This window comes from Fusarium vanettenii, assembly GCF_000151355.1.
Source record: "Fusarium vanettenii 77-13-4 chromosome 13 genomic scaffold NECHAsca_77_chr13_6_0, whole genome shotgun sequence".
Classification (NCBI taxonomy): Eukaryota; Fungi; Ascomycota; class Sordariomycetes; order Hypocreales; family Nectriaceae; genus Fusarium; species Fusarium vanettenii.
The window spans coordinates 7,543-75,864 of record NW_003315812.1 but is presented as its reverse complement, the minus strand read 5'-3'; the positions used below and the strand labels follow the sequence as shown (position 1 = coordinate 75,864).

The 68,322-nt window shown below is 45.0% G+C and overlaps 19 protein-coding genes across 19 annotated transcripts in view; 9 read left to right on the top strand and 10 right to left on the bottom strand.

The window, feature by feature from the left end:
* Positions 1–9,422: 9,422 nt before the first annotated feature.
* Positions 9,423–10,229, top strand: NECHADRAFT_55040 (uncharacterized protein; the record flags this gene model as incomplete). The annotated part of the gene is made up of 3 exons (XM_003040172.1): positions 9,423–9,614; positions 9,675–9,889; positions 9,950–10,229. The coding sequence occupies 3 exons, from the start codon at positions 9,423–9,425 to the stop codon at positions 10,227–10,229; spliced, it is 687 nt and encodes a 228-aa protein (XP_003040218.1).
* Positions 10,230–13,120: 2,891 nt separating this feature from the next.
* On the bottom strand, positions 13,121–14,290 carry NECHADRAFT_4238 (uncharacterized protein; the record flags this gene model as incomplete). Its single annotated transcript, XM_003040163.1, has 1 exon — positions 13,121–14,290. A coding segment is annotated over one exon (1,170 nt), but the record flags the coding sequence as incomplete, so codon positions are not given.
* An 888-nt stretch (positions 14,291–15,178) lies between these two features.
* Positions 15,179–16,014, bottom strand: NECHADRAFT_88342 (uncharacterized protein; the record flags this gene model as incomplete). Its single annotated transcript, XM_003040162.1, has 2 exons — positions 15,179–15,228; positions 15,288–16,014. The coding sequence occupies 2 exons, from the start codon at positions 16,012–16,014 to the stop codon at positions 15,179–15,181; spliced, it is 777 nt and encodes a 258-aa protein (XP_003040208.1).
* Positions 16,015–21,115: 5,101 nt separating this feature from the next.
* NECHADRAFT_55015 (uncharacterized protein) lies at positions 21,116–21,798 on the top strand (the record flags this gene model as incomplete). Its single annotated transcript, XM_003040171.1, has 4 exons — positions 21,116–21,214; positions 21,275–21,479; positions 21,535–21,606; positions 21,668–21,798. Coding segments are annotated over 4 exons (507 nt in total), but the record flags the coding sequence as incomplete, so codon positions are not given.
* A 2,762-nt stretch (positions 21,799–24,560) lies between these two features.
* NECHADRAFT_88341 (uncharacterized protein) lies at positions 24,561–24,945 on the bottom strand (the record flags this gene model as incomplete). Its single annotated transcript, XM_003040161.1, has 2 exons — positions 24,561–24,689; positions 24,769–24,945. The coding sequence occupies 2 exons, from the start codon at positions 24,943–24,945 to the stop codon at positions 24,561–24,563; spliced, it is 306 nt and encodes a 101-aa protein (XP_003040207.1).
* A 12,180-nt stretch (positions 24,946–37,125) lies between these two features.
* NECHADRAFT_64912 (uncharacterized protein) lies at positions 37,126–37,938 on the top strand. The gene is made up of 2 exons (XM_003040170.1): positions 37,126–37,241; positions 37,290–37,938. The coding sequence occupies exons 1-2, from the start codon at positions 37,159–37,161 to the stop codon at positions 37,708–37,710; spliced, it is 504 nt and encodes a 167-aa protein (XP_003040216.1). The 5' UTR covers positions 37,126–37,158; the 3' UTR covers positions 37,711–37,938.
* A 109-nt stretch (positions 37,939–38,047) lies between these two features.
* Positions 38,048–39,400, bottom strand: NECHADRAFT_55022 (uncharacterized protein; the record flags this gene model as incomplete). The annotated part of the gene is made up of 2 exons (XM_003040160.1): positions 38,048–38,947; positions 38,999–39,400. 2 exons carry the CDS (start codon positions 39,398–39,400, stop codon positions 38,048–38,050), a joined length of 1,302 nt encoding a protein of 433 aa, XP_003040206.1.
* A 399-nt stretch (positions 39,401–39,799) lies between these two features.
* NECHADRAFT_55035 (uncharacterized protein) lies at positions 39,800–42,299 on the bottom strand (the record flags this gene model as incomplete). Its single annotated transcript, XM_003040159.1, has 4 exons — positions 39,800–40,691; positions 40,747–41,137; positions 41,187–41,708; positions 41,759–42,299. 4 exons carry the CDS (start codon positions 42,297–42,299, stop codon positions 39,800–39,802), a joined length of 2,346 nt encoding a protein of 781 aa, XP_003040205.1.
* Positions 42,300–42,853: 554 nt separating this feature from the next.
* Positions 42,854–43,888, top strand: NECHADRAFT_98088 (uncharacterized protein; the record flags this gene model as incomplete). Its single annotated transcript, XM_003040169.1, has 4 exons — positions 42,854–42,919; positions 42,973–43,131; positions 43,204–43,376; positions 43,429–43,888. 4 exons carry the CDS (start codon positions 42,854–42,856, stop codon positions 43,886–43,888), a joined length of 858 nt encoding a protein of 285 aa, XP_003040215.1.
* A 774-nt stretch (positions 43,889–44,662) lies between these two features.
* On the top strand, positions 44,663–46,424 carry NECHADRAFT_88337 (uncharacterized protein; the record flags this gene model as incomplete). The annotated part of the gene is made up of 6 exons (XM_003040168.1): positions 44,663–44,940; positions 44,993–45,220; positions 45,276–45,349; positions 45,396–45,518; positions 45,642–45,820; positions 45,876–46,424. 6 exons carry the CDS (start codon positions 44,663–44,665, stop codon positions 46,422–46,424), a joined length of 1,431 nt encoding a protein of 476 aa, XP_003040214.1.
* A 2,439-nt stretch (positions 46,425–48,863) lies between these two features.
* On the bottom strand, positions 48,864–49,806 carry NECHADRAFT_55036 (uncharacterized protein; the record flags this gene model as incomplete). The annotated part of the gene is made up of 2 exons (XM_003040158.1): positions 48,864–49,437; positions 49,553–49,806. The coding sequence occupies 2 exons, from the start codon at positions 49,804–49,806 to the stop codon at positions 48,864–48,866; spliced, it is 828 nt and encodes a 275-aa protein (XP_003040204.1).
* An 836-nt stretch (positions 49,807–50,642) lies between these two features.
* Positions 50,643–52,147, bottom strand: NECHADRAFT_73192 (uncharacterized protein). Its single transcript, XM_003040157.1, has 2 exons — positions 51,490–52,147; positions 50,643–51,439 (listed from the first exon to the last, which is right to left on the bottom strand). Exons 1-2 carry the CDS (start codon positions 51,869–51,871, stop codon positions 50,778–50,780), a joined length of 1,044 nt encoding a protein of 347 aa, XP_003040203.1. The 5' UTR covers positions 51,872–52,147; the 3' UTR covers positions 50,643–50,777.
* Positions 52,148–53,473: 1,326 nt separating this feature from the next.
* On the bottom strand, positions 53,474–53,623 carry NECHADRAFT_55017 (uncharacterized protein; the record flags this gene model as incomplete). The annotated part of the gene is made up of 1 exon (XM_003040156.1): positions 53,474–53,623. A coding segment is annotated over one exon (150 nt), but the record flags the coding sequence as incomplete, so codon positions are not given.
* A 7,267-nt stretch (positions 53,624–60,890) lies between these two features.
* On the top strand, positions 60,891–61,376 carry NECHADRAFT_106577 (uncharacterized protein; the record flags this gene model as incomplete). The annotated part of the gene is made up of 4 exons (XM_003040167.1): positions 60,891–60,973; positions 61,005–61,080; positions 61,153–61,214; positions 61,265–61,376. The coding sequence occupies 4 exons, from the start codon at positions 60,891–60,893 to the stop codon at positions 61,374–61,376; spliced, it is 333 nt and encodes a 110-aa protein (XP_003040213.1).
* A 514-nt stretch (positions 61,377–61,890) lies between these two features.
* On the top strand, positions 61,891–62,759 carry NECHADRAFT_55027 (uncharacterized protein; the record flags this gene model as incomplete). Its single annotated transcript, XM_003040166.1, has 2 exons — positions 61,891–62,575; positions 62,638–62,759. The coding sequence occupies 2 exons, from the start codon at positions 61,891–61,893 to the stop codon at positions 62,757–62,759; spliced, it is 807 nt and encodes a 268-aa protein (XP_003040212.1).
* A 1,022-nt stretch (positions 62,760–63,781) lies between these two features.
* NECHADRAFT_55037 (uncharacterized protein) lies at positions 63,782–64,233 on the bottom strand (the record flags this gene model as incomplete). The annotated part of the gene is made up of 2 exons (XM_003040155.1): positions 63,782–64,012; positions 64,078–64,233. Coding segments are annotated over 2 exons (387 nt in total), but the record flags the coding sequence as incomplete, so codon positions are not given.
* A 1,250-nt stretch (positions 64,234–65,483) lies between these two features.
* NECHADRAFT_19503 (uncharacterized protein) lies at positions 65,484–65,729 on the top strand (the record flags this gene model as incomplete). The annotated part of the gene is made up of 1 exon (XM_003040165.1): positions 65,484–65,729. A coding segment is annotated over one exon (246 nt), but the record flags the coding sequence as incomplete, so codon positions are not given.
* A 953-nt stretch (positions 65,730–66,682) lies between these two features.
* On the top strand, positions 66,683–66,913 carry NECHADRAFT_55031 (uncharacterized protein; the record flags this gene model as incomplete). Its single annotated transcript, XM_003040164.1, has 1 exon — positions 66,683–66,913. The coding sequence occupies one exon, from the start codon at positions 66,683–66,685 to the stop codon at positions 66,911–66,913; it is 231 nt and encodes a 76-aa protein (XP_003040210.1).
* A 107-nt stretch (positions 66,914–67,020) lies between these two features.
* NECHADRAFT_102239 (uncharacterized protein) overlaps positions 67,021–68,322 on the bottom strand; it is a 1,496-nt gene continuing 194 nt past the window's right edge. Inside the window, exons 2-4 of the mRNA XM_003040154.1 lie at positions 68,139–68,322; positions 67,896–68,067; positions 67,021–67,833 (exon numbers count right to left, since the gene is read on the bottom strand). The exon at positions 68,139–68,322 is cut by the window's right edge and continues 65 nt beyond it. Coding sequence (XP_003040200.1) covers positions 67,250–67,833; positions 67,896–68,067; positions 68,139–68,322 — 940 coding nt within the window. The 3' untranslated portion in view covers positions 67,021–67,249. The remainder of the gene's footprint in view (positions 67,834–67,895; positions 68,068–68,138) is intronic.

The window sequence follows — 68,322 nt, the reverse complement described above, 5'->3', positions numbered from 1 at the left end:
CTATCTCTAACCTCCTAGGAATAAACTGACTACTAAGAAGCCGCTATAGAAGGGTTTGACTATAAGAAATAGATCATAAGGTACGATAAGAATAATAAATCCTAGATACCTGCTATAGTCTATTGAAGGGATTATTAATAGAATAACCCTATATAATATAATCGCACCTTATGCCCCTAATATTAGGCCGAGGTATTATAAGAATACGATAAGATCTATAAATAATAGAAGGTAGACTAATATAGTAGACTATTATATAATAATTAGATTATAAAAATAGTAAGTAGCGGTCTAACCTAGGCATAAATTATAAATACTATAAACCCTTAGGAGTATTAATAAGAGGAACTTATATAAGTAGGAAAAGGAATATAAAAAACTAATAAAGAACTATAAGAAGAAGATCCCTACTTATAATTATATAACTAAGATGATAATTGATACTAGAATAATATATAGGAATAATATATCTAGATAGCACGAGAATATATAGATACCGCTAATAAATAAGAAATTTATATTCGCGCCTATTATAGAGAATTAATAGAAAACCCTAAATATCTAGAAATACCTTTTAACCTACGAGATAATATGCGAATATACCTAATATACTAAGAATATACTAATATCTTATAGATATCTTATTAGTAATACTAGTGCGAGACCTACTAAAAGGAAAAATGGGAGTAAGATTATTTCCTTATCGCACTATTATATTAACCTAATAAGAACTTATATTTATAATATGAGATAGAAGGATATTAAATTTTCTATTAATATAAATCTATTAGCATAGCCTATGTATAATATAATAGCGACCTCTATTATATTATTTAAGAATAAAAGCGGGTTACTTATAAAATTAAAGACTAATAGAAGTAAATTAGCTAGTAGGAGTAAGGAGACCTAGGAGCCTAAGAAGAAAGGAGCTACTAAGAATATCTATATAATTAGATCGATAACTATAACTATAAAGTATATAATAAGAGCGAATATAAATATGATTACTATAGCTATGCTCTCTATAGGTTAAAAAACTAGATACCCTATTTAATATAAGGTAATAGATAGATAAGCAAGGGAATAAACTACCCCGGAAGGCCTTATACTCTATAAACGGAGGATATAGGCGATAATACCTAGAGTTAAAAGTATAAGTTAAGGGAGAATAATTAAATACTTTAGTAGATAGCGGAGCTAAGCGGAATTACTTTAACCTAATAATAGTAAATAGGCTTAAGCTACTATAGAGGCATAAACGTAAGCCCTATATAGTATATAACCTCGAAAGAATACCTTTTGATTATAATAATAGATTTATTAACTATAAGATTAATTACCTTAAGGTTTTTACTAAAGGAAAGAACTAAGGAATCTTATTTAATATTATACTAAACTAAAGCTATGATCTTATGCTCGGGTACCTATAGTTATAATGATTTAACCTATATTTTGACTAGAGAACTAGCTAGATAATTTCTTGCGATACTAAGATATCCTTTATATTAGATAATAACTTAGATTAGAGATCTTAAACTTCTACTAATAATAGAGAAGTTAGGAAGAGGCAAATATAAGATACCTCTCTACCTATAGGGATAAAATATAAATACTATAATAGATAAAAACGATAAAGGCAATAAATAATCGCATAAATTATATAATAGTTCTATACGCTCGAGAAGGACCTCGAGAAACTAAAAAAGGATAGCCCGGAAAAAGAATAACTTAAGAATATATTATAGAAGTACTAAATCTATAAATAACTCTTCGCGGAAGAACTTAGAATAGGTCTACTAGAATATATATCCTATGACCTTAAGATTAAGTTTATTAATAGGAAGTAACCTAGCTTTAGTAAATTATACCTACTTAATAAAGTATAACTCCTAGTATTAAAAGAATATATTAAAGATATAATATAGAAAGGATATATTAAGGAAAGCAAGTTATCTATTAGATACCTCGTTATATTCGTTCTAAAGAAGAATAGCAAGCTCTAACTTTATATCGATTTCTAAATACTTAATACTATTATAATTAAGGATTATATATTACTACCTCTTATTAGCGAGTTAAAGGATTAACTTTTTGGGATAAAGTATTTTACTATATTTAACCTTAAAGGAGCCTATAACCTTATTCAGATTAAGGAAGGATATAAGTAGAAAACCGCTTTTTATACTAAGTATAGACTATTTAAGTACCTTATTATGCCCTTTAGACTTATTAATATACCTATTATATTCTAATAAATAATTAATAATATACTATGAGAATATCTAGATATATTCGTTATATATTACCTAGATAATATCTTTATTTTCTCTAAAATAGAAGAAGAATATATAGAATATATCTATAAGGTATTATAGATACTATAGAACGCTAACTTATTAGTAGAACCCGAGAAAAGTAAATTTTATGCCTCGGAAGTAGAATTCCTTAGATATATTATCTCTTATAATAAGATATAAATAGACCCTAAGAAGGTCTTAGTAGTTAAGGATTAGAAAGAATTAACTAATATTAAGGAAGTATAAGCCTTTCTCGGATTCGCTAATTACTACTATAAGTTTCTTAAAGTATTTAGAAAAATCGCTATATTATTAATAGAACTTATAAAGAAAGATAAAATCTTTATATTTAGGGATAAAGCTAAAAATACCTTTAATGAAATTAAAGAACTTATCCTAAGCGAACTAATACTTAAGATATTTAACCTATCTCGATAAATTAAACTAGAAACAGATACCTCGGACTTTGCCCTAGGCGCCTAGATCGGATAACGAGACGATAAAGGATAACTATACCTAATCGCATTTTACTCCTATAAGCTATATAGAGTAGAACTTAATTACCCTATCTATGATAAGGAATTCCTTATAATTGTTAATACTTTTAAGGAGTTTAGATACTACCTCCTAGGAAGCTAATATTAGATTAAGGTCTATATAGACTATAAAAATATTTCTTATTTTGCGATAACCTAAGAACTTAGCGGACAATAATTATAATACGCCGAATACCTCTTAGAATTTAATTATATTATTATCTATATTAAGGGATCGGAGAATAGCTAAGCGGATACTATTAGCCGGAGACCTAACTTAGATATAGGAAAGATCTAAACTAAGGAATAATTACTATATTTTATAACCGAAGGATACCTATAATAGCGAATTATTACATACATTAAGTAATAGCAATACCTAGACGCAATAGATATAACTTATATAGTGGAATAGGGTAATCTACTCCTTATAAAGATCCTAGAGTATAATAAATAACTTCTAGACGATAAAAGAATAGATAAATAATAAGTCCTAGATGAATTACGATATAATTTTATACGCGAAATATATAGTTACTAGTTATATAGATACTAAGGAATTAATAAAACCCTAGAATGAGTTAAGACGATATATACCTTTCCTAATATAAAGAAAATTATTATAATAATTATTAATTAATGCGACCTTTGCATAAAAACTAAGGCATGATGCTATAAACTATACGGTAAGCTATAACCCCTACCGGTACCTTAGCTGCTATGGGAAGCTATTATAATAGATTTTATTACAAAGCTACCCCTATCGGAAGAACTAGCTACCGGGAATTTCTATGATAGTATTCTTATTATTATAGATAGACTTATGAAATTTTCTTATTTTATACCCTATAGAGAATTAATAATAGCTAAAGAATTCGCTTATCTTTTCTATTTTTATATCGCTAAGATATATGGTATACTACTTAAAATTATTATTAATCGAGGATTGCTATTTATATCTAAGTTTTAGTAAAGCCTAATAGGATATTTGGGAATTAACTATAAACTCTTTATAGTATATTATAAGGAGATAGACGGATAGATAGAATGCATAAACTAGATACTAGAATAATACCTTTAATGCTATATTAACTATAAATAGACTAACTGGGTTAAAAAGCTATTAGCTACTTAGCTAGCCTATAATATAGCTATAAATAAAAGTATAAAAATTATACTAGCCTATGCTAACTTTGGGTTTATACTAGATGCTTACTAATAATCACGGGATATTATTATTAACCCCAAAGTAATCCTTATTAGCGATTAATTATATAACCTATATAAAGAAATGCGAATAGAACTCGAGTTTATTAGAAATAGAATAATAAACTATATTAATAAGAAATAGATCGAGGGACTAACTTTCTCGGAGGGAGATATAGTTTATCTTATAATAAAAAATATTAAAATAAAATAATAAAATAAAAAACTCGACTATAAATATATTAGACCCTATAAAGTTAAATAGAAAATCTTAAAATATAATTATAAATTAGACTTATTACCTAAGGTTAAGCTCTACCTAATCTTTTATATTTTACTACTCGAATTAATATAAGATATTATCTAAGTAAAAATAAATAATAAACCTAATATAGAAGTTAATAGACTAGAAGAATATATCGTGGAAGCTATCCTCGATATAAGTAAGATTAATAGCAAAATAATATATTTTATTAAATAGAAGAATTACCTAGATTTAGAAAATATATAGGAACCCTTAGAATACCTTACTAGCGTATAATGCCTTCTAAAGAACTTTTATTAATACCGCTAGAGCTAGGCAAGGGGTTAAAGTTAAAATCACTTAGGCTAAGAGAAGCCTAGTTAAACCCTTTAGGGTTTAGAGATTATAGCTCCTCTTAGATAGATTCTTTGCGATGACTTAGCTCCTCTACTAGATAATCTTTACCCTTAAGACCTTAGATCCCCCGCCGGAACTTAATAGCCCAATACTCCTTAACTAAGTTCTTAGTTTTCTATAACCGCGATAGGCAACCTACGGCTAATACTATCTTTGCTTATAACTCTACTAATTCCTCGTGAAGTTATAATAAGTTAGTACTAGCCTTTTCCTTATCTTCCTTTAGTTTTTTCTCTTGCGAGATTAAGTAATATACTATCCCATATATTAGTAAGAAGGGCTACCCTAAAGGAAGGAATCTAAGACTTATGAGAATTCGTGACCCGCGTTCCGTTATAAGAATAACCCCGCCGTATGCATTTACTATACCGTGAGGAACCCTCTATTATTAAATACTCCTTCCGGTGCTTAAAATAATACGAATATAGCATATCTATAAACTCACGAGATAATTCGATACTTACGGCTAAAAATTAATATTCTTTGGATTTTTGATTCGGATATTTAGAAATGCGGCTAGATATTTTATTAGCGCGATATCCCGAAATGATTATAGGTTTAAGTTACACCTATAGGCAGGGGAATAGGAAATAGCTATTTAAATGGCCTTATGGATAAGGCCTTAGAAGGGGAGATATCATGTCATAACCTAATATGCACCTAACCTCTGTAATATATGTGATTGCCTTATACCCGGGTATTAGCACTAATTAGAGAAGGATTATTACTGAAGTTAGATTATTATGATCTTAGGATTACTATGATCTAAGGATTATAATAATCCTAAGATAACCGTGATCCCTTTATAGCTAGCTTAGTATATAGTATATACCTATGTATACTTTCCTATGTAGTAGCTACCTTAGCTATTAATATAACTTAGTTATACTTAATACCTTTGAGTATATTACTAGACGTAATATTATACTAACCTTTAAGGCTACGCAATATAATCTAGTGCTAATATAAACTAGTACAACCGGTTTATCCCTTAGGAAATATCCTCTCGTTATACTATAAATAAAAGCACGAAGACTATACTAATATATATAAATTTCGGATTTATACTAGATGCTTACTAATAAGCACGAGATATTACTATTAACCCCAAAGTAATCCTTATTAGCGATTAACTATGTAATCTATATAAAGAAATATAAATAGAACTTAAATTCATTAAGAATAGAATAATAAATTATGCTAATAAAAAAAGGATTAAGGGATTAACCTTCTCGGAGGGAGATATAGTCTACCTCGTAATGAAAAATATTAAAATAAAATAATAAAATAAAAAACTTAATTATAAATATATTAGATTATATAAAATTAAATAAAAAATCTTAAAATATAACTACGAATTAGACTTATTACCTAAGGTTAAGCTCTATCTAATTTTTTATATTTTATTACTTAAATCGGCATAAGATATTATCTAAGTAAAAATAAACGATAAACCTAATATAGAAGTTAATAGACTAGAAGAATATATTATAGAAGCTATCCTTAATATAAATAAAATTAATAGTAAAATAATATATTTTATTAAATAAAAAGACTATCCTGACTTAGAAAATATATAGGAACCCCCGGAATACCTTATTAGCGCATAATACCTACTATGGGATTTTTACTAATAACTCTAGAAGGAAGGGAACTAATATTAAAATCGAGGATAGCCGACTAATTAATAATATTAATAGCCCTAAAGGACTAAGTATTAATAATAGCCTTAGCCTCCCGGCGATCTAACTCCTTTAACTCGTCTAAAGAATTTAAACCCCGATATACTATCTCTATACCCCGCTCGTAGATCTATTTCTTCTAATGACGAAGGCATATTAGGCGGGATAATCGCTTATTTATTTACTACTAAAGAGTAATTAATTCCTTTTCTGCTTTCTCCTCCTTAAATTCTAGATAATACTTCTCTATTATTAGGCGCGACGCTATGAACTATTAGTAAGAAAAGGCAATAAAACGCAGAAAATATATTTATTAGCGGAAACTAATATACCCGAGCTATTATAAGCGCGACTATGATAGATATACTTAGAATAATAAGAAATACCCTTAAGTATCTTATATTTTAGATACTTTTAAGAATAATAGGAATAAGGCATAACTTTAAAGCTTATTTCTTTAATAAGCTTAAAAAGATAATAATAGCGCATAGTAGAATGGGATTTTACTTTTGATATACTATTAGTATCACGGAAATAATTATAAGGGAAGGTTTAATAAACTAAGGGAAATTTAGGATAGCTAACTTTAAAGGCCTTAAGGATAAGACTAACAGAGGGGAGATATTATATCACGGCCTAATATATACCTATTATATGCATAGGCAGACCCCTATAATTCCTTACTAATTAAATAAATAATTACCTCTAATACTAAGTAATTATGGTAATTATCTTATTAATTACCCTAATTACCTATATAATTACCTTAATTAAGACCGATAGGTAGAGTAATTATAACTAATACCCTAAGTATATAGAATATATTTATTATACTTTCTTATATAGTAGCTACCTTAGCTATTAATATAACTTAGTTATACTTAATACCCTTGAGTATATTACTAGACGTGATATTATACTACCCTTTAAGGTTATGTAATATTCTCCTCTACTAATATAAACCAATACGACCGGTTTATCCCTTAGGAAAGACCCTTTCGTCATAGGCACCTCCAGAGGCAACTAGACCTAGCCGGGCTAGAAGACCTTTGGGAAGAGGCTGATACCCTTATAAGAGAGGCTATTATAGCCCTAGTGGCTAGAAGCCCTAGTGAGTGCCCTAAGGAGCCTAATTCAAGCCTTATAGCCCTTCTAGTTAGAGAGGGAGGCCTAGGAATACCCTTACATAAGGACCTAGCCCACGAGCTATTCCTAGCAGCTAGGGAGGCCTCGCAGCCTACCCTAGACCTCATCCGGAAGCCCCTGGCCCCGCAGCCTACCCTAGACCAAAGCCAGCCTAACCAAAGCCAGCCTAACCAAGGCCAGCCTAGGCTAGGGAAAACAGCCCAACAGGTGCTAAAGGAAGCTAATAAGGCTAGGCTAGCAGGCTTCTTAGAGGACCTCCCCGCTAGCTATAGGCACGCTAGGCTAGAAAACGCTAGCTATCTCGGCCGTAAGTGGCTAGGAGTCTTGCCTACCCAAAAAGCCCTATCTTTTATAGACTCTAAAATCACTAAAGCCCTCCGAAGCCGGCTTTTCTACCCAATTAAGCCTATTAGCCTACCCTATAGCTCTTGCGGAGCTATAGCTGCCTTAGGCCATCAGGATACCTGCAAGGGTGCTAATAGAAGGTGGATTGCAAGGCATGAGGCTATAACTAGGGCCTTTATAAGAGCCCTAAGTAGCCAGCCTACCCTAGAGGTCGAAAAAGAACCCCTAGTCCACCCAGAAGCTAGCCTAAGGGCTAATTTTGCAGTTAACCTAGGAAATAGCCGCTATTACTATGATATTCAAATCGTAGCTATTTCAAAGGATTCTACTAAAGAAGACCCTTATAGCACCCTTAGAGAGGCTGCCAAAGAAAAACGCAGAAAATATAGGTCCCTAGGGGCCTTTTTCCAGCCTCTTATCATCTCAGCAGGCGGCCTTATAGACCTAGAGACAGCTAAGACCTATTAGAAGCTCTAGGACCTTATTGGCCCCCTTGCGGCTAACTAGCTAGACTCCTCTATTAGCCTTGCCCTAATGAGGACTAGGGCGACCTCGGCGGCTTCTATAGCCCGAGATACCCCTAATAACCTAGCTAGGTCGATCTAGAATACTTCTAGGGCTTCTTAAGGCTTTTCTTTATCCTTTACCTTTTACCTCTTATCTCTTATCTCTTTGCCTTTTTCTTACTAGCTATACCTCTCTCTTTTAGTTATTTCTCTTTTTCCTAGCTATATCTCTCCCCTAGCTTTATCTCTTTCTTAGCTATACCTCTTTCCTAGTTATATCTCTTATGCTTTTTCTTTTATTATTTCTTAGAAAAATCTCCCCTCTTTTATCTATAAGCTATATCTTAGCTAGAAGAAACCCCTAGGGCAAAATAGCTTAGATAGTTAATAGTTACTCTGTTCTAACCCTAACCCTGGGGTATGGTGGTGTCACGTATTGCCGAGGCAGACGCGCCCGGAGCTATCAGTAACCTGGGCAATGTTGATTCCCGAAAAGCTCAGCCCAACTGCCAAGCTTCCGCCGCTCCCCGCGAAATTGTCTGACGACTCTCCCCCGGTGACATCCCTACCACGAGGCTGATAGCAGTTACTCTATGAACCTCGGCACGAGAATGAGTTGGCTAAATGTTTGTCCTTCGATAGGCGGTTTGCTATGACCCTGGCAGATTCCGACTGAACCTCGTGTTTGGAAATGAGGTCAAGGAAACAGGGCTTTGCTAGTATCTTGCAGAGATTCGAGAGACTGGCAAGGTAACATGCTATCATGTGGATCACTCGGCGACCCCGAAAGAGCGCTTTCCGTCTTGGAGACCTTTACTTTCCTATTCGGGGACCGAGAGAGGTCTTTTGTGAAAGATAATAACGCTTGGGCTTTACGATCAGATGCCGTGCCCTCTCAGGCAAGACCAGCATGCATATAACTATCCCCCAAGTCCAGCACCCGTCGTCGCAGAATACCATGATCCTCAATCCGCCACGCCTCATCACATTGTTCAATTGCTAGTTAATCTTTTTCAAGTTGCCCTCAATCGGAAATCACTAAGATGAAGTTCCTCCCCTTCGTTGCTCTGCTGGCGGGCCTTTCCAGGGCCCTTCCACTCGATGCCGCGGCCAATGATGGCAGTCTTACCACTCGAGCTCTCTTCTCGAGTGATGAGCTGCTCGACGGGGACGCGGGTTCTTGTCCCAGCGCAATCTTGGTGTATGCTCGTGGCTCCCTGGAGTTCGGAAACCTGGTAAGACTACCCATGAGACTACCCGTTATAAGTGTGTTGAAACCTACTGACATATCCTAGGGCTTCTTAGGGGGCCTTGTCGGTGATGGTATCAAAACTGTGCTTGGCGAAGACCAAGTCTGGACCCAAGGAGTTGGGGGAGACTACTCTGCCGCCATTGGCGACAATGGACTGCCCGATGGAACTAGCCCAGAGGCTATTCAGGAGATGATCGGTCTCTTCGAGCTTGCTGATAAAAAATGCCCTAATGCTACGCTTGTTTCTGGAGGCTGGAGGTTAGTACAGAAGTCCTTTGACACATTTGGACGGGAGCCATACTGATATGGTGATTATAGTCAAGGTGCGGCCCTGGTCGCCGCGTCCATCCGTGACCTGAACCCAACTATCCGTGGCAAGATTGCTGGCGTGATTCTCTTCGGCTACACCAAGAATAAACAGAACAACGGTCGCATTCCTAACTATCCCGCCGACCGCCTTCGAGTGTTCTGTAACGATGGCGATGCAGTTTGCGAGGGTGAACTTAGTATTACGATTCCTCATCTGTTTTACCTGAGTGAGGCGCGTCGCGAAGCTCCTGAGTTCCTCATTGAGCAAATTAACAAGTACCAAGCTTGATACACCAGGGGAAGAAGATTTGCGGGTTTGGATGGAAGCTACGTGCGTCCTCGACTGGGAGTCTGGGTTCGGAGCAGGCTCAATGGAAAATTGCCTTAGTGGGGTCAGAGAGGGACGTTACAAGGAGAATGTCAATATTGTGCTAGTATATTGGTAGATAACATCCACGAATATAGCCCGGTTTCATCTTATCCTCGTCTTACACACATGCTTGGTCCATTTTGTTCCTGGCTGAATAAGCTTAGTGGCCTAGCACATCTCCAAGCTCGGTTTCGGCCAGCTGATGCCGGTATGGTCCGTAATCAAACATCTACGTCAAGAGAAGCAGATCATTGTGCCCCGTCGATATGCCTTGAGAGGACTTTCCTGGCCATTGAAGAAGAAAACAGAGGCCCCAGTAGACAGCGAGAGAGACATTCTATACCTCGTAATATGGCTTGCTAGCTAAGCAGTCGGGCTCGCGTAAATTACCTTGTGAGTTTTGCGGTCACAGCCTGATGTATGGAGGTGGGAAGTAGTGAAAGAAGAACCACCCTATTCTATAGATTAGGCTAATAGTGGGGTGGATATGTGTCAAGACTCTCTGGGCTTCTTTTCCGAGATACCGAAGGTGAACCTTGATGGCGTCGATGACAGGCCAATCGCTCTCCGGCCACTTAATGCGCGTCACAAACGTCTCTCGTCCCATGTGGTATCGTCCTTCTTGTTTTCGAATGCCTACGTAAGTCATCCACTATTAGCTCTGGCTATCTTTGAAGAAATCACTATGCCCTGTGTGCTGGCTAGAGCTATTATTTGAGCTGAGGGGAGACAAAATTACTTGATTTACGAAACAACTTGATGAAGGATACTGAAATTAATAGGTTGGACCTCCCTTGCGAATACGAATCCTATTGTAGAGCTACGAAGTCATTGAGCTGAAATCAGCCACTGAGTTCGAATTCATCTTCGTCGGACAAACGGATGTGTTTGTGACACTGCGTACTAATGAGAACAGAAGAACATTCGCAACGCTTTGATGCCGTTTCCGACACGGAGCATTTTCCTTCCTTGGTAAACCCTTGCAGTCAGTTGTGACATTGTCACTCATTGCTCAATTGTCAGGTGAGGAGGCTAAGGGGTTCCACACCAACCGGCGTGATGCCAGGGGCTGTGAGAACTAGGACCGGGGGTGCCTGTGATGCAGCTCTCCACTCGATTCGGCTTAAATTGACAGGGCTTTATTAACGTTGTTCAAGTGGGTTGTGGGGTTCTCAAGCAGCTCCAAATTGGAGCCAGCGTTGTTAGAACAATTTAGCCCGTCAAGTCGCAAGGGTCAAAGCGGGGCCCTTGACCGCAACCTTCAATGTAGCTATTTTCTAGTACTTCGTAAAGTTCCCATGGCGTCAATGACAGCCTGGCAAGCGCGAAGGCATACAGAGTACAGTAGCCGTAGATGCGGGGCCTTGCCCAAGAGGCCAGAAAAGCAGCCCCAATCTAGTCATTCTGCCGCGAACGCTAAAGCGTAACCCAAAAACAGGATGATCGGCGGAGACCAATGCGGCTTCGACCCAATGCGACGCGACATGGAGGTCAATGGACACGGGCAGAAAAGTGCGGGGTGTGGTAGGTGAGATTCGCCAACGCCGCAAGGATGGTGCCAGCGTTGGGTGAGTTCGACTGTAACCGACCTGAGCAATAAGCGTAATGATGATCTTGTTCCTTGATCACGGACAGAGGGAAGAACTGGAAGAAGTTAGAGGCACATGTATGCGGAATGCTGGGAAGTAGGACTCGACAAGGTACAGACAGCCGGTAGTCTTCTTGTAGGAAGGCTGAGGTGACTCATGGTGGAGCGGGACAATTCGATCGAGCAGATAATCTCTCTGGCGTGAAAGACAATGTAATGATCTCCCCAGGCTTAGAGTCTGTGATATCTCTTCAGGGCGTGAACTTCAGGGCGCGTGCGCGCGATTTTTCGAGCAGTACGGGTGTATTCATGTGAAATCGAATCTCATCCAAAGGTACAGTTCCACCTCATCGACGCAGCATCTCAATTATACAGCCCTTACTGACACACCATCGGCAACAGTCCCTCCCTAATCGAAAGCAGGGGACTTAGGGCAATTGCAACTGCGTATTCGTTATCTATAAGCAAGACCAGGGGAGACAAGGTGGTCGATGAAGCCGAAACTGCCATCCCTCAGCTCTTGCAAAACCCCGGTTCCAGTTGACTGCAGCGTTCGGTGCCCACGGGATCCTCCTGTCTTGCCTTTTGGACGACACGAAACACCGCGCGAGAAAAGAAGCGTGTGATTAAAGGCAAAAACAAACTTCAAGTACCTCCGTACGTTCACAAAGGTCTGTGGATAACGATGTGCAGATCGGTTCCGTGTAGGCACTAGGGTAAGTATCTAAGCCCTTTCTAGACAATTGACCGAGATCAGTCGGCCTCCGCAATACCTCAGGCCCGCAAACCCCATGGATGGGCTGCGGGTTCTCGCCAACTCTTCGGTGGTTGAAGAACCCCTTCTAGCACGAAGACAACTTCCATAGAACCTACAAGAACAGCATTCAGACTCTGGATACTTCATAGTTCACTCTATGATGACTCCAGCCGAGTTGTACGAAGAGTCGACACAAGACGCAAAAGACAAAACAAACGCAAGGCTTGTGTATAAAGTAAAATGTGCTATATATAATAACCCTGCAAGAATGTATGAAGACTAAACGAAGAGTAGACATAATCAGGAATTATGTCGGAAACGAAGAGTAACCAAGCAGGTACAGATCTTGCCAAATTCTTTACCCACATCTTCAAGCCAACTCTTCCATCAAACTAGATACGGCAGCCCTTCGCTCGGACCAATTTAGTTCTAGTAGGCAATCTTTCGCCCTCAAAATCATCCCGCGATAGTCCAGCACTGACTCTTGTAAATAGGCTGGTTGACATCAAACAGAGTCTTTCTGTAAAAGGGGGAAATAAACGCATCAATATCCATATCAAAGGTGCTAGCAAACCAAGCACCGTTGTTGCACTCTCCCGCAGCGGGTGGGTTAAACTTGATTCCAGAAGCGCTATCAAACGCAACGTCCCCATTAACTGAAAATGCGTTGATGATCTTGGGTTGAATATCAAAGCCCGCCGAAATGTCGAGAATACCGTTGAAAGCCTTGATTCCCACGGCAAGGGTTAGCTCAATGAATGGGTTGAGCTGAAGGGCAGCGAGGGCATCGACGTCAGAAGCAACCTTGACACTCGGGGTCCAGCCACTGGTAGCCGTCTTGGTTGAGTCGAGCAGATCGAGATGGACTTTGCCGTTCTCGATGCCACCAGCTACGCCCAAGGTTGCGTTGAGAGTGCCTCCTGCGCCGAACTCGATGCCGAGAGCAAACCCGGCGATTGGGCCAACTTCAATGATTCCTGGGATAGAGAAGGCTGAGACGGAGACAGCTAGGGGATTGTAGTTTAGCAGATCGGTGGAGAATTCCCCTGCCACAGATGCCGAGAGGTTGAGATTAACGAGGGCCGAATAGTCGATATCGAGCTCAACCGCCTTGGCCTTCCTTGCCAGGATATCGAGATCCAAACGACCCTTAAGGCGAATTGTGCTCTCGAAGAGGGCCTGCTCGGCGACCAGGGTGAGGTAGTCAGTGTCAACCAAGGTGCCAGCGAGGTCAGCTGATATTGTTGCCGAAATGTCACGCTTGGAGGGAACCAAGCCAGTTTGAAAGTTGATAGTGGAACTCTTGGATTGTTCCTCGAGGGAAGATGCCTTGACTTCCAAATGAATCGTCAAAGCCTCTGCATCTAGGTCTTCGCTGCTGACGGTATAGAAACCGCGCTCGTCGGGTCCGTTGCATGCTCCGTCTGGCGAGTAGGTGACAATGACAAAGTCTGACTTTGGCCAAGTTGTTGAGGCAGCCTCAAAAATCGCGCTGTCAGTGAAGGTCAAGGCTATCTCGGAGCCGGAGCACTTGACGGAGCCGAGACCTGACAAGTCCTCGAGAACAACGGCGGGTCGCGTCAAGGTGACGTCGATGGATGCCGTCATGTCCTCGGCGCCGTAACCAAGGGAGATGGCATGGCTGAGAGCGGCCTTGTCATCTTTCAGGCTCTGGAGACGAGCAGGGGCAAGCGAAAAATGGGGCAACGGCTTTAAGATTGCTGGGGGTTTCGACGCAAGCTCCCGCCGGGCAGCTGAGCCGAAGAGGTTATTCCCGTCGGCGTCTGGCACGGCAGCTGCATAAACTAGCCGAGTCAAGGTGTGAACACCGAGGAGAGCGGTACTGATGAGCTTCATTGTGGGAGAGAATACAGAAAAGACGGCGTGGTATATTTGATGCCCTCTGTAGGCTGCTGGGTGTAACTACTAGCCGTCTACACATATTAGAGCGTCCATGGGCTACCTTTTATACTTCATCTTCCCAGTTTGGCTTCAGTTCCGACGCTTTGCAAGTCGCTGCGGGTCCATGTCAATACGAGCGAGATATTGCGAACAGAGGTTAATCACCCGATGTGGGCTTGCCAGAATGTTAGGTTCATCATTCATGTAAACATGGGGATAGAGGCGGATATGCAGAAAGGATCAATCAGGAAGGTAGCTATTCTGGAAGTGCGAAGCTACTTTAGAGTCACCACTTGAACGATTTCAAGATCAGCATGACTTAGACCTCTGTCGGGCCGAGTGGAAGAATGCATGTCGGTTCGAGCGCAGCCAAGCTTCGGAAGCACTCCAGTGCCATTGTCAGGGTGCATCGTCCCGTAGTTTGTCGAGAAGAGGTTTTACTCTTTACTACACAAACTTGCAGCTTTATAATAGAATTTTTAATTGCACGCACGGAAGAAGCATCGGAATCAGGCGCCAAAACAATTGATTATCTCCCCTTTGAAGAAACCACGTGTACGGTTTCTGTAGATGCCAAGACTTGGTCCTTGAAAGTCGCCAATACCAGAACAAATAACAAGCTCAGCTTCTAACCCCGAAGTTACTACCTTGGGGAGTAGGGCCGATGGAACCTTTGCCATTTAAGTCGCTGCTATTGAGAACTTTTGTCAAATCGTCCCATCTAGCATACCGAACGCTACGTTGAGGCTAGCCGGGGCTGAAAACGCTTCGGTCGGAAATGCCGACGGTGATGCCGCTTTGATCACAGAACCCTGGTAAGTGGTAAAAGTGTCAAAGCACGAGCTGCTACGTCCAAAGTCGAGAGGATCGGAGCATTTCCAAGTGTTGTGAGTGATTGCGTTTCGCCAGCTCGCCAAGATGACCGAGAAATCGTTGAAGAGAGCGTTGATTGTCAGTGGTCTGCTGTCGACCCAGGTCTCCGAGTCCTGTCTTGTCGGCTTAGAGTCAGCTTGAGGGCAAGAATTGGGGACAGCGTCTCTGAGAAAAGAATACCTGGATAAGAGGCCCATGACGAGACGGGATGTTGGCTCCTTCGCCAACGTCTGAGGAACTGAAGATCTCCCAAAAGATGCAGAACCAATTGTAGAGCAGGTCACTATCCAGTAAGTTGTCGGCGGGTTTGGAGTGACTGGTATCTGAAGTTCCAGATTCGTCCAGGGGTGGATTGTTGGATCGTCCGGCACCACCGGGACGGGGATGCTACTCTCCGCATCGAGGATAGCGCGGGCGCAATCCAGCATCTCAAGGGAAAGGAAATATCCGTACAGTTGCGTGTTGAAGATTGTGGGATTTCCTCCTCTGTTTGTAGCCGTTTCATTTTGACTCTTCAAGAGAACGACGAAAGTCGAGTCGGTCCGACAGGAGAAGGGCACCGGGAAGTAAGCTGCAGATGGCATAGTTAAAGTGAGGCTTCATTCTTCAAGCTGGACGCTTCCCGTCCAGGGTCTTATTCGAAGGCGAGGCGATCATCATTGGGTGCCATTGTCGCCCGGATCGCCCAGCTAAGATAATATCCATGTCTAATCCTGGAAGGACATCAGGGTATCTCCATCGTTCGGCTCCGACGCCTACGGTAAGGCACTCATATTAACCGGGTTTTGACAGGTGATTGTGGGGGGTGTCGATTGCTCAACAGACGTCTACCCCTATTTAGTAGGCTAGGTCAAAGTAGATGACATTCACGTACGAGTCTGACGTCAGCTGGCCCCATTATCAAGATGGAGCCGCGGCATCTCCAGAGCCTTTTCCAATCTCAGGATAGTTTGTCTTGTTTCTCGTGTTTGGGGTCCACCATTTCTTTCCCAGTTGAAACTGGGTATGAAGCTCCAGGAGATTAAGTATAATTGGAAAAGTGATTAAGGATAGAGAGGCTTGTCAAGTCTGTGACCAAAGAGTCTATTCACTCTTCACAACTCCCTCTTGATAACGATATACTATCCACAAGCTTCCTTTCCTTGAGCAATACTCTACTATTATTCTAATCCCTCAATATCTCACCATGGGCTCCGTTTTCCCCAGCGCTTTGCGTCCTCCGATCTTCATAAACTCGACGATCGAACGCGTTTCCCGTGAAAAATATGCGCAAGTTGAGACTGTCGACCTCGGAAACCCGCAAACGTTGAGTGGAAGCCAGTGGGTCTATCCATCATGGCAACATCACGTGAACTTCGACTCAGTTCATCCAACATACCCATCTTCAGGGGAACAAAGGTTTCCCGTAAGAAAGGTGAGTTCGACCAGCAATCACCTTTCAAACTGATACGCCCTACCCAGCTGCGTAATGGAAGCCACAGCGCAGTGTCGCAGTCTCGCCGTAAACGTCTCGCTCTCTGCTAACGCACATTGAAGGTCAACTATGCACCAAGTAGTCAAGCTGAGACTTTCTCCTCGTACCCTATTAGAAACAGTAACGTTTCCATGTTTCTCTTTTCCAACTAGTGCGCTAACAACAGATGGCTGCAGGCAATTTAGCTTTACAAACGCCGATCGATGAAGCCCGGGAACTCTTGGTTTCCTCTACCACGACGCCTCGCCCCAGAGTTCCCGCCCAGCGGCGCAGGGAAAGAAACCACGTGTGTCGGGTCTGTCAGAGACGATTTTCACGGCCGAGTTCGTTGCATACTCATATGCATAGCCACACGGGGACGAAACGTGCGTTATCTTATCATCCGTGGTTTATTGAAAAGCATGCTAAGTTATTGATAGCATTTCGGTGCCAGTTCTCTGGATGCGGGCGCGCTTTTTCAGTCTTGTCAAATCTGCGTCGACATTCAAAAATTCATCAGAAGAAGAATGACGAAGGACACGAACCAAAATGACTTTTATGGATTTTAATACTAGTTTGCAATAGTCTCCTAACACTCAGCCATCCGTGGGCTACGGAGCGGGTTATGTCTGTGAATTTTTGTACAACTTCGATAGGATGGAAGAAAGCAGAATCTTTCCATGCTTCATGGCCTCGACTTTTTAATTTAGTTACGATTGAATGCTGATTTAGATCGGTTTTCCACCAGATTTATTGCCCGGACCGTCGACTTACTCAATTTTGAGGTCGTAAGATAGCGTCTATCTTTTCTCTTATACCTAGTCATCCCAGGTATGGCATACTGTAACTGCTGGCATGATTTATCTCGTGGAGTTGGGGGGAATGGGCTCGAAACTAACGTGGTTGATAAGACCCGGATCTTGTTCTCTAGTCCATAGATTAGCCGATAAGAAATGGCCGAGATGTAGTTCTGGCGGATTAGGTTCCCGTTTGTTGATTCTCTGGCTTGGATTCTTGAAGGCTTTTTGATAGGGATTGGTGGTTGCTTAGGTTTGGTAAGGGATGAATAAGGAGTGGAAGCCCGTAATGGTAAGTGTAGAAGCTGGTGGGATGGGTACTGTCGAGTGGATAGGTAGGTTGTTGATGTTGATAGTATAAATAAGAGTGGTTGACCCTCGATCACCGATACTAAGAAGGCGCACTTGGCTCTTGATGAGCTGCAAGGGATGGATAAGTGAGCGAATCTGTAGCCGTGGTAATGTGGGCTAATGGTTAGGGTGTTTTAATAGGGCTATGTTGTATTAAGCTGGCTGAGAGCATAGATTTTCCCTCGTTTATGTATAGATAGACTAGAAATTTGTTGTATTTCCCTAAACCCGCGTACTTCGTTTATGGAGAATTTTGCTCTACCTCGTCGCTGGCTGTCTTGCCCTGGGATGTCTAATGATCTACTGTTGCGCACCTGATGTAGTTAGCCAAGGGAATTTACAGGGGATAGGCAATAAATAGGAGTAGGTGGCAATTGGGAATAGAAGAGTAGGTGTCGTAGGCTAGGTATGATATCAATGAGCCTTAGGAAACAACTGTACTTGGTAATCCAGCTGCATGCTTCAATAAAACCTATAGGCTATAGTACCCCGCACTTGAGATAGTAATAAATTAATATCCTACTGCTACTTACTATCGTTTACCTGACCTTTAAACCTTCCAGCATACTCAGTGCCATAGTAGGTTATATAATAGCATTCTTAACCTATGTCCACCCTGGCTTAAAATGCTTAATCCTACTACTAATATAATATAGGTTTAGTACGCATAAAAGAGCGTTGCCTTATTGCTGCTTTATCGAATCTTTTTATTTTCCCGCTTTAGGAGCCATCTTATAAACTAAGTACTAGCAATAATAGCCATAGAGAACCCCGCGCTGCTAGATATTGCGATAATATAGCGCGGTTCGTTAGAGGATGGCTAAAGGTACTATGGGTCGGTTAGCTAGATCTGAGATGGAAATAATAGAGTAGTTTGCTTACTGCGGTCTAGGTGAAGCTAATGCTGGCATATATGTTAATGATAGCGAGCACTGAGGCCTTCTTTTCCTTGGTTTCACCATAAGTGTTTCCGACCTATCCGAGTATGATCGAGTTTATACTATATGTGCTAATGGTAAAGATGCATATGGCGATATACCGGGCGGGTATGTTAAGGGTTGCATACGCTAAAATAAACCCTGTGATAGCTATAACCTTGGTAATAGTAATATGCCAAGTTCTCTTGTTGTGTTTGCCCGATGAGTAAGACTAATAGATCGAGATGGCGCCTGCGATGAGATAGGGGGGGCATGTAAGGATTAGTGTGATGGTGGTGTTAAAGCCGAGCGTTTTGATAATTGTGGGAAAGAAGTTTTTGAAGCTATTGGTAGCGAGATGTATATGCTGTAAGAACATAAAGATCTAGACCTTAGGATCCTTAAGTGCTTCCTTGAGTCCTGCCTACGTGCTGCTCTGTGGTCGTCTACCGACCGTATTAGATGCAATATGGTTATGCGTAAGTTGGCGTTCTTCTGGCGTTAGCTACCTTGTGTTTAGTGGTTTATTTGGTAGCGTGAAATATGAGATGATTGTAATTACGAAGGTGATGGTACCTTGAAGAATGAATAACTAACGCCACCTGGAAATACTAGCTATATTGTCGAGCCTATTGAATATACTAGTAGTAATGAGACCGGCGAAAGCTGTGGCGAGAATGTTGCCTGAGTATAAGATATTGATCTTGGTGGCTAGTTCTTTTCTCGTATAGAAGATGGTTAGAATCTAGAGTGCTCCTGGGTAGAAAGGCGCTTCTACTATACCTAGGAAGAATCGTAAAAGGACGAGGCTAGTATAGTCCTTGGTAATAGCTATCAAGGCACTTATGATAGCCTATGCGATCATGAAGCTACCCATATATAAGGAGGGAGGGACCCTGGTTAAGATCATGTTGCTCGGAAGCTGTCTAAGGAGGTAACTGATCATCAAGATCGAAACTGCTGTATTATATTGTGTACTATGGAGTTTAAGGTCAGCCTCTATATTATTAAGCCTTGCCACGGCGATGGCATTGCGATCTAGGTAGTTGAACCAGTATATGAACTAGAGGGTCGGCTGGTATACCCGAGTAAATTGAGGAACTTGGCGGTGACGGGGATGGTGGCTTACCATAATGTACCAATCTAACTTCTTAACAAGCTTCCTCTCTTTTTCGCTTAGGACAAGCCTGGCACCGGAGTAGTCTACCTCTTCTCCCCTCTCTTTCTCGGCCATATACTCGTAAGCTATTTCCCTCGGCTTTTTATCAGTATGATTAATCGAAGCTTGGTCTTTAGTATGGTTGATGGTCTTAGAGTCGTAAGTTGCTATGGCGAGGATGAAGTGGTAGGTTAGGATTAGATAGATGATGGTGGTTGCGTTTGCATGGTTGTGGAAAGAGCGAATGAATAACCCATCTTATATCCTCTAGCTTTTTACCCTAGATTGATATTGTCGCCTTAGATCTAATGCGGGGTCTATGGGTTTGGGTTAATCCGCGGAGATGGATGCCTTTTGGTGACGGACTTGATTGCCGAACCTGGTTTGTGGCATGACATGGAGACTGAGGCTTACCTGTTTTCTGCGTTGAGGAGATGGTTGACCTTGCTTGATATGAAAAAGTCGGAGAGTTTTTTTTTTCCTTTTTTCCCCCGCCAAATGGGCGGCTTGATCCTCGGCGCCGTAATTATTCACTACCTCGGACCGACAGACTAACCTTGAGACTACTTGTGGCGCGAGACTTTTGTTCCGTGGCGAGTAATGTGGCCTAATCCACTATTAGTTGAGATATATTCCTTATTTGGTTTATGACTTGCGGTACTTGTGGGGGCCTCTAGTACTCCGTATAATAATGTGGGGATAACTTGTGAACGGAGGCTGATACCGAAAATGGCGTTTTTCGGCGGCGGAGGCCGAGGCCGAGGCCGAGGTCGTTGGTTTCCGAGGTATGGATTAGCTTTCTTAGCTTATTTATAAATATTTAGGAGAGTGCCCTCTTAGTTTAAAAGGTGGAAGAAGACCTGGTTAAGCCGAGTAGTAAGTCGATATACCTGTGGTTTTTTCTTACCTTAGATTACTTGTATCTATGGTATATCTATGTTTCTCAGCTCCCGCGTAACCATCCCTATTATGACGTCGTAATCTCGAGTGGAGGTGATTCTCTAATAACTTTCTCTTGAAGAGAAAGTATTACTGTTATTAGCAGTAGACTGGTGGCGAATACCCACTATCCTGCGGGACGGTAAGGTCTTGGTACCTAATGTAAAGGTACGTGTCAGAATGACTCCTGGGAAGCCCTACGTCCTGACTTGTTTTGCGTTCGTTTAGTCCAGTGATGGTCCAAATGGCGCAAGAGGGGAAAGTTACGTGAGTAGCGTTAAGGCTACCTGTTTTCCTTGCTCGACATGCTTAGGCGCCTCATTCGATACCGATGTTGCCTTCCAGATAGGGCGCTACATTGCTCTTAAGGCGCTTTTAAAGTCAGCTAAGATATTGCTAGCTCCCACAGTCAATATGATCAGATCCCCGATAGGTAAGGCCTCTGGCTTTCTCTTTGCGTTAATATGATGGGGCTTATTTGCATATAGCCGGCCATAACTATGAAACATTCTCCGAAGATCCGTGGGCCTTAGGCACACTCGGCGCTACATATGTCAAAGGTAAGCCGATTCAAAGGCCAATATTATTAAGCAACCATAAATATATCATCTTTCTTTTTAGGATCCCAATCTGTCGGCGTAGCTGCTACCCCTAAGCATTTTATCGCTAATGACGTCGAGAAGCGCAGGCGATTTCTCTTAGCCGAGGTCGACGAGAGGACTCTAAGGGAAATTTACTTCTTGCCGTTTTAGCTAATTATTAAGCTAGCAGATCCCTGGTGCCTCATAACTTCATAGGTTCGACCGATTGTGTAATATATTCCTTTAAAGTGCTTATTCTCGCTAAGATATAACCGTATCAACGGGACATACTGCGCGGACGACCCTCACCTCCTTTAAGACATCCTGCGGGATGAGTGGGGCTTTGAGGGTCTAGTTATGTCAGACTAGGTAGGGATTTACTCCACGGTTGAGGGCGTCAATGCAGGTTTAGACTTGGAGATGCCTGGCCCTACTAAGATGCGGGGCCAGAAAGTTCTGGAGGCTATTTTAAGTGGCGACATCACCTAAAAAACTATTAATAAGAGTGCACGATGAGTTCTTGAGCTTTTGGAATGCCTTGGACGGTTTAAAGATCCTTCGGAATCCCCAGAAAAGGCTCTTATGGACAGTAACTATAACGAGTTCATCGCATAGTCCGCGGCTGAGGGTGCTATTCTTCTAAAGAGCGAGGGTATTGTATTGCTACTTGACAAAGACGCCAAAGTGGTTGTTATTGGTTAACACGCCGCGGTTCCCACGATTATAGGAGGCGGAAGCGTATAAGTCGATATTGCTCGAAAAGTTACTCCCCTGACTGGATTGAAAGAAGCGGGGGTAAAGTTTTAGTATGAGCCCGGGGTGCTAGTTTTCAACGCCGTTCCACTTCCGGATCTGGACATTATATTGCCTGTAGTTGAGGTCGAGGATAGGTTGAAACCGGTTTACTTAGAATGGTTTAATAGCTCTAGTATTGGCCACAATCAGGTGAAAGAAGTCTTCCTCGAGAAGACTAAGTATATGATCAAAGAGAGATGGCTAGATTACTTGGACCCGGATTATTGTACGCGGATGACCTTTAATTTGACGCCTAGAATATCCGGGCATTATATAATATCCGTGCTCACTACCGGGACTGCCACGCTATATATCGATAACGATAAGGTATTCCATCGAGAATAAGATTAACACCTCTAGCGAGAAGTATTCTACTTCTTCAGGTCTAAGTTTGAGCGACGCTTTACATAATATCTTGAAGCTGGAAGACTCTACAGGTTTAGGCTCGAATCGTGGGCCATGGAACCAGATATACTTGCGAGAACCATTAGAGGCGCTATTATCTAGGGCTTAGGTGTTCAATACTTCGAGCATGTCGATATTAATGAAAGGATCTAGAAGGCAGCATAAGCGGCTTTGAAAGTTGATATCGCTCTGGTTTTTACTGGAACTATAAGCGAAATTGAGTTAGAAGGGTACGATCGCGAAACAATAGATCTAACTTTAGACTAGTATTCGCTTATATCCGCGGTAGCCAAGGCTAATTCCCAGATAGTCGTCATTAACTATTCTGGCTCGCCGGTGGATGTTAGTCCCTTTATCGACATAATAGCTGGATTACTACAATGCTAGTTTCCCGGCTAAGAATGCGGCCACGCTATCGCCAGACTCGTGACGGGGTAAGTCAATCCTTCTAGAAGGCTTCCCATATCTTAGCCGCGAAAGTTGGAAGATAACCTGTCCTTTGCAAACTTCCCGACCGATAATAACGATATCATTAGGTACGAGGAGGGTCTGGATGTAGGTTATTGTTATTACGACAGGCCAGGCTCTCCTAAGCTATTATTCCCCTTCGGGTTCGGCTTATCCTACATATCATTCAGTTTGAGCGATGCTTCTATAACTGAAGTTCAGAATTATGCTTAAGACTATACTATAAAAGTCACTGCCAAAGTAACCAATAGCGGTAGTCGTTCGGGAAAGATTATGGTCTAATTCTATGTCTAACCCCCTACTATGGATAGCCGACGTCTACTTAAGCAGTTAAAAGCTTTTATAAAACCTTAGATCGAAGCTAGGGATAGTACTAACTTGGCTATAAGTCTCGACAAGTACGTAGTTAGCTATTATAATACTGAAAAGGCAACTTGGGTGGCAGAGGCAGGGGTCTATCAAGTGTATATCGGCTTCTCTGCCGAGTCTATTGTAGAGACTATGAGCTTTAACCTACAGAGCAGCTTTAACTGGCGCGGGGTTTAAGCTTATATTGTACTTTCGGGCTGATAGTGCTGACTATATTACTAGTATTAGTAAAATAATAACGGTATCTCTAGATCTACGATGGCCTATAGTGGACGTTTCAGGGGAAAAGGGGGGGAAGAAATTTTTAAATCCATTTATTGCAAGATATATATGTTATAGAAACATATAGGCCCAGACTTTGGGGTCGAAAAGTGCATCTTTAAGCCCGGCCCAGGTGCTACTATGTAGCTTCCCACCGACAGTATCATAGTATACTCGACCATATGCTAGTTATTGTTGTTCCGGTGTGAGCCATCGGGTAATTAGGGGCTCGCCGGGTAGCGTGAAACAAGAAATCACTGCGACGACGGAGGTTATGGTGCCTCGTAGGGTAAATAACCAGCGCCAAGCCTCAAGTCCTATAACTTTATTAAGACCGTTAAAGACTCCAGCAGCAATGAGTCCCGTAAAGGCCGTTGCAAGGATATTGCCGGAGTATAGAATACTAATCCTGGCGGCGAGCTCGTTTCTCAGGTAAAAGTTGTGAGCACATAGAGCTCTCCGATATGCAATGGGGCCTCGACAACTCTGGGGAAGAATCGAATGAGAAGTAAGCCCGTATAGTCCTTTATAAGAGCCGACAAAGCGTTAACAAGGGCCCAGGCCATCATAAAGCCTCCTACGCACACAAGTCAAGATCATGTTGCTTGGAATTTGCCCGAGGAGATACCCGACGGTTAAAATTGACACAGCCGTGTTGTATTGCACCCGACCAGGCCGAGGTTATCCTCGAGGTCGTTGAGTCTTGCCACTGCAATGGCATTTCGGTCCAAGTAGTTGAGCCAGCACATAAGCCACAGGGTCGGCTATATCAGGTCAGCTTCTTGAGGCATCACTAGAACTTTTCATGCTGACTATGTTGTACTAATCTCGTTTCTTTACTACTTTGTCCTCTTCTGGATATTTCTCAGTCCTGGCTCTAGAATAATCGACATCACCCTCCCCCTGAGCATTGGCCAGGTATTCGTTGTGTACCTCTCCTGGTTTCTCGACGTCGAAGTTCGCCTCCTTTGCAGGACGCTCGGCAGTGGTGAGAGTCTTAGTGTTGTTATCTGTCCGCATGTTGGAATGTCGATGCCTGTACATGCCCCGTAAGGAAATGGGTAGTTGGATGTTTATTTCGTTTAATGGCATAGGGGGCTGACACCTCATTTTTGCACTCCAGAATGCACAGACATACAACCCGCAACCTGGGGCCGATGTCTGGGGTTTAGAGCTTAAGACCGTATGACTAAGATGGTCCGATCTGCTGGTGGCTGGGATGTGGTACTATATAGCTGGCCTCTACTGTGCTCCTCACTGGTAGACACAACTTAGATCTTCAATAATCACCTCAAACTCCTTTTTGCTTTATCAGAAGGCGGGGTCAAGACTCCCAAAAATTATGCTCGGCGACAGCTCCGAGCACCAAATAATGGCTTGATTGCGGACGAAAGAACAGGCCTTACGATGGGAACGGCGGCCGACGCCAAAGCGGCCGAGGGAGGGACTGTCACCTAGACACGACATTCCATCCCTTTAGCCGAAAGAGAGTAACGCTAGGGCCACTTAATAATTCCAGGGTAGGGAAATCCATCACCGATCGTAGGCTCGTCGTCCACAGATTTGGTCCTATGTACTAGACGGAGCATCAGAGCCACATTCTGCCGCTTAAAAGGATAGTGTAGCTTGTTTCCAAAGTGGCAACAGTGTTCAGGCAAAATTAGAGCTTCCTCTACACATATAAAGAACAGACCTTGCGACCACTGTTGCAATTTCAAATTTATCTGGGAATACCCAAGCCTCCTATGACCGCGTGATTGGCATGCCTACATCTCCTTCTTTCCAAGTCTGTTGAAGTTCCTAACCCAGGACCTCATCGCAGCACACCATACCACGCATAGCACTAAATCTCTGTCCTATCCACAATGTCTGGTGGCATTCTCAAAGTCAGCGGCGATGACATCGTCGACGGTAATGGTGAAAGGGTCATCTTGGGTGGCGTTGGCCTCTGTGGCTGGATGAAGTAAGTATCCAGACTCAATATGCACAATTATACAGCGCTGACACTCAACAGTATGGAAAATTTCATCTCCGGCCACTCAGGTAGTGAAGTACTTCATCGTGCCGCTATGCTCTTGGTTTTCAGTAAAGAGAAATACGAGTACTTCTTTAACCGTTGGCTCTAGGATTTCTTCACGGAAAAGATGCTACATCTCTATCGTTCCTCCCACTTTCACTGAAAGTGGTTTGAACGCGTCGCCATTGGCCCATGACCCTGTGATTCCCCACAGTCTACTTTCACCAGACAGATGTCTCTCAATATGACTCCCTGATCAAACTTTCTTGTCAAAGTGGGATTCTGGCTCCTTGATTGGCTGGGCCCCTTACACCGCACCTCGCACCCTACACGCATTTTGACAACTTGGGCATGGTAACTAAAGTTCCTGTTACTGTTGTTGTGTCGCGCAGGGATGCTGAGTGCACTTGACAAAAGGTAGTTCTTATTGTCGTGATTGTAATTATTCTTGATTACCCGTTGGTCAAGGCCCCACCAGCCAACTTTCGGGTCAGGCTTCGCGCCCCTGGGGTCTTCTGAGCCCGTCTCTTCGCCCAGCCCGGGCTGCTTCCTCGGTCACCTTAGCTGCCAATTTGGCTGTGACTTTGACCGGCATCGTTGTTCAAGTTGGCCCTCATGACTCTCACGGTCTCGGTCAAGGTCTTCCAACGCTGCCTAGGCTGTGAGGCGGCGGCAGCTGTGGTGGCGGTTGCCTCGGGCAAGGCGTATCCGGGTCGATAACTTCAATGACTTCTGCTGGCGGTGATGACTTTATAAATGGGGGCAGCGAGTCGAACTGGGTGTTATCTTAATTATTAGAATCTCCTCTATCTACGAGGGTATCCTTATCTTCGTCGTCCTCGTCGTTGAAGGGACCGAGGCCGGTGAAAGTGATGGTGTTATCGCTCTTAGGGAAGTTTATCGCGAGGATCGGTCTCGGCGCCTTCGAGGCTTATTGCCTAGCTCGTCGGGGCTCTTATGATTCGGGAATATTGACTATGAAGCTATTGGGCTTTTGGTTAAGGAGCTTATTAAACTTAGAGCTATTAGTATTAATAGAAAGGTAGTTAGTTTCTCTTCTTATATCCTTTAGCTAATCCTCGAATTTCTATGCCTTACTTATTATACTAAAGCGAGTAATTTTATTAGCTTTTTAAAGCTCGAAAAAGCGGTCTTTTTCTTACTTAATGAGAGCTTTAACTAAGTGAAGTTAATGGTATTATTCTTTCTCCTCGGCGGCGGCGAGCTTAGCCTTATATTATTCCTTGATATCTTTAAAGTTAATGCTTATAATAAATATATTATTAGGTTTAATGAATTTTCCGGGCTTTCTCTTACTTATGACTTTCTTGAGATATGATTCGAAGTTACTAATGAAGGTATTATGCTGCTTATCTATTAAAATCGATTCTAAGAGTACCTTTCTCGCCGACTAAAGCTTCTCATGGCTCGGCGAGCTTATAATGTCACTATATTTATCGAGTATGCGGCGAGGGAGTCTTTAGCTTATTAGAATCGTGTTTCCTTAGGCAAGAGGTTAGTATAGGCGGGCTTGACCGGCGTATGTAATTTAAGCTACTTCTTATAGATATATATAATCGCAGGCTTAGAAGTGATAGGATAGATACTGCTTTTCTTAAAGCCTCTTATAATATAAGTAGCTAAGAAGCCTTTGTAATAAAATTTATAGAAAGTAGCGGCAAAGGTAAGTTATATAAAGGCTAGGTTGCCCTCTCTTATTGACTAATAAAGAGCTTTTTAGTATATATTTTTTAGGAATTAAAAAACGCCTATATCGAGAGGTTAAAGGATATAAGTAGAATGCGGAGGTAAGGTGCAAAATACGATATTAAATATAATATAATAGTTAATGAAATAGAAGACTATATAACCGGTGAAGCTATTAATAATTAGAAGTTAATAAATTCTCTTATTATCCGGCCGAGAATTAGGCGGCTGCTTAAATATATTATAAGGCCTTCTATGACGAGAGGATATTTCCTAAGGGATAAACCAGTCGTATTGGTTTATATTAGCACTGGATTATGTTGCGTAGCCTTAAAGGTTAGTGTGATATTATATCTGGTAATATGCTTAAAGGTATTAAGTATAACTAAGTTATATTGATAGCTAAGGTAGCTATTATATAGGAAAGTGCATATAGGTGCGTATTATATACTAAGCTGGCTATGAAGGGATTATGGTTATCTTGGGATCGTCGTGATCCTTAGATTATAGTAATCCTAAGATTATAGTAATCTAACTTTAGTAGTGATCTTTCTCTAATTAGTGCTAATGCCTAGGTATAGGGCGGTTATATATATTGTAGAGGTTAGGTATATATTAGGTCGTGATATAATGTCTCCCCTTCTAAGGCCTTATCTATAAGGCTATTTAAGTAGCTATTTCTTATTCCCTTGCCTATGGGTGTAACTTAAACCTATAATTATTTCGGGATGTCGCGCTAATAAAATATCTAGCTATATTTCTAAATATCTAAATCGAAAATCCGAAGAATATTAATTTTTGGCCGCGAGTATCGAACTATCTCGTGAGTTTATAGATATACTATGTTTATATTATTTTAAGTACCGGAAGGAGTATTTAATGACGGAGGGTTCCTTATAGTATAGTAAGTATATGCGGCGGGGTCATTCTTATGACGGAACGTAGGTCGCGAATTCTCATAAGTCCTAGATTCCTTCTTTTAGGGTGGCCTTTCTTATTAATACGTGGGATAATATATCGCTTAATCTTATAAGAGAAAAAACTAGAGGAGGACGAGGAAAAGGCTAGTACTAACTTATTATAACTTCACGAGGAGTTAATAGAGTTATAAGTAAAGATAGCATTAGCCGTAGGTCGCCTATCGCGGTTGCGGAAAACTAAGAACTTAGTTAAGGAGCGTCGGGCTACTAAGTTCCAGCGGGGGATCTAAGGTCTTAAGGGTAAGGATTATCTAGCAGAGGAGCTAAGTCGTCGCGAAGAGTCTATCTAGGAAGAGCTATAGTCTCTGAACCCTAAAGGGTTTAACTAGGCTTCTCTTAGCCTAGGTGATTTTAATTTTAACCCCTTGCCTAGCTCTAGCAGTATTAATAAAAGTTCTTTAGAAGGCATTATACGCTAATAAGGTATTCTAGGGGTTCCTATATATTTTCTAAATCTAGGTAGTTCTTTTATTTAATAAAATATATTATTTTACCGTTAATCTTACTTATATCGAGGATAGCTTCTATAATATATTCTTCTAGTCTATTGACTTTTATATTAGGTTTATTATTTATTTTTACTTAGATAATATCTTATATTAATTCAAGTAATAAAATATAAAAGATTAGGTAGAGCTTAACCTTAGGTAATAAGTCTAATTCATAGTTATATTTTAAGATTTTCTATTTAACTTTATAGGGTCTAATATATTTATAGTTAAGTTTTTTATTTTATTATTTTATTTTAATATTTTTTATTATAAGATAGATTATATCTTCCTCCGAGAAGGTTAGTCCCTTAATTTATTTCTTATTAGCATAGTTTATTATTTTATTTCTAATAAACTTAAGTTCTATTTATATTTCTTTATATAGGTTACGTAATTAATCGCTAGTAAGGATTACTTTGGGGTTAATAATAGTATCTCGTGATTATTAATAAGCGTCTAGTATAAACCTAAAGTTAGCGTAGGCTAGTATAATCTTTATGCTTTTATTTATGGCTATGTTATAGGCTAGCTAAGTAGCTAGTAGCTTTTTAACCTAGTTGGTCTATTCGTAGTTAATATAGTATCGAAGGTATTATTCTAGTATCTAGTTTATACATTCTATCTATTTATTTATCTCTTTATAATATACTATAAAGAGTTTATAGTTAATTCCTAAATATCCTATTAGGCTTTATTAAAACTTAGATACAAATAGCAGTCCTCGATTAGTAATAATTTCGAGTAGTATACTATATATCTTAGCGATATGAAAATAGAAAAGATAAGTGAATTCTTTAGCTATTATTAATTCTCTATAGGGTATAAAATAGGAAAATTTTATGAGTCTATCTATAATAATAAGAATGCTATTATAGAAGTTCTTAGTAGCTGGTTTTTCCGATAGGGGTAGCTTTATGATAAAATCTATTATAATGGCTTCCTATGGTAGCTAAGGTACTGGTAGGGGTTATAGCTTACCGTATAATTTATGGCGTTATGCCTTAGTTTTTGCGTAAAGGTTATATTAGTTAATAATTATTATAATAATTTTCTTTATATTAGGAAAGGTATATATCATCTTAACTTATTCTAGGGTTTTATTAATTCCTTAGTGTCTATATAATTAGTAACTATATATTTCGCGTATAAGATTATATCGTAATTTATCTAGGACTTATTATTTATTTATTCTTTTATTGTCTGGAAGTTATTTATTATACTCTAGGATCTTTATGAGGAGTGGATTACCTTATTTTACTATATAAGTTGCGTCCGTTGCGTCTAGGTATCGCTATTACTTAATACATGCGATAATTCGCTATTATAAGTATCCTTTGGTTATAAAGTATAGTAGTTATTCCTTAGTTTAGATCTTTCTTATATCTAGGTTAGGTCTCTAGCTAATAGCATCTACTTAGCTATTCTTTAATCCCTTAATATGGATAATAATATAGTCGAATTCTGAGAGGTATTTAGCGTATCGTAGTTATTATCTATTGAGTTCTTAGGTTATCGTAAAGTAGGAAATATTTTTATGGTCTATATAGACCTTAATTTAATATTAGCTTCCTAGGAGGTAGTGTTTAAATTCCTTGAAAGCGTTGATAATTGCGAGGAATTCCTTGTCGTAGATGGGGTAATTAAGTTCTACTCTATATAGCTTATGGGAGTAGAATGCGATTAGGTATAGTTATCTTTTATCGTCTCATTATCTAATCTAGGCGCCTAGGGCGAAGTCCGAGGCATCTATTTCTAGTTTAATTTATCGAGATAGGTCGAATATCTTAAGTATTAGTTCGCTTAGGATAAGTTCTTTAATTTCGTTAAAGGCGTTTTTAGCTTTATCCCTAAATATAAAGATTTTATTTTTCTTCGTGAGTTCTATTAATAATATAGTGATTTTTCTAAATGCTTTGAGAAATTTATGGTAATAATTAATAAATCCAAGGAAGGCTTATACTTCCTTAATATTAGTTAGTTCTTTTTAATCCTTGATTACTAAGACCTTCTTAGGGTCTATTTATATCTCGTTATGAGAGATAATATATCCGAGGAATTTTACTTCCGAGGCGTGGAATTTACTTTTCTTAGGTTTTACTAATAAGTTAGCATTCTATAGTATTTATAGTACCTTATGGATATATTCTATATATTCTTCTTCTATTTTAGAGAAGATAAGGATATTATCTAGGTAATATATAACAAATATATCTAGATATTCTTATAGTATATTATTAATTATTCGTTAGAATATAATAGGTATATTAGTGAGTCTAAAGGGCATAATAAGGTATTTAAATAGTCTATATTTAGTATAAAAAGCGGTTTTTTATTTATATCCTTCCTTAATCCGAATAAGGTTATAGGCTCCTTTGAGGTTAAGTGCAGTGAAATATTTTATCCTAAAAAGTCAATCCTTTAACTCGCTAATAAGGGGTAGCGGTATATAATCCTTGACTATGATAGCGTTAAGTATTTAGAAATCGATATAAAGTCGGAGCTTACTATTTTTCTTTAGAATAAATATAATAGGGTATCTAATAGATAACTTGCTTTCCCTAATATATCCTTTCTATATTATATCTTTAATATATTCTTTTAATATTAGGAGTTATACTTTATTAAGTAGGTATAATTTGCTAAAGCTAGGTTACTTCCTATTAATAAACTTAATCTTAAGGTCATAGGATATATATTCTAGTAGACCTATTTTAAGTTCTTCCGCGAAGAGTTGTTTATAAACTTAGTACTTCTATGGTATATTCTTAAGTCGTTTCTCTTCTAGGCTATTTTTTTTTGGTTTCTTAAGGTCTTTCTTAAGCGTATAGAACTATTATATAATTCGTGCGATTATTCTTTATCGTTGTCGTTTCTATCTATTATAGTATTTATGTTTTATCCCTATAGGTAGAGAGGTATCTTATGTTTACCTCTTCTTAATTTCTCTATTATTAGTAAAAGTTTAAGATCTCTAATCTAAGTTATTATTTAATATAGAGGATATCTTAGTATCATAAGAGAGTATTTAGCTAGTTCTCTAGTCGAAATATAGGTTAAAGCGTTATAACTATAGGTACCTAAGTATAAGATCATAGCTCTAGTTTAGTATAATATCGAATAAGATTCTTTAGTTCTTTCCTTTAATAAAAACCTTAAGGTAATTAATCTCGTAGTTAATAACTTTATTATTGTAATCGAAAGGTATTCCTTTGAGGTTATATACCGTATAGGGCTTACGTTTATGCCTCTATAGTAGCTTAAGCTTATTCGCCGCCGCTAGGTTAAAGTAGTTTTACTTAGCTCTATTATTTACTAAAGCGTTTAATTATTATCCTTTGACTTATATTTTTAATTCTAGGTATCGTCGCCTATATCTTCTATCTATAGAGTAAAGGGCCTTCCGAGGTAGTCTATTCCCCTATTTATCTATCCGTTGCCTTATATCGGATAGGGTATTTAGTTTTTTGATTTATTGAGGGTATAGCTAAGGTGGTTATATTTATACTCGCTATTAGCGTATGCCTTATAGTCGTGGTCGTCTTGTTTGTATAGCTATTCCTGGTAGGCTTATTCTGCGATCTAGCCGTCGTCGGGGTAGTCGCTATAATTCCTTTCTTTTATGGGGTAGATCTTATCGAGGTCGCCGTTTCTGATGTAGTCGGTATAGTCTTATAGGATCTGGTCTGTTGGTCCTTGATTTTCTCTGAGGTGTGGTTAGATGTTTTAATATTATTCCTTATCTTTTTGTTTTCTTATGCGTGTGAGGAAATTAAATCCTTCTTTTACTATTTATTTAAATCTATTGTGTGTAGCTAGGATATATTTCCCGTGTCTTAGGTATATGTCTTTATTATAAAGTATTGCCTCTATACTAGGGTAGTTTCCCTCGGGGGTCTATCTTTCTTCCATTATAGTCTTCTATATAGTAATAGTGAATTATCATTTAAGGGTAATAGATCTATCTTTTCTTAGGATAAAGTAGATATTAGTTATATTAATCCCTTTATTCTATCTATAGATCTTATATTAGTGGGTTTTATAAGTAAGGTAGGGTTTATCATTAGGTCTTTATAGCTATATGGGAAAATAGTTATTCTCTTGCTTACTTTAGATATATGTACTATAGTAGTAGTCTTTATAAGAGATCTATAAGATTTCTTTATATCGGGGGTATATCAACCGGGTATATTTATCATCTTTTATATTATAGCGTAGTCCCTATTATGAGTTTATAGCTATCTCTTTATGATATACTCGGATAGGGATATCTTTTATATCTAAGTTGCTTTTTTCCTCTTATTTTATTAATCCAGGGGTTCTTAGTTCCCTTTAAATAGTTCTAAGGATTTATTCTTACTATTTCTTAATTTTATAGTCGTTTTATTCGTGCTTGCGTATTGCCTCATATAGGTCTTTATTATATTATGCTCTTATAATACCAATAGAGTTATATTAGTGGGAAATTTAGTATCCCTTTATTTCGTACTATAGGTATGGTTTATCGTTAGGCTAGTATAGTAAGGGAATTAGAAAATAGTCTTATTTTTATTTTTCTTTCTTATATTCTTTATATTAGTAGTATTAATATAATATCTATAAAATACTAGGGTATTCTTTATATATTAGGTAGGTTTATATATTATCTTACGCGTTAAATAATACTTCTAGGTATCGTAGGTCTTTAATTATCGTTTAATAATATACGCGGATATATATATCTTATATATCGGTAGTGTTTATATGTTCCCTTGCGGTCTAGATATATCATTCTCATAGCGAATTTTAGTATTAATTACTATATTTATTATAAAGTTAAGGGTAGTATTCCTCTTTCTATAGGATATTATCTATCCTAGGGTTCTATTAATTCTAAATCTAGGCTATTACTAGTTATCGCTAGGCTTTAGCTCCGGCGCCGTAGTTAGGATCTTAGTAGTATCGCTTAATTTGCCTTATTACTATAATAGTCTTAGTATTAGGGTCTTTATTAGGTTTACTAGTTAGTTCGGGTAGTAGTTCTTATTCTAACCTATCCGTGAGATAGAATTATCTCGCCTTTAGGGGTTTCATCGTAGTATATCATAGCTTTAGCTAAGGGTAGTTATTATATCTAAATTATTCCTTAGTGAGGTATACTTAGCCATGGGGTATAATAATTTCTCCTAGTTCTAGACCGGTATTATTATACTTAGTCTAGGCTATGCTAAGTATTTTAGTCGTTCGGAGAGCTATCTATAGTTTATTATTAGCTTATATAAATCTTACCTACTTTTTACCTTCGGGGAGTCGCTATTGCTATAGCTAATAGTAGCCTTCCTTGATATTATATTACTTCTTATAGTAGATTTTCTCGATATAGTTTATCTTATAGTAATATCGGTATTTAAGTCTATGGTAGTCGCGTTTCTTCTATTAAGTTACCCCGAGTTTTATAGGTCTTACATAGGTTCTATAGGATATATCGTTTTATTAGTATTGCCCTTAGTTAGCGTTAAACCGAGGTTTCTAATAGTTTTTTTTATCGTTGCGGGGGTTCTAGAGTTTCTTCTAAGAGAATTATTAGTTATTAATCTTAACTATTTGGCTGATATAATTAATAAGGTTATTAGGCCGGTCTTCTTTATAGAGTTTAGCCTATACCTCTTTCTTAAGTCTATTAAAGAAAAAGGATATTAGTAGTTCTTAGTCCTAGTTAAGCTTTAAGGCAAGCTAGAGGTACTTAGTGCTATATTTTAATATAGAGCGAGTTTATCGGAGTGCCTTAATTTCTTTTTTCGCCTAGGCCTTTTTATCTATTATTCTAAAAGCTTATTAGAGCGCGGCTTTAAAGGCTTTAAAGCTAGAGTAGAGGTTTATAGTCTATGGCGAGTATTTATTAAGTAATTTAATGAGGTATTTTTTTATAATAGGTTTAAACTAGGCCATAGCGTGCTTAGTGAGATGCCCTGCGGTATACTAAACCTTACTGGATGCCGTGGTAAACTATATAGGGTAATAGAGTATAAACGCGTATAGTTACGTGAGGAATATTAGTAACTTATATATAGTACCGTTAAACTTCTCTAGTTATTCTAGCTTTAGGATTTCTCTAATATCTTTGCCTTTTATAACAGTAATTACTATATTATTAATATTCTAGACGTTCTCGTAGTATTACTAGTTTTAGGCTTACTAAGTAGCGACTATGTGATTAATAAGTCCTCTGAGTTCTTTTATTTTAGTGGTTATAGTAGTGACCTAGGCATAGAGTTGCTTGACTTCTTCGTCGTTGCTATTTATTTCTTTATTGCTATTAGGGTTAGCTTGAGCTAGTGCGATAGGGGTAGGTGGGTGGTTGGTAGGTGGGACCTACTAGTAGTTATTACTAGGAGTAACCTGAGTAGCTATTGCGTTTAATATTGTTTAAGGTAATGCGAGTAATCTAATGAATAAGAGCTATTAATATGTAATGAGAGGATATTTCCTAAGGGATAAACCGGTCGTATTGGTTTATATTGGTATTAGATTATATTATGTAGCCTTAAAGGTTAGTGTGATATTATATCTGGTAATATGCTTAAAGGTATTGAGTGTAACTAAGTTATATTAATAGCTGAGGTAGCTATTATATAGGAAAGTGTATATAGGTGCGTATTATATACTAAGCTAGCTATAAAGGGATTATGGTTATCTTGGGATCGTTGTGATCCTTGGATCACGGTGATCTTAAGATCGTAGTGATCTAACTTTAGTAGTAATCCTTCTCTAATTAGTGCTAATGCCCGGGTGTGGGGCGGTTACGTGTGTTATAGAGGTTAGGTGCATATCAGGTCGTGACACCTTCTAGGCTCTCGTAACCACTTATCATAGCTAAATCATTCCTCTAGGGATAACCTGGTCTTCTATGCCTTAGCTAAAGCTTTCTAAGACTTAATATTAAAGTAATAAAACTATTCGAATGTAATAGCTTAATTGCTAAAATTGGTCTTTGACTTAGCAAAGCGTATACCGGGCATATAGTCGATCTCTGACTATAATTCTATAGGAAATGCCTTAAAAATGAGCTATGGTGGAATAGCGTCGCTAATAGTATTCCTTAATCCTAGAAGTGATATTATTTCGCGGTTATTAAGGTCGGAAACTTCTAGCCGTTAGGTACGAGTTATTCTTATAATTAGGACTTAAATTCGCTCGCAGAGGTAGCTAATATGGATACTATATTCGTCCTTATTCTATATCTCTAAAGGACCGATATTTAGCTCTTCTATAGTGGATTTAAGCTTATTAAAGAAAGTCTCGGTATTCTAGATATTATTATTCTTATATGACTTCCGTGCCTTATCTATGGCCTTAATATATGATGTTTTAAGTTCTTAATGACGCCTATAGAACTAGGAATATTAATTTTTATTAAAGGGATTATTAGGGAAGCCTCTGCTAAGTCGGAATTCCCTCGTAGCCTCCTTAACTTAAGCCCTTTTAGCTAGAAAGCCGGATTTCTTAAGCTAAATAATATATGCCACTAGGGTAGCCTCTTCCTTACGCGTGATAAGCGGTGGGCGGCCTATTTTGATAGCTAGCTTTGGTCTTATCGCTTTTTTAATCGCTGCCTTATTAACCCCGAGCTTCTTAGCTGTATCACGATAGGAGCCGGGTTGCTGTCTGCCGTTATTGGTGGTATTGCGGGTGGCACGTATGAAGCGCCTCTCGTTATTTTTGGCCGTATTGACGGCATTTTGGATCCGTAGATTAGCCGAGACTCGAGCCATAATGATCTTATATGTCTAAGTACTTAGATTGAACTGAAATGGCTGTTTTTTGGTGGGTTTTGAGGGTGTTTGAGTTTATGTGCGGTATTTTGAGGTGTCTGCGACTTTTGTGGCTGTCCGCGACTTTTGTGCCCAACTGAGGGGCGCGGAGCCTGCCCCGAAAGTTGGCTGGTGGGGCCTTCGCCAACGGGTATCGCAATGCTGAATGGGCCGACAAAGTGCATTCCCCCGGAATCACCATCTTTCTCCTTGTTTAGGCCTTCTTCCTTCTCACTAGCTCATTCGGCCATATGGTCGTCGCTGGACTGCCCAACGCCGATATTGCCGGTGCTGTTGTGAATCTTCTTTTCGTCATGATGTTTGCGTTTAATGGGTAAGTGCATAGTAACTCATCCTCACACACGAAGCTAACAAGGTGCAGTGTCCTTGCTGGACCAAAGCAACTCCCCGGCTTTTGGGTCTTCATGTATCCCGTCAACCCTTTCACGTACATCGTTGAAGGCTTCCTTGGGATGACCCTTGCCAGCGCCCCTGTTACTTGTGCCGACAATGAGATCCTCACTTTCCATGCCCCTAAGGGAAGCACTTGTGCCGAGGATATGTCCGACTATATCAACATGGCTGGTGGACAACTGGTCAATTCTAGTCAATACGATTCCGAATGTTCTTACTGCCCCATCGCCGACACAAATGCGTTCCTGGCCAGCATTAGCGTTGACAGGGCCCATAGGTGGAGGAACTCTGGCCTGTGGTGGGTGTACATTGTTTTCAACATCGTTGCTACCACAATTTTCTACTGGTTGGCTCATGTGCCTAAGAACTGCAAGATTAACAAGGAGTAGCTGGTAACCTAAGGTCTTGTCTTCTGTTCCTTTTGCCGTTTCATTTTACCTCTCCTAGTCATCTATCACAGCCATTGTCTTTCATTGATGGAACCATGACAAGACATACCTGGAGAAGGCCACATCCGCATCTTTAATATTTTGTCTTACATTCTTTGCTTTAGATATTTTCTCCATGCCTGATTGTCTAGACTAGTTTCCATTCTCTATAGAGTTACATTCTTGCGTACCTATATGCCTAAACACTTTCATTCTCGACTGCATTTGTATTCTTGGATAGATAATGGCTGTTCTTCAAGCTTGCATTCATGTTTAAGCTGGGTATACTCATGTCTTATCAAGCCATCTTTTTAAAGCTGTGCTTCTCAGCAAAAGCCCGAGAAGATGTTTCTGTGTAATAGATGACGCGCCCCTCAAAAAGCCTCCTAGCCGTCCGAGACACGGCACAACTAGCAATCTCCTCTTCACCTCTCCTGACTACTCTAACTGGGATAGTTCCCTTACTATGCTCAATTAAGACGGTTCTCACCTCATCATCCATCTCCCGGTCTCCTTTGATATTAGGTGGCGGTGTACGTTTCGGCGTAGGTGGCAAGGACTCGTCAATATCTACTAGAGCTGCCAGGTCTGCTGCAATGGTTCCTTTGACACTCACTGCAGCCCCCAAGCACACTGCACCCGTGAGTTGGAGGCTTGGGTGAGGGAGTCCCATGGAGTAAGACTGGACCCGAATGCCGGGCTTCTCGATGTCTTTGGCCGTGCGGCGCACAGGAGATCGAAGGAGCGCAATCTTGGGTGTGCCACGAGTTTGCGCTGCAATCTCGATGCTAGAGGCTAGGCCCATGGCCACAGCACCTTTAAGCCGAATTGACTCAACCAGCTGGTGTTGTGTTTCAGGAGAAGGGAGCGTCTTGAGAATGCCTGAGATGGAAGACGAGTCCACCAACACAAAGGGATTTGCCGCGTCTATGAGGGTCACTCGGACTCGAAACAGTTCGAGCTGGGGTACCAATGGACAAGACAAGATGTTGAGCCACTGTTGTTTTTGACCAGATGGAAACAGGCTCCCCGTCATGCTGCCGGCAGGATCGACAAAAGAGCACTTGACTTCGCTGCCGAACGACTTCACACCCGGGATCGTGTAGTTCCCATCTTCTTTGTATTGACCCGTCTCGTCAATCTCGATAGTCTCCACGATAATACGATTTGTGTTGGTGTTGAATATCCTGACATCGATCTAACGCGTCGTCAGGTAAAGATCATGGATTGAAACAAACGGGTTACATACCTCTGCCTGCCCTGGCTGCGGGACCACTAAACCTTCCTGGACCGCAAATGGGCCAACTCCAGAGCTCATATTGCCGCAGTTGCCGGAAAAATCGACAGATTCTCTTCCAACTGCGACCTGGACAAAGGTAAAGTCGACATCGGCGTCTGGCCGTAACGACGGGGACACGACGGCTACTTTGGACGTCGTGGATGTACCACCGCCGACACCATCAACCTGACGAGGGTCATTGTTGCGAGAGCCCAGAGCTGAGATCAGATGGGACGGCCATCCGACCTCTTTTTCGGGTAAGTGGCTCCGATGAAGGAAAAGGCCCTTTGAGGTCCCAGCACGCATCAGGACACATGGGAGACTGTGCCTGATGAGGTGCGACCCCTGTGAATGTTTTTCTTGGAGAGCCATATTGAATGCATCACATAAAGTCTCCACAAAGCATGCGTTCTGAAAGGTAGGTTGGTGAACAAGGGTAGAAAGAGCGTACAATTGTCGTTATCCCGTTAAGTACCATGGGAACATGTCGTGCGCCATATATAAGCCCATTCCCGGACATTCTAACCACCCCAATAGCGGCTACCGAAGAGACCCAACCCGGGATATGATGGAGAACATCTTCCTTCATTCTCCATAGAATCGAGGATGGTTAATTCAGGGGTGTAATCGCCAAGGAACTTGATCCATAACAACGGGAAGGCTAGAGGGGACGGGAACAACGGGAAGAGGCCGACCAGGGGTGACGGGAACACGGAAACAAGACGGGAATAGAGCGGGAGGAGAAAGGCGACGGACGGGAACGGGCCTCCTTCATCTGCCATTATACGGAAACTCCGCTGTAGATGACCCATTAAACCCAAAGAGCGGGTCTTCGAGAAATGCTATATCGTAGTTGGACGGCCAAATGGCGTGCTGCCATTGAGAACCTGTCCCAAGTCCTATCCCAGCCGCTCCCACGGCGAGATGATTCAATGTCGTGTTTCCGTCGGCCGTGGGAAGATTTGCCGGGCCCGACGCAAGCGCCGGATGTAGCCTCGGAGGTTGATTGAAGGTAGTCGTGAGGGGGTCAGGCAAGTTCAGGTCATTTTCCCGCAGAAAACTTTGGATGATGCCGTCGATGTCGATCCAGTCAGACCCTGGCGGCGAAGTACTCACACCAGCTGGCTTGGCTGGTGCTGTGCCTTGAGCCCGGGACAGGTAATCATTCTGCTGTACGTTGGTATTGCTGTGTGAGACTTCGTAATTGGGTTGCGCCTGGACTCGCTGCTGCGGTTCTCGTTGCCGTGCACTTGGCTCAACCTCAAGTGCATCCTGTGGTAACTCGTCCACCACAACTCCATACTTCTTCATCAGCCTATGTATAATCACGGCAGCCTTTTGCACAGCAGAGTTGGTTTCCTGGTTCTCCTTGAAGACAGCCAGACACGTCATCAGGTTGGCATAAGCCGTAGAGCCTGTCCCATTCTTTGCGGCGATGCGGCAGTGGATGGTGGCGGCCACGTATGTCGCATACGAGATCAGATACGGAGCACGACGCACTGAAAAGGCGCGATGGTATGCGCGGAGGAGACTGCAGATGCTAGAGGCCGCCGACGCACACTTCATGAGGGAGTCGACGGAGATGGAGCGGAATGTGTTGTACAGGTGGCCATCAGCCACAAAAGGGCGATGAAGCAGAATTACAAGGACGTTGTACATAGCACTATTAAGTGTTGTTAGGTTAGCATAATGATTGCGTTGACGTTCGGGAAGCTTACTGTAGACTCAAGACATGAGGCGGGGGCACCACTACGCTCACCGTATCAGCTTGAAGATGGTCGGGCAATGAAGTTTTCCATTCGTTCAGCTTGAGCTGAAGTTTCTCCAGCATGTTTGACAGCTCGGCCGGGCTCTGGGCAGTGGTTCTTTCCGTGTAAATGCAGCTCAGAATATCGCTCATGGCAATAGACAGTTTACAGAGGGATGTAAACGTCGAGACACTGTAGGCCGGCGAGCCGGGATAGTCGCCTGTCGTCGGAGTAGAGTATGCGAATGGCCGCCAGAACTCAAGTTCTTCGTAGGTGTCAAGGAACTTGATGGGGACCATGGCATCGGCCTCTTTCAAGGTCACAGGCCTGCCCTGGTAAAGGCTTTGGATCTTGTCCACGACTATGCTTGTGTTAGGATAATATTCAAGAATGAAGAAACATTGGCAGACCAAAGGCACCCCAGAAAACTCTTCGCCGAATCTCGAGATCCTCGTCAGAAAAAGGATGCGAGTTTGTCAAATCCACGTGCAAGCCGAGATCAATGAGCATGCGAAACGCCAACCCAGCATATAACCACGCCGCGCTCCTCTCATCACCCAGCGCAAATAAGGAGTTTGTCATGACCAGGAGGGCCTGGATAGTGGTAATGTGGCTCCGATCCAGAGAGCCCCCGAGCAACTCTCTTACCCTCTCGCGGTATTTCCAGCCTGCGGTACGGACGTCATTGGAGTCTTTCCGAACTTGGAGTCTGGGACTGAACTTGGAGGATCCGAAATAGATGGCGTTCAGAAGAAGTTTGGAAAAGTATGGACCGTCGCATGCCATGTCTCTCATGAAGGCAGGTCGGTAGGTGATGAGAAACGAGTGGTGTTGCCGATTCCAGTGCAGTGATAGCAGATGCATACCTAGGTCGGGATCAACACCGTCGAAGTCGAGCTTGCCCTGGCCGAGGTTGATCTCTTCTAGTTGGCCTGGAATTAAGATAAGCTTGAGATGCTGTTGCCACACCGCCATAACTCACGTTGTGTAGCAGCTTCGGCGATTAAACCACGCTCTACCCATTGATCAGGCATCCGTGGGTAAACATCTTGCCCAGCAGTACGCTCTTGAACATTATCCTCGAATAGAGCACTTGTACGACCGTGGTAGCTCGACTCGCCGTTTGCTAGCACAAGCACACGCGCGACGCCCGCGTCCATGGAGCGACTGGTAGAAGCTGTGGTATCCCATGGCCGACCGTCATTCACGCCTTCATCACCACTTCCCTGTTGATTACATTCAGTCGCTCTGTCAGGGGGCTCGGAACCATCTCCATTGCCGCCCGATGACGTGACTGGACTCGGTGGTCGGACCCGGTCAGTCGAGTTGGTGCGATGCCGGTTGCTGCGACGTTTCATGCGCTGATGTCGCTCCCGACCGGCTTCCTTGGCAACGTCGGGAACGGGCTCGTAGACACATTCCTTGTCATATGTTTGGCAATTGGCGCATGAGGGACGTTGGCCGTTGCACTTGATCTGCCAACAGACATCAGTAACGCCGCGGGAAGTTAGTTCCAGGTTCATATGAGGTCACCTTTCTCTTACGGCAGAATGTGCACGCCTCAACTGCCCGTCGGCGGGAACGGGAAGATGCCTGCGGGGCGAAAGAATTGTTGTCAGGCATTCCCAGGTGCTGATCTCAAGAAAACGTTAAGATAGAAGGGAAGAGTACTGGTACGAGCGGGCGGGAAGAGACGGGAGGTGTTGGGTCCCCATTATCCTTGGATCCTTCAATCCGTCATCCCCGGCGCTATATCCGCAATTGGTAAGGTTAGCCCTGAACCCCGATCGGTACCTTTTCGGTCTTCCCGTCTTCCCGTACAGTCATCCCGGCTCAATACATGCGCATACCCTAAAGGCTGAATGGAAATATGATATTCGACTTAGTTTCAGCTAGATACTATTAGATGACCCTAATAAAATTATTTCCTTACAATCTTCGATCCACTGCTCTTTACTTACCAATCTTCCCATCGGCTCCCGACAACAACATCATGGCTACAGTCGCAAAACTGGACGTGCGCTCAAGACCAGTAGTTGAAAAACAGCCGCCGCCATCAGCGAGATGTCAAAAACAAATGGTCACGCCTGGAGTTTCGCTGGCTGCAGGAGCTGTTTCAGGAGGCATAGAAGCCACTATCACAGTGAGTAAAAACCTACTTGCTGTGTCAACTACTTACAGGGACTATTTCTCCAGTATCCCTTTGAATTCGCCAAGACGTTGGCACAGCTCAGTGCCAGGCAAGCTGTCAGCGGCACGACCAGCATCTCTCGCTCTCCATTTGCCGAGATTTCCCAAGCTGTTCGCCATGGTGGTTTCGGGGCAATCTACACCGGCTGTTCGTCATTGATTGTCGTAAGTCACACCCACACTCTCTCCTCACTCCCAATTGTTACAGCCATCAGTTAGTCATCTCACCTTTCTCAGGGCACCGCATGCAAAGCCGGTGTACGCTTTCTTTCCTTTGACACTATAAAGAACCAACTCGTCGACTCCAACGGCAAGCTCTCGCCCGGGTACGCTATCCTCGCCGGTATGATTGCGGGAGCTGTTGAGAGTGTCACTGTCGTAACGCCAACCGAGCGCATCAAGACCGCTCTGTAAGTCACTAGTCTATGGTTTCTTTGGGATTCACTAACGGAGTCTTTGCAGGATTGACGACGCGAGATCTCCCAACCGACGGCTCAACAACGGTTTCCATGCTTTACGCGTCATTGTCGCTGAACGAGGTATCCGTGAACTCTATCGCGGTCTCTTATCTACCACGGTCAAGCAATCAGCCACCTCAGGCGTACGCATGGGATCTTATAATATCATCAAGCAACTTGTGCCGTCAGATAAAAAAGGACCTGTAGTTACTTTTGGGATCGGTGCTACGGCCGGGGTCATTACAGTCTACGCGACTCAGCCGTTTGACACGATCAAAACAAGAACTCAGGGTACTAAAGGTGCTACAACAGTAGAAGCATTCCGGCAGGTTCTTCGCGATGGCGGCATCAGGGGGTTCTGGAGCGGTAGTTCCATGAGACTGGGGAGATTGATTCTCAGTGGCGGCATTGTATTCACGGCATATGAGAACGTGGCGTCATTGCTTATGGGCCTGAAGCGATAACCTCGAGGCCTTCTGTAAAATGGTAGTTATAGTATTATAGACAATATGGAGTGTCTTTACTTATTCCTCAGGTAACTCTTTGAGTCAAGATGAGGAGTGTGCAAAGTCGAGTCCCGCTACCAGTCCCCAGCCACTTGACTCGTGGCCAATGCCGGACACCACACCAGCAGCCTGGTTCTTTAGTCTAACCTTACCCCAGCTACCCTATCAATTGACGTCTTTACCCCTCATTTCCCTGGATGCGATCCAGATCCCTGCTGCGCCCACATTCCCGGTGTCCAATCTGATTCCGGGGGCAGGTCACAAGTACTGGACGAGGAGAAACGCCGTATTTCCCCTCCTTTTCTAGGCTTCAACTTGTAGCGGATACCCCCGACTTCTCCCATCCCTCCTAACCGATGAGCGGGACCGGCTTCGGCGACGTGCTTGGCCATGGTCGGGAGCCCTCGTTCCCGCGGGAGCGAGACTTGGCTGCCATCCCAGCCACTCCGCAAAGATCGTCTGACCAGCTAAACCCAGGTTTCCGGGGTCTCCGCATCTTGGCCACGAGCTAGGCCGCAGGCTGGTGCTGTTTAGAGCTCGCACCATTGGCGAAGAGAGGATAATGTCGGGAAACATTATCAACCGGCCAAGACTTGCCAGGATGGATCTCTAGTATATAAACTCTGACCGGCCCTTCCCGGTCCGAATACTCCACAGGACTTGACAGTCACACTGAGACCTGGTCAGCTACTTCTCAAGCTTCAATCTCGAGACACAAACTCGTCGACCAGCATGTCTGACCGGAATACATCCGACCAACCCAATGGTGGCAGGGCATCAGTCTCCAATACCGACCATCGAGATGATCTTTCCGACGAGAAAGTCCAGGTTGCGCAATGCGTCGAGAACGCTGTCCCTGGCGATGGCCCTATCGCCCCTCTGGACATACAAGCCCGGTTTGAGCTCCTCCGCCACCTCTCGTCCAACGAGATGGAAGTCCTCAACAAACGCGTTCGCAGCAAGATCGACTGGCATATGATGCCTTGCGTCACCCTCATGTTTCTGATGAAGTGAGCATGGCCTCTTGGAATTGAGCCCAAGGGTGTTTACTAACGCGCTTAGTTACCTGGATCGCATCAACGTGTCCAATGCTCGACTTGCAGGCCTTCAGAAGGACCTGAACATGACCGACACGGTTTGGAATGCTGGAATATCAACCTTTTATGTGGGATATCTTGTTGGGCAGTTGCCTGGAAACCTCCTAATGGCTAAGACGAACCCGCGACTGTTCCTCCCGACTATTATGCTCATGTGGAGTGCAGGCACAATTTGTATGCCTGCAATGGCAAAGTACGCGACTTGACTGGCATCTTTCGAATGTTTCAAATGACTGACTGGTAATCAGTGGCGCAGGGTTTTGCGTAGTGCGTTTCTTCATCGGGTTGACTGAGGCACCCTTCTTCCCGGGTCTCACGCTGAGTAAGTTAACCCTCCTAAGTTTCATGGAAAATGGCTGACTTGACAGTGACCTCATCCTGGTATACCAAAGAAGAAAGCCCGCTGCGAATGGCTATCTGGCATGCGGGAAACACAATCTCGAATATCATATCGGGCTTTCTGGCTGCCGGCATTCTCGAGCATATGGACGGTATTGCAGGGTTGCACGCATGGTAGTGGTTCTTCCTAATTGAGGGTATCGTTTCGATCCTGGTCGCCTTGGGTTCGTACATATTTCTACCTTCTTGGCCTCACGACACGCGCTTTTTCACAGATGAGGAGCGGGAAATGGCCCAGTATCGAATCCTCGTCTCCAACGGTGGCATTGATGAGGGTGTTGGCGGGACATGGGACGGCGTCAAGGATGCTGTCAAGGATCCTTTTACCTGGTTCTTTTGCCTCATGCATTTTGCACTCGTCACTGCGCAAAGCTTCAAGGACTTTTTGCCTTCGGTGAGTCGTAGCATATTCTTGCAACACCCAAGGTTTACTGACAGAATTATGTTAGATTATGAATACCTTTGGGTTCAACAAGATGACGACCTACCTCATCCAAGCTCCGCCATACGCCATCGCTTACATCGCAACCTGCGCCATCGCCTGGTCCTGCGGACATTTTATGGAATCTACTTGGCATGTAATTGTTCCCATCATCTTCGCTGCCGGTGGATGCGGTATTCTCATCGGCACCATCAATGTGGCGGCGCGGTACATCGGCATCATTCTCCTCGTAGTTGGTACCTACAACGGTCTCAACTTGCAACTCTCGTGGGAGACGACAGTGGTGCCCGCCCCACGAGCTAAGAAGGCAGCTCTTATTGCAATTGCCAACTGCATCAGTCAAGTCAGCCACTGGTTTAGCCCTTACTTCTATCCAACGAGCCAGGAGCCGTTTTACCGCCTGGCCGGTGGACTATTGCTCCTGGGGTGCGCATTGACTGTTGTGTCGGCGCTGCTGGTGAGGTGGAGGGCAAAGAAGCTGAATAGGAAGCTGGATGAACTTGAGGGTTGGTCGGAAAACTCTGGCGTCGAACGTGGATGGAGGTACAAGTATTGAAAGGCTGCTGACGGTTAATCGAAACACCAATCGCTATATCACTTGGAGATCTGTATTTATGTTGTGGCTTGCCTAGCACAACAATAGCATCAACAGGATGCTAAGGCGAAAACAACGCATGGGCTTACATATGTTGAGATAGTATGTTACGAATTATGAAGCATGGCGCTATTCTACCTTCATATTCCACCTAGAAACGGTGATAAGAGACGCGGGCTTATTGATAAAATAGCTATCATGGTTTAGTTTCGCTGCGAGGAATGCGGCGTATCAAGCAGAACCAGCCCCGCCAGGTGAAATTCCGTTTTAAAAGAATCGGATCAATTGAACGCGTCATTTAACTTAAAGACCATTACTATGGCGAGGACCGGATAGAGAGGGGCTTTGTTCCGGCTCTTTGATTACGTATGGCAAGGTAAGATTTACCTGTTGCGCGCCAAGGGGGCTCGAGAGCAAGACAGGGATGCCTTAGCCTCCTTTATTATGGCACTACCGGGGTACGAAAGGAGAGAACATCCCGACCCGGCTCTTCCATTCTTTAGGCCATTTAGCCATACCTCACCGTTTTCTTACTTCATGCATATTATACAGTAAATTCTACCTCTCTCACAATGAACCACTAAAAAGACCAGATATATTATTAATATAAAGTATCCCCTCAATTGTCGAAAGGCTCCCGCCAGGTCACTCCAGGGATGTCTGCCCAATTAAAATGCAAGAATGAAAGGTACATTATTCCCTACCTAAATTAGCCCATGATAGATGTCCTAACAATATTTTGAGTTACAAATCGCGACATCACACTGCTCACACCCCCAAATTGATTGATGCCTCTTCTTATTATTGCTGACCGGCGCCAAAGGCTTCCTTGAGCTTCTTGACCTTGGCTGCCCAACCCGGTGGCCCTAACAAGCAACGCAATTATCTTTTTTCCCCCTTCGGATAAGTTTATGCTGTGCCATAGGCGTAAATTCGTCTCTGGTCCGAAACTTCTGCTTTGACTAACTTTCCTTATGGAATGCTTTAAATAGCTCGTTATAAATGCGCCGGCGCTACTCCTTTTGGCTCGTATATCGCTTCTAGGTAGGCTGCCCGTGGCGTTGCAGAAGAAAATTATTCATAAGGACCACATTAAGCAGGAAGGTCTAAGTAAGAGCTTGCCAAGCGCCGCGGCGAATAGGGTGATCATAGCCCTGATATGCCCTTATCTGGTCTCCTTGATCGATATGATTTATCTCATCGTTATAAGTAGTAGCTACTGTAGGGATTGATATTAGCTTAATTGATTGAGAACTCATAGATGACTTTGAAATGATTTGTTTGACGATTTTGGCCAGAATGGTTAATGATGCATCTTTAGGTTCCCCTCATGTACCTGTCATGTGATAGGGGTCATGTGGGCTAAGGTACTTTCGGGAGCCTTTCGACAATTGAGGGGATAGGCGGTGCGGGCGGCGATTAAGTTCACTATAGACACGAGGAGACTTGATGCAAACTAGATGACTTACTAACTAATAGCATTTAACGGCCAAGACCTGGCGATACTAACACTAAATAGCTTCAAGCTGGCAGACCATGCTTCAGCTGCTAAAGATAGGATGCTGAACACTTGGAGAAATTGGCCTTCAAGCAGGCCTGTCACACAGAGTCAAGCGAGGCGAGACCAACCATCAGATGAGGAAGAATGTGGGGCTTCTGGGAGACGCGAACCAAAACTGTACACAGCCTAACACACCTGGCCCCAATGAGGTTAGTCCTCCCGGGCGTAATAAATTTCATTAAATTCATTCATTCATTCATCCAAACAAGCCAAACTTTTGCTTGTAGCCACAGTGTCCGTACGCAGTTAGTTATATTCCGCTAGGTGGACAAACCCCAAGTTCGGCGACAGACCCTCCGTAAGGCTTGTCACCTAATTGCTATGAGGTTGTTGATTTCGGCGGAACCATCATTTCGGTCATGGTTACAGGCTGTTGCCGTAACTGCCTTGGGTCTCACTGCACGCCTTGGAGCGTAGTCGTCAATTAAACGGAATATCCTTTCGGGACTGCCTTCACCACTGTCGCCAAGTGGATACAAACAAACAGGCAAAAATTAGGTTGCTGCTCAATACAGCGCTGTCAAAAAATAATATTGATTGATATCTTGAGCCAGACTGGCAGACCGCAGGTTTTCTATTCTCATCCGAAAAGGAGGCAATGGCTACCCAGATCCGTTCAGTACGCGCGCTCACGAAGATTCAGCACCTCCCTATCCTACATACTTTTCAGACAAATAACTTAGGACGTACTATATTTCCAACCTTACATCGAGATATGGTCTTGGTTTTCCGCGTCTTCACCCTCGTGATTCCACTCCACTTGGCCGGCAAAGCCCCAAGCCACCCGTGGGTGGCTGTGGCCGAACCACACTCGCCAACAACAGTCACAACGTCGGACTTCAAGTGTAAAGTAGAGGCAAATCCTTTCCCAAGTTGAGCTCCATATCGCCAAGCGACTGATTGTTCGTCAAAGACAATGCTTTGCCCAAGAGCTGCGACACGATTGGATCAGCCATCCGCCTGTTGAAGGAGGCGGCATCTTGCAACAGATTTTCCAATGGAGGACGCGCCGCGAGGTTGATTGACTCCTTGGCCGCCGCTAGCGCTGCTAGAGGGTATAGGCTCAAGCGCGAGGTGAGCTCGTCAATGTAGGCATACATCTCACTCGATGTATCGAAAGCTTTGTTAATCCAGCCGATTCTCTCCGCGTCTTGTGCGTTGATGTCCTTGCCGCTTAGGATATACTCCATTGCCAGGCCTCGGCCGATAAGTCCAGGAAGATGCTGGCTTCCTCCTCCTCCCGGAATGAGGCCAGTGGCCACCTCTATCTGTCCGAGGAGCGTTTCGTACTTGGTAGCGAAGCGCATGTCGAGCCCCATCAGCAGTTCGTTCCCTGCTCCGCGGGCTCTCCCGTCAACTGCGCCGATGGTCACCTGCGGCAGGTTCGAGATGTTGTACATGAGTTCTACAAAGCTATCCGCGACAGTTTCTGGTTCACGCGTTAGATCTGTCTTGAGAGCGATCGGGCTTTCCGAAGCATTGCTTACCAATTCCGGGCGTCAGAAGGTCCAAATGGGCACAGAAGAACCCTGGAACGTCGCTCTTGAAAATGACGACCTTGGTTTCATTGTCGGACTGAAGCCTCTGTACAATGTCGGCCAACCCAGTCTGAAAATCCGGGTTCCAGAGATTGATCGGCGATGTCGGGTTGTGGAGAGTGATTTCGAGGACACTCGCGTTCTGGGAAGTCTTTAGACCTCGGTATTCTGGGAGATCTAGAGCGAGCGTTGTCGAAACAAGGAGGCTGGCCAGGGCTGGGGTCCGAAGCCACGCAGGATACATATTGCCGAACGAATGAGTAGGAAGACTGAGTGAAGAAGGAATGCGTGGTGATGCGAATGAAAACATCAAGTGTCAAGCGGACATCACCTCTGATCTTATACACAGTACGCCCGCTGAAAAAAAGGAATCTTCCTGTACATCCATGCGAATCCCCTACGCAGCTCGCACTCTTCGTGAAAGAGATTAAGATTACAAATGCGCATAGTGCTTAGCCATCGACAGGCGCGGAGTTAAGAAGTTAGATGATCTTGGAAAAGTGCCGGACTAGCTGCAAGCCGACCTGTAGTCATCGGGATAACCATCTCGCCGGCATATACGACCGTAGGCAGGTCCCACATACGTCTGTCCGGGAGGACCCTGAATACTTTGACACATTAAGGTTCATGCCGTCATACCTCAAGGGTCGTCGAAATTGGATTCAGGCCCGAAATGAAACGGAGGCACAATGTACTTTTCGGCACTTGTGAGAAACAGAGCCCACGCTTCCCGCACCGCCAAGTCTAGGATCTAACACACTTGTCCAACATGACGTATCGATAACGCCACGATTCAAAGCCTGTTATTCAGGCCCTGGGATTGATATTGGCCCAACCATACGAATGCAAGTCCATACAAGATTTGGCCCCACAGGCAGTATGGTCCGGTCGACATGTGCTTTCAGCATATTCAGCAGTAGGGATATATGTAGGGAGAGCGCTACATTCGGCGAGCCGAAGTCCAGAGCGCCGTACGTTTATCGTATACGCATCTTCTACGTTCTAACTCGAAGGTGGCAATTCTCCGTAGGTAGATGGGAGATGTATCGTTAAGTAAGATACATTACAGACCTAACAACTGGACGCAAACGCAGATTATTCCTAAGCAACTTGAAGAGATGAGAATTGACACAGTGCACGCGGAAACAACCTCCCAGCCTCACAACCGCCGTATCTCCCGCGCCCCACCTCCCGCAAAACAAACCCCTGAAAAACTTACGCGCCCTTCGCATTCTTCAGCCATGACTTGTAATGTTCCTGAACCGCTTCCTCAGCCGAACGGTACGCCATTCCCAGCTCCTTAATACTCTTGCTGTTATCGACTTTGAATCCAATTCCCATGTTCGCGTCTGACCATTTCTTTGATATGCCGATGAACGGCCCCGCGGCGTAGACCATCAGCTTCGGGAGATTCCAACAAGGCAGCACCTTGGGGTTCTGATGGATCGGCCGGACGAGGTTCGCCATCTCCAACAGGCTGATAGTGTGGTCACCGGAGATGATGTATCTCCCCTTTGTAGCCGTGTTCGCCCCGACCTTGACATGCGCCTCGGCCACATCCCTGACGTCGACCAACGGCCAGGAAAGATCGGCACAGCCCATCCGATTTTCGCCGCGGTACATGGCTTCGAGCATGAAGAGACTACCGGAGACGGATTCGGAAGTCATGGACGGACCGAGGACCATACCCGGGTTGATGACCACCAGGGACCAGCGGTTCTGGAGGCTGTGTATCTCCCACGCCTCCCGCTCGGCAACCGTCTTGGAATACGCATACGGAGCATAGCTGACGCTGCTGGTCTCGTTCCAACAGGACTCGGAGAGGGTCTGATCTTTCACCTTGAGGACGTCTGCGTTGTCGCCATACGTGGCAGCAACTGGAGGGGATCAGACAACAACTGGCACGCAGGAATAGGGAATCGCCTACCGGAAGACGTGAGAACAACACGTTTGACACTTTCCACGTCGTTGGCAGACTGGAGAACGTTCTTTGTGCCTTGAAGCGCAGGCTCGACGCACTCCTTCAATCCGTCCTTGATCTGCTGCGGCACCAGGAACGGCGAGGCGATGTGGTATACAACCTCACAACCCTCCATGGCCTGGCGGAAAGACCCATGCTCCATGAGGTCGGCTTCGAACAATTTGAGCTTGGTCGAGTATTTGGCCTGAAGGTCCAGTAGCGGCTTGCACTTGGTGGTGTTTTCCAAGTTGCGGACCGTGGTGTTGACATGGTGGCCGCGTTCGAGAAGCAGCTTTACCACGTAGAGGCCGATGAAGCCTGTGCCGCCAGTGACGAGCGATTTGGACATGTTTCTAGTATGGGTAACGTAGAAGATGAGAAGAACGTTAAGTTAGACTGCGAGGCTGTTCGGTTTGGCGACAACAGGAAAATAGCTCGGCTGGACACAGTCCAGGGGCATGGGAGATGTGCTCTTTAACAGCAACAGGGCTATCACGATGCCAGACACGCTCTGCTTGATCATTCGGAGAGGCCCAGATCCGATCCATAATCGTCTCCTTGATGACTACTGAAGCGCCACCTGATTTAACGTCCTTGAGCAGAGGAAAATGCCATTACGCCGAAGAATGGGCCCCGATTGCGTCCCATGGCTGCCGGTTTTAGTTCGACCGCAAGGGTGGAGACTTTGGCTGCATTGACTAAATATTGAGCCGATTACTGATGTGCACCAGCGTTTATCGTCTCATCGGACCAAAGTTACTCCTAGCGACCGCCGATCGGGTTCTCCCGAGTTTATCAGCGTCTAAAGAGGAGTGGATGGTGCTTCTTCCACAGCCGGCCCACCTTATCAGTAAAAATCCTCTCCTGCTATTTACGAGCTGGACTTGACATACCTATGGAGTTTAATGAGTCCTGAATTCGCATCAATCATCAGCTACGGACTAGAAGGCACGCCACACCAGACCCTGAAGCAGGAACATGGTCTCGCTAGCTCTGTAGTGTCGATGCAAGCACTTTGTGGATAGAAGAAGTAGTAGAAGTTAATAATACATGGCTTACACCGACAAATATGCTAGTCTATCTAAAGTACCAAGTACAGGGGAAAACCAGCATGCGTGGCCCTTGACAAAAAAGACCTGCAATCTATTGTCACTTTGCAGTTTGTGATACATTCCTACAACGAGCTTAGCCTCACCGCTAAGTGCCAACTGCCGTGTGTGCCACCATGACCTGCCCAACAACTCTCTTTCCTCCTCCTCAATCTTCCACTCATCGATTAGCCCCACCGCCAGTCGATACATGTATAGCGGGCCCTGTCCTCATCAACCAGGGCACGATTGCCTTAGGCCTCTTTCTGTCACTAATGCTGGTTCTTGAAACCAGCCGGGCCCAGTAGGGCCGAGGCGAGACGAGCTCACTCCGCTGGAAGTCCCGGGCAGAACACAGCTATGTGGCTGGTCGCCACCCTGGTTTGGCCACACCGCTACATGTTCGATGAGTGACTTTGATGCCGCACAGCGGTCCTGACTATGTGCCTGGGCTTCTTGTAGGCTGTTGCTTGTTCTAGCACCTAACACTGTTCCAACTAGCCATCATCTCCGCTTTTGGGCTTCCTGGCTTGCCCAGGTGAGGAAGGCCATCTCGCAGCTCTCGAGTCCCATGGGCGACCTTGGCCGAGGAGGTATAACGGTTATATATTCAACGAGAATGTTGCTGGATCCGGTGAGGAGGGTTTCATGACTCGTTCGAGTTTGCTTGCATCAGATGCCTCCACAAAACGTCGACATCCTCGTTGGGAGTGGAAGCATGCTATTATGAAGACGACGGCTGACACTTGCGGCGTTAATACTCCGCGGTTGGTGGAAGTGGACTCAGGGAGTAATCAATTTCTACTAGTCTACTTCCTATACCATATTCGACTAGTCTTTATGCGTTATATCTTCTTCTATAACTAGAAAATACTATATATTAACGCCTTAGATATTAAGGGATAACTTAGTATATAGATATCCACGGGTATAATCTTATTATAGCCCCTTATAATAGAGTAGCTATAATAATAATATCCTCCGCTATTTATATAGCTACCTATAGAGATAATCTATCGCGGCTTAGGTATCTAATTATAGACCTATTATAATATAAGAGCTATCTTATTTATAAGGGTATCGGCGATAATTATAATATCGAAGTAGTAAGGAGAGGCATAAAAGATAATATTAAGATAATCTTAATTATAGCGAGGGGTAGAGAGGTATATTATTTTAATAGTATAATAAGTAAGACTAAAGGTTATAGGCTAGAAAGAACCTAGTTAAATCTAGTTAGTGACTTAATTAATAATAGTCTTATATAATATTATTAAAGTCCTATTAAAAATATTACCTATTTAGTTATACTATGACATATAAGGCATATTATAGAACGCTCTTTGTCCCCTCTTGACTAGGCAAAGGAAATTTTTTCCTTCCTGGCATTATAGGAATAGGTTTAGATAGTGCTCCGGCGATAGAATATTGCTGCCTAGTCGTCGATGACTTAAATAAAGCACTTGAGATGTATGCTAAGGGCACTTAGCCATAGTGGAAGAGGGTAATAGAGGGTTTAGCTAAATGGGTTTTTATTAATGACTGTTTGCGGACATGAGCATGAGTTGGTACGCGTACCTCGGAACGCCTCTGAGGTAACCGACCTCGTTATAAACGGCATAGCGAGAGATTTCCACCTATCCGCGAAGAATATACGAGTAAGTCAAGCAGGTAAAAAATGGAAAAGAATTGGGGGCTCTCTTCTGATCAACCACTGCACCAGGGAGACGGTGTATGGCAGGGCCGATGGGTGAATGATTATTCTGCCTCGAGCGACAGACACCCTTGGAGGAGTAAGGCGGTTGCTACACCCGATTCATCCATCGAACCGATGTTGCAATGGCATTTTGTTCAGAGACCGTGACTAAGGACTCCCCCCTTTCCGGATGCTTCCTTGCCCGATTTAATCAGACCGAGGCTAAGCCATGATTAGTGAAATTGTCGATTCGTGGGTGACTGCTTTGTCAGTCAGGCGGATCAAGGCACCGCCCCACCTCCTCGGCGTAACCCGTTCATCCGCATTACTGATGAGACTTCCACGCCCTCAGGTGAGGGGCAACGTGTAAGTGTCATACCCGAACGCAGGCAATCTTCGAAATCAGGTCCGGTTGAAGTCCTGAGATTGACTTGAGAATCTAACAGATGACAAAGTCAGGGGTATGGCCCTGTCGCTTGGCGTACTTGTCATCCGACTAGCATCGGTCAGTCCGAATATGGGATGCCTCACTGTACACTTTCTTGACGACGAGGGGAAGCTTCGCACGTTTCTGCTCGGCTTGCCCCAACTCGAGGGCCGTCATAGGGGCGAAAACCTTGGAGATCGAGTTAAACCAATTTTATTAATGCCAGTTATTGCAAACTATGCCCATCCACCAACGTAAACATCCTCGAGCCTAGCGTCCATTCAGTTCCGCCCCCCCGAGCCTGTTTGATAACGTCTAACTAGGAGAAACCCTGTCCTTCCCGATAGCCTCTGAATGTTGGCACTGGCACTAACGGCTTTTCGATACGCAGGCAGTCCATTTCATCACTGTCGCACCTCAGGACCCAATCGCTGCGTAGCTAGAGATTTCAGACAGCCTGAGCCTTTTTTTATTGGCCAAGAACTCCTGGACGACGGCGTTGTACTCCTCAGGTGCTTCGGTCTGCGGGAAGTGATTGACGCCCTTCAAATACACCAAGCGGCCCCTTTCCCAACACGCCTTTTCTGAGGGCCAAGCATAGGGTCCCGGGCCGGTCTCCAGGCCCCCTCAAGTATTGTTGTTGTCTCGTTCAGAAGCAGCCGAGGCTGTCGGGGTCTGGGCCCCTATTTTGAAGCCCAAACGGCATTGATCATTGGCCTGCCACTGGGTCCTGCCTCCTCGTAGTGATGTCCGTCGCGCGTGATAAGTAAACCATAGACGCTCAGGCCCAACAGCTGCGAAGAAGGAGCACAGAAAGTTTAAACGAGGTGTTTTGGGCTTGCGGTCAGGCTCTCAAGCCAACATGCATTCGCTTAATTTGCTGTTGTGGTTGATTAACCGGCCGAGAGCTGTTGGTTGGAGGATTTCCAGCAGTGACAGCTCTGAGGCAACAAGGAGGCACCGTTGTCGGTGCGATGATTGCGGGTCCGACTCGGGGAAAGATCGTGTACCTAGGTTGCTTGGCAGCGGGACCTCGTTTGCGATCGAGGACGAATGAGGCATATCGTGTGACGAGGCGGTGGGCGTCAAGGTGTCCATGTCTCAGCAGCAGCACCCTTCCGGTCGCCAACGGAGCCTGGGAGAGGTGCCGACTCGGATCGCCGATGCCGATCGGAAAAGGCCGATTGTAAGGGGGTTTATCCACCCAACGGGCAGGCGTCTCCGCGTGCCATGGCTCCGATATGCTTCAGTCTGGCAGAGCTGCCTTGAAGGATCTGGTTGGGGTGGTGTCGAGGTTACGTAGTCGGTCGACTTGGCAGGAGGATTAGCGGCAGATCTTTCGCCATCCTCTGGACGCAGCACCGTTGCACGTCGAGCCTTGTTGCGTGAGAGAGCGGTCTCGAACACTGTGCGTGGGCCGCCCTCTCGGCTGCGGGAAATCAAATCAAGCATTTTTCTTTGTAAAGGGCTTCGGGAAGGTATTCCGCCTAGGGTAGATGGTCCCACTGTGACATGTACAAGGCTATGTTATTGGAGGTTTCATCTTCCATCCAACGGACGTACCATCCTCTCAATGAATCCGGGCAGCGCTAGGCTCCGGATTTCCACTTTTATCCGCGAAAATGGCATAACCAATAAAAGAGACTGGTGGTGTCAGATTTATGGGACCGTGAGCGCTCTCTGTTGAGAGGATATGGTACGCAGCACCCAATTACCTATTTACTCGACAGGTTAGCTCTCACCGGAGGAAGACAAGGTAGCATACCCATTCCAGATCAAGCTTGGCGATCTCTCAGTTAAGAATCTTCCATGTGAGCGCGTGGCTGGTCCCACAGACAACCAATGAGTTACGACCCAGGTTTGACCAGGATAAAAGCCAACGCCGGTTTGGGATAATTTATCGAGTCTACGGGAGTCGCTGCTCAGCCGAGAAACGCTCCTCGGCCATTGGCCGCTGATGACCAGCAACTGTTGGTTGTCGATTGGCTGCATAAAATGGCCAAGCCAACAGTTGCGTCGTTTCATAGCCGTGCTTTCGAGTCTGGACCGTCGTCTGCAGTGGGCTGAGGCGGAGGCTTTTTTTTTTTTTTTTTTTGCCCAGGCTGTGGCACAAGGCATCCGCTCGTCAATTTGACTTTGACTGTGCTGTTTAACCTGGATGTTAGGCGTCCGATTGTAGCACCAAAGGAATGTTTCATCATGATCAGCTGCGGACTTGGCAGTGCTGAGGCGGAGAATAAACGCGCCAGACATCCGACAGGTGTAGATTGACAACAGTCGCTAATTTCACCCAGAGATTGTCGCTCGATTTTCCTGCTGTCGTCCGGCGATGGGCAAATTGGGCCGGACTTTTGGCGCATCCTTCGTGGCAGGCAGGGCAGGGGTGACAGGGAGGCCCAGCAAGGCTAACCTCGGCAGAGGCTGCCTCTAGCTGGCTCGACGCCCACAGCGATCACAGCCCTAGGCGGATAGCGCCCAATCACGGCTGCAGAGGACGAGATGATCTGCCTCGAATTAGCGGACTAGAGGCTGCTAGCCGGAGGCTATCCACACCCCCTAGTCCTGCCCCAAGGATTTGGGGGCGTAAGACGGCGATCAACACAGACAGAAACGTCAAGCGCCGCAGAGCCCCTGGTTCTGGTCGTCGACAGCAGTCTTTGACATTATTCAGGGATGGACTGCGAGGCGAGGGTGCTGCCTACAGTACGTACAGCACAGCAGTTACAGCCGCTAAGTTTGCTTTGTTCGTGCACGCTCGGACTGGTATATGTGCTGGATGGGGCGCCACTCTTGGTCTTGGGCGCTGTTTCCAGTTTTTCGCTTTTGCTCCCTCTGCCATGCGACAATCTGCTGCTTGACTGTCTCTTGACTGACTGCATCTCACCCTCATCCCCCATAACGCATGTCTTCACACATTGCACTTCCAGGCACGGTGCGGCCACGGTACAGATTTCGCTTCAATGGCTCAAAGTTGAGATGGGCTCGGAGAGGGTGTCTGCTGCTCTTCATTCTATTATCTATCACTTTAACTATATATTACCTAGTACGCATCATCCCCCCCTTTCTTGCCGCCTTCATCGTTATAGCGAGCTAACCACGCGACCAGATGCTTAATGACCGCGCCTAGCACCCTCAATCACCAATACAGTTTGATTCTTCTCTGAAGTCTAAATCAATCTCTGCTAGACAACAGAAATTTGCCATTGTTCTCCCCGTCGATAACTCCAGCTATAACCTCTGCAAGGTCATTAGCAGTATTATCGCCCTAGGGTACCCTACGCCTATCATTATTAACTAGAAAAGAGACTTTTATACCGACACCGAGGGGATTAGCCTATCGCAGCTAGGCAAGATCACGGGCACCCTTAACTATCTAGAGTAGGCGACGGGTCAAGATACGCCCAATAAAGAGGCTAGGCAACGATAATTTGGTTCTCATACTAGACGCCCACGACATTTAGATATAATTACCTCCGAGCATCCTCCTTTACCGATACTTCAGCAGCAATCAACGAGCCAACAAGCGACTCATCAATAAGTATGGCTTCGATAAGGACCTAATAAAGCAGACCATCATCATCTCGGCCCAGAAGGGCTACATCGCCCCGCGCGATAAGATCTCTAACCTCTACTATAACGACGTACCTAAGAGCACCCTCCCTCCTAATATCTTCGGCTTCTTCACCGACTATAAGATCGGGAGGTAGAAGTTTATGCGGCCCAAGTTTATTAACAGCGGCAGCTTTATGGGCCCTGTAGGCGATATACGCCGGTACTTTTAGCGCGCTAAGGATAAGTTAGATCAAGATCTTATCGAGATTTCATCGAGCAAGGACCTCGCTAGCGATCAGGGCATCTTTGCTGAGGTATTTGGCGAGCAGGAGCTATGGCGCCAACACGCCAATCTCGACGAATTTTCCGACAATAACGCGGCCAAGCCGACAGCCATATAGTCGCGGAACGAGTTTGAATACCACCTCGGCCTCGACTATACACAGGAGCTCTTCTACCTGACCTGCTATTCAGAGGAAGGTAGCTACTTTGTCCCTATAGACGACCCTATCGCCATAGAGAAAGAATCAAGCAACACAGGCATCTCACCACCGCGCATAAGGGGTATTCCCGCAGACATCTACAAGGCCAATAACCCACTCGCCAAGCTATCCGACGCGTCCGATAAAGACCTCACCTAGGGTAAGGTGCCGCTATACATCGACTTCTAGACGACAGCGATCCCCGTAGCGATACACCACAACGCCTAGAGGAACGGTCTCAAAAGCCATCAGATAAAGTAGTGGGACAAGACGTAGTACTTCCCGCACCTGCGGGATCTACTCGAGGTGCAGATGCAGGCCAACGGGACGACAGCGCCCCTAGCGACGCTCGACGCCAAAAACGGCAGCCTCGAGATCCGGCCATACCACGTCGAGGGCGAGCCCAAGGCGTCGCTACTATTCGGCAAGAACAAGGAGACAAGGAGCTAGCAGCTGCGGGCGGTGGACTAGAATACGGTCTACAGCAACAGCAATGCAACGGCCGAGGCCGAGGCTCACTGGTACGACGAGGTTTTCCGGGATAGCAAGGGCTCATTATAGGGGCATATGTATTTTATTCGGGGTTGATTCATAGCGCCGCGGTATACACGGGCTCATGACAAGATTAGACAGCATGATTATCCTGATGTTCCTTGAAGGAATCGTTTCAAGACCTGCATGTGATGATCCTGGCGATGGTTAAAAGCCGCAAACGGTGAGAATAGGATGGAATGTGATGATGGTATGCAGCTAGTATCGAGTCAGATCTTGACTTGTCTGCTAACAAGTCTCTCACATCGAGATCAACGTGTCCGCCATGGAGACTGTTGAAATTCACATCTCCTTCTGGCAGACCAGCCAAGACAACAGATGTTGGAATAACTGAGGGTTCCCCCTCAACTTCAGGATCAAGATTAAAGTTAAAGTTTGATGTCCGAAACTCAGATCGTAGGACTGTCATCTAGGACTCTGTAGGACTCAAGTCCTAGGCGGAATCAGTCGAAGATATAAGGCCTCAAAGGTCCTTCGACTGTAAGGAGTCAACAACAACAACAACAATAACAATTTGTTATCAAGTGCACTCAGCATTCCTGCGCAATCCAACAACAACAGACCCCCATCGTTATCTTTAAGCAGAGGAGCTCATAACTGCAAGTGGTGAGATGCTATCCCGCTTGCATTCAGCTCAAGTTCCAGACCCTGTTGTGCACTTCCTCTAGAACACAATAGACTGTTGGTTAATATCAACAACCTAGGATTCCCAGAACAAGAAGGGGCAAGTGACCGATGCAGCATGAAATGGGGCCGTTGGAGCCGGGTGCTTTTGGAAGCCCCCGAGGGATAAAACTCACCATTCAGAGGCTCGTATCTGACACCTGGCGTGTGAAGCAGGGGACACGGCATGTCCACCGACGCCTCTCCGGTGGGGCGAACAAAAGAACCCTGGTGTACAAAGGGACCCCGGCTGTTGCATAGTTGTCTCCTCATCGGCACCGTTTGACAGGACGATCCGTGCATGAGCTTGTGTGCACCTCTGCGGACGGGACGGGCGTCTGAGTATTGACGCCGGGAAGTCATTCTGATTAACCTCTTGCAACGCTCTACCCGTCGATCAAAACTCAAACTCCATAAGCTGTAAGTGTTATGTGTTAGTTAACATTTTCGCGATACGCGTATCTGGGCTGCTAGGCTAGATTCGAGCCGCCCCATCTGCATGGGGATACCGGTTCCGTGATGCTGTTCAATCCTGACACATGGATGGGGGCGCAGGCACATCTAGGTGCTGGTTGCTGATAGACTGAGAAATCCATGCTGGAACTGTTGGTTCTGTATGTATTCGAATGTCCCGTGAATGAGAGTCGCCGGCTGGGTTGCAAGCCCACCTGGCGAGCCGGGGGGTGGTTGGCTGTCTAATCCTCTGCGAGTGAAGCAACCGAAGTTGAGGTGTCTCAGGGCGGTGGGAATCATCAGTTCATGGAGAAGCTGCTCGCTCTTGAGACGAGTATAAGAGAGGGCTGGTCTCGCTGCAGGAGGTTGCTTCTCTTCTTCACCCACAGGACAACAGGACTACAGACTCTCAACCCAGCCTCAACTCCAAAATCCACCTTTTTTCTACAATCAAGATGGTCTCCCTCAAGGCTCTCTGCTCCGTCCTGGCCTTCAAGGCCCTCGCCGTGTCCGCTGCGCCGGCCGCGGAGCTTCCCAAGTTTACTCCTCCCAACAAGCTCCAGGCCTAGGGCTCCATCTTCTACTGCTCCAACATCCGCTGGAACGGCGAGTGCAGAAGCGTCGGCGTTCCCCTGGACAAGTGCCGTAAGTCCACCTCGCCATTTCTGTGTGTGTCAGCTGCTGAGTACTCCAACAGACAACGTCCCCAAGGCATAGAACGACCGCATCAGCTCCATCAAGAACCAAGCCAAGGGCTCGTATAAGTGCACCTGGTACATGTAAGTTGATCCGTTTTCCATGTGTCTGGATGTTGCTGACATGGATATAGCGGCTACAACTGCAATGGCAAGTCGTACTCCAACCAGGAGGATGCCAACCTGGCTGATGGCGACGGCGCCTTCAACGACTCCATCAGCAGCTACTCTTGCCGACGCAAGTAAGCGGCTTTGGAGTTTCCCTGTGGCGGATGAAAGAATCAGGTCCGGACGCCCTGCTTGAGCCTTGGGGACATGTAGCCTCTGTACATAGACAAGCCTGATTACACCTAATATCAACACCCTGCATACAATCCTTATCGTCCTTTCATGTTGTAAATACTGCTTCATTGATGCTGAGCCGAAACTCGACCTACTTTTGGTCACTGTTGGAATCTAATCACCCATGGCCGTACAGCCCGACTCATTGTGTAAATGGGTAAGCTCACACGCATCGCATTGGGTGAGAAATCTGCTCATCTTGTTGGTATCTGTTGAAATGAGAAGATGCTAATTGCTTAATTCATCCTAAAAGTGCAGTAGGGGAACCACTGTTTATGTACAGGCACGATCTCTTGTAGAATGTTCCTCCTTCTTCCACACCTTGCCACCGACTTGGTCGCCTCATACTTGTGATATCCAACAAACTTTGGCGGCTCATTCCGGCGATTCACCTTCAATCATGGCGGACGAAAGCAGCATGCCCAAGATCATCTCATTCACCAAGACCTGGCACTCCGAGCCGTACGCCTTCATCTCTCCAACCCGGCCTGAGCTTTCAGCAGCTGGAAAGAATATCGTCGTCACCAGTGGTGGCACTGGCATCGGCAACGCCATCGCTACAGCCTTTGCCAAAGCAGGCGCCAAATCCGTGGCCATCCTTGGACGCCGCCAGGATAAGCTTAAGAGTGGCGCTGTCCACATCTCGGCAGCAGCGGCGCAGGGTACTCAGGTTCTATACGAAACAGCTGACCTTTTGGACCTGGGCCAGACTGAAGCTGCGTTCCAGTCCATTGTCGCTAAGGTCGGTGAGATAGACGTCCTTGTCTCGAACGCCGGAGGACTCCCGGAGCCGGGTCCCATTGCAGGCTATGACGGCAACACATTTGTTCGTGCTGTCAGCGACGGCCATTTGAGCTCTTTGAACTCTTTTCAGTCTTTTCTGGTGCATGCTGGTCCGAAGCCGATTCTGCTCAACACATCTAGCTACATGGCCAATATTACTCCGACTCCAGGTATGAGCGCCTACTCTGTGAGTAAGGCAGCGGCCCTGAAGCTGTCCGGCTTTATCGCGGCGGAGAACCCAGTGATGCACGTCGTCAATGTGCAGCCTGGTTGGGTGGCTACTGACCTCAATGGACATCAAATGGAAGCAACCGACTCTGGTAAGTTACCTTCCGGTTCTATTAGTTAATTTCTCGTATATGCTAATCAGGGGTAATATAAGTTGAACTTCCCGGGCAATTTTATGTCTGGTTGGCGTCGCCTGAGGCTAAGTTTTTAAAGGATAAATTCGTTTGGGCAAACTGGGATGCACAGGAACTTCTGGAGAGAGCTGAAGAAATTTGAGAACACAAAGCTCCTTACCTGGGTCCTAGACGGGGCTCCGATGTAGGCAGCTTTAAAAATGGGCAAGGACGGTCGGACTAGTGGTGCGAAGGGAATAAAAGGGTGTAGTTTTATTGGGGTTGCCTCACGTGACGACCACACTGCAGAATAGGCTTCCCGGCTTCGGAGGGCTTACTGAGGGGTTTCTTCCCTCCTGCAACTGCCTCACGGGGAGTCAATTGCTCGCCTCGGCAGGTGTCTCGTCATCTCTCACGCAGTCAAGACTCGATTTTCCCTCCCTCTTTCCCTCTGTATATAGAACCACTGCAATATACAGACACTTTGCCTCCCTACAGGGGAGCGCGGACGGGGCTCTCTCTGACGCTACGGCCTAACGCGTTTACGTATATATGCCTTTTGGTGGAATCAACTAGAATGACTGCGTCACCAGACTGTGGCGATAGGTAACGATATTGCTGTGGCAAAATCCTTCCTTTCGAGCAGCTTCCAATAGCTTCCTTTTTACCACATATTCAACACGAACCGAGAGCTCTATCTCCTATACATGAGGCTTCTCAACAGCTTCAAGATTGAGAAGCACGACGAGATCGACTGCTACCCCATTACCGGCAACTTGGACCCAACAAGGCTTGTGGCTATGCCTCATCGCTACGAGGCCATATTCACTGCAAGAGACCCCAAGGCGCTGCAGGAGGCTATGGCGCAGAAGATTGAGTAGATAGAAAGTGGGATACATGGCTAGGGAGATGGAAAATCTGGGATAACATGAGGTACTTGGTGGTCTCCGGTGTTATGCGGCATTGGGCTTATTGAGATGCCAATATTGTGTTGAGGGTTGTGTTCTTTGCTGTTGCGGCTGGCCTCCCTCTGGGAGGAAAAGCCAAGATTAACAGTACTCAGTCGAGACTTGCTGGTGATCTATGCTAACGACTGTGATGTCTACATTTACCTACAAACCAGAAATAGAGATTGCATAGCCTAGCCCGCAAACGTGCCATGCTTGTTGAATGTGACAGGATGATTCAAGGCTTCTTACCCCAGATGACATAGATCGGAATGTAGAGATGGATAGACGGATCATTAAACTCCTTCCTAACCTTGGCAATGAGCACCTGGATCTCCTCGTCGGTCCAGCCGAGAACACGCGAGAACACGGCAGGCGTGTAGGACTCGGCGCCCTGGATCTGCTGTATGAGCTGGTACTTGCCGAGCTCCTTGAGGCTTGGATCCTTTGGCCATCCGCCAATAGGTATCTACAGCGAGTGATTAGCAGCTGGACCTGACGTTGAAGTTGGAAGAGCCAGTCAAACCCACAAACCTTGAGGATCTCCTGCCGAACGTCTTCGAACCCGGCGTCTTCCATCTTTTGCTTCCACGTCGGAGCACCGTCAATAGGCTTGCCAAACTTTTCAATTCCCTCGACCAGCATCCTGCACCAGGACTGGACTTCCTTTGCCTTGTGGGCTGTGTCATCGCTGCGTACTGGCGTGGCCGTCCGCGCTTTTTGCGTCCGAGTTCTGCACCGGGTGGCTGATCCATGGTTGAACCTGGAATAGTTGCTATAGAAGATCAGAGAACGTGTCAGAAGATTGGTATTCACAGCGATAAAACACAACCAAGTACTTAATGTAAGGAAGACGTTTGGATAAAGATATCAGTGAACCATTGATGTGGAGATTGTTTTACTTAACAGGCCTAGCGCGATTAGGAAGCGTGCTAGTTCAGATACAGTTTAGTTTTGACCACGAAATCAAAAGTAGTTTAGTTTTGGCCACGAAATTCTAATTGGCCACCGGACGGCAGAGCGACGACGAGGTTGACAACTTAGAAGAGTGGTAATACCACAACGAGGGCAGAAGTGAAGGTGAAAATGGGTTTTCCGATGTTGCAAGATCTAATTAAGTAGATTTGAGGCACAGTGAATAGTTTTTATCAACTTTCTGCTTCTAAAGTCCAGTCGGGTTTTCCCTAATGGCGAGCCCTAAACCGAGAGCGTTGGTCGACACGATCACTCGCTGGACTGCATCGTCATCGTCACCCCTGGCTCCCTGCCCGAGACCGCCGGCCCCGCGCCACCCTGCCAACAGCGACTGTTTTCCCGCCGGGGTATCGACGTTGCGGTGGTACAGTCGACAACCGAGCCGGCCCGCCAGCTCTTCAGCTGCTGCGATGGATGAGCTGTAGACGATGATCTTGCCGGGGGATGGGTGCTCCTCAAGCTTCTGGTCCACGATCTCCTCGGCCAAGTCCAGAACATGATCCCTGGTGACACGGCCGAGCGCGTCCAGCGTGGGCGGTGGAGCCTCGACCACGCTGTAGCGTATGTTGGGTCGGCTCGTTCGATCCCGCAGCAGCGTCACCTCACTCGGCTCGATGTATGCCAACTGGAAGAATTCGGCCTCGTCGCGTGGCGGCAGGGTTGCTGTCAGATACACCATCTGCACACCCTGCAAGGCCAGCTTGCCGACTTCCCTGAGCTTGGGCCGGAAATGAGGTGAGCCTTCGAGGAGCATGTGGCACTCGTCAAAGACGATCCGGTCCAGCTGATGCGTCGAGACCAGCCGGTTCAGGAGGCCAGCGAAGGTCTTTGTCATGGCCGACTCGGGCGTCACGAAGATGATCGATGCAGTGTTGTGCGGCCGCCGGCTATGCCAGATGACCGCCGACACGGACTTGGTAAGCTCGCACCGGCTCCAGAGGTCATCGCAGAGAGCCGCGAGAGGCACGACCACCACCGTTGTCCCGCCCACCGGGATGCTGGCGGGGAGCATGAAGCTGAGGCTCTTGCCGGCGCCGGTACCCATCACCACGACGATGGGGCTGGCGCCGTGCAGTATCTCCCGGATCGCCTTCTCCTGCAGGCCACGAAAGCGGGCGCCGGGCCCCTGGATCGTCTCGAGCCGCTCCTGCATGTCCGTATCTGCCATACGTCTCCAGCGCTCCGTGCGGACCTCCCTGTTCGCCTCCTCCCAGTACGACCCAGACGGTCTCTTCAGTCCGATGATGGGCGGTCCGTCCTCGCAGAGGGCCGACGGGAACTGGAGGAACCGGTGCCACTGCTCACTTATGGTGCGATACTGCTTCCTGACATCCATCGACTCGAACTCGGCCTCTGTGATCATCCTCCCACAGACCATGCCGCCCGTGAAAGAAGTATGCCCGGTCTGACGGTCCCACGGGTTGCTGAAGGCAGGTCGGTATGATGACGACGACGACGACGACGACAACGATGCTGCTGCTGGCCTCCTCTCTCTGCCAGTCTCGGCCTCGAACTCGAACTCAAACTCGGAGTCGGCCTCGTACTCTTCCTCCTCGCTGTTACCTCGGGGGCTCTTGTGTGAATTCGGTGCGGAGATAGCGGCGTGGAATGGCCGGGGCGATCTGTCGCCAGGAGCTCAGGTTGATTTCCGTCCCTATCTGTCCCACGGTCTCCTGCTTCATTAGGCACCGCATCAGTTCAGGCTTCCACCGAGACGATGACAATGGCTTCTGTGGTCCGCCGCGTCGTCGTCGTCGCCGCCGCCGCTGTCGAAGTTGTCCCCGCCCGGTGTTGTCATCATCATCGTCCTCCTCCTCCCCTTCGCCGGAGCTCTCGCTGGCGCTGGCCTCCTCCGCAGCGATCATGCTACGGTTCCCCCACATGAACGGATTGGTCGGAGACGGGGCCCGGGCCGTGGACCTCGCCCCGGAGGCCAGTGGCGCTCGCTCTCGGAACGGAAGAGCAGATCGTATGGGTGAGAGACGCTACGATGGGTCTATCCGACTAACTTGACCGCTGGTATCGCTGCAGCCGGCCGACGGCAGCGGATGAACAGCAAAAGGCAATTGTGGAGACTGCGATATTGTCATGCGTGCCACGGAAAACACACGAGGATAGTGTGTTCAAATAATTGGTGAAAAGCAGGAGAACTCGATTAACGGTGATGGGCAGCGAACTCGAGCGCTATTTGCGGCTGGAACCACAAGAAACTGAGGATCTAGTCGAGTGGTGGATGGCTCACCAGGGACTATTCTCGGTGCTCAGCCAGTTGGCTCTTGATATACTTGCTATCCCGGCGATGGTAACTGATTGTGAGGGATCTTTCGGCCTTACTAAGTTGACGTTGACGTCGCAGAGACTTTCGATGAGTGCGGAAACATTGGAGACGCTGTAGTGCCTTAAGAACTGGATTAGGCATGGTGCCGTGAAGCTTAGGGCTATTGTACCTAGGAGAGATAGGTTATACGGCGATATTGAGAGTAGTATGGAGAGCATAGATATTGGGATTTGAAATATTTGATTAAATATTCTAAATAATAAATCTGGCTTTGCAGGCCATCTAATATTTCAAATATGACTCTGGATTTGATTTGTTTGATTTGAGGGCAGCGCTGGAGAGCGAACGGCCGGCCAAGCCTATCGCCGGCTTATAGACGAGCTTGGCCCATCGGGAATCCCATGGGTCTGGGCTCAAGATTCGAGAGAGGTCCTTGCGTAGAGATACAGATCTCTACTTTGAAACCGAGAGTTCCAGATAATGCCCAACGAGGCTCTTCACCTGCGCCTCAAAACTGGCGAACTTCCACCCAAAGGCCTTTTCCGTTTCCGAAGAGTCCAACCGAATAGGTCTGCTCGGGAGTCTACCGGCAAGGGGCAGAGTCCCGTCAGCTACCTCTTTGCTGAAGTGCTTCCTGACGATCTCCTTTGCCTGCTCCCACGTAGTGCCTTCCAGCCCTCCAGAAGAGCAGAGATAGTTACGATGTCCGATGAGAGCGGGGTTCAAGGCATCAAGGTGAGCCTTGGCGACATCGTCAACGTGGACTGAAACTCCAAGCGCTGGCATATCGCTCGTAGTAGTCAGCAAGACGCCCATGGCCGTGGCATTGGAGCCGCTGGCGACCTCCTCCCTCCTGCGGTTCAGCTCGTTCTTTCCGATCACCATGGAGGGCAAAATATTGACAATGTCAAAGGTCGGCTTAGCTTCTTCAATAAAGCGCTCGGTGGCAACAAAGGCAGATGCCTTGGAAACTGCGTAGGCTTGCATGGCATTTTCGAAGGGAGTATCAGGCCCAGGCGGGATATAAGAGTCTCGCACTGCACAACGACTGCGTGTTATCATGGTGAACAATAGATTATACTGGAGTTATTCCACGTACCAGTAAACACCCGGGTCGTGTCAGGCGAGGTGATATATTCCCAAGTCAGGAGAGCCGCAATGGACGATGTTATAACGACCCTTCTGATCGACGGAACCTTCACAGCCGATTTGAGAATGCCCACTGTAGCGTTGATGGCCGGCTCGATCAGATCGCGCTTGTAATTATCACTCTGCGGAATGTAAATCACAAATGTTCGACATTGGTGCCGGGACGATCCAAGGTGGCATGCGCAGTACTCACTGGTCCTGGAAGGGGGGAGGCAACATGAATCACCTCGGTCGCCCCTCGTAGAGTGCCGTCGAAGGCTCCAGGTAGGAGCAAGTCGGGAAGCACAGAAAACTCCAGATGGCTCAGGTAGGGCTTAACAGATTCCGTACTTTTGATCAGCTGAGCCTGTTCGGGCTTGCGAATCACAGCGCGGACC

What these genes read in the sequence shown, in the direction of transcription:
- NECHADRAFT_73192 (XM_003040157.1), bottom strand. Translation starts at nt 51,871, where the DNA reads ATGTCCAAATCGCTCGTCACTGGCGGCACAGGCTTCATCGGCCTCTAC. An exon ending in TGTTGTTCTCACGTCTTCCG is followed by an intron (nt 51,440 to 51,489) that starts GTAGGCGATTCC and finishes GATCCCCTCCAG; the next exon opens with TTGCTGCCACGTATGGCGAC.
- NECHADRAFT_64912 (XM_003040170.1), top strand. Translation starts at nt 37,159, where the DNA reads ATGGTCGTCGCTGGACTGCCCAACGCCGATATTGCCGGTGCTGTTGTG. An exon ending in ATGATGTTTGCGTTTAATGG is followed by an intron (nt 37,242 to 37,289) that starts GTAAGTGCATAG and finishes AACAAGGTGCAG; the next exon opens with TGTCCTTGCTGGACCAAAGC.